The sequence below is a fragment of the Carya illinoinensis genome, chromosome 9 (genome assembly GCF_018687715.1).
Source record: "Carya illinoinensis cultivar Pawnee chromosome 9, C.illinoinensisPawnee_v1, whole genome shotgun sequence".
Classification (NCBI taxonomy): domain Eukaryota; kingdom Viridiplantae; phylum Streptophyta; class Magnoliopsida; order Fagales; family Juglandaceae; genus Carya; species Carya illinoinensis.
In genome coordinates, this window is record NC_056760.1 from 1,178,457 (window position 1) to 1,244,183 (window position 65,727).

A 65,727-nucleotide genomic window follows, 5' to 3' on the forward strand; every position below is an offset into this window, starting at 1 on the left:
TATTATATACAAAACATACTATTATTTTTAAATCTAAGAATAAATATTAAAAAAAATATCCTAAGCAACAAAAGTTCAATAAACCAAAATCTTCAATTTAGATTATTTATAAATTATTAAAATTTCATTCTTATTATTATTATATTCTGATTAACATTAGAATAAGACGAAATTTATTGTACTTTTAATGATGAATTAGTGGACAAAAACATAATTATGTAAATGAGGGCAAAAATATAATTATGCAAATGAGGATAGTGTGAACTAAAATACAAATCACTATTTAGGAGGTTAAAGCCTTGGAATAGATATTTATACGTTTTCTTGTCCTCTTTATATTCTCATGAACTCCGGATGCCATTCTATTATTTTCAATCAAATCTTAGCATTTTTTTAATAGAATAAACTTTCATTCATATCTCATGCATTACAAAGTCTTTCAAAACTATTACATTGCATAAGCACTCCAGGTCCCTTTTCAATCGACACAAGCTCATTTTCACAAGATAATGTAAAATTGACTGCTTTATTACAATCTCTAAGCACATGTAGAAGTCTCCATGTATATCTACCCTGCATAAAATCCTTGATGTCCTTAATAATCTGACCATATCATGAACAATCATCCTTCATACCTTTTACAACTTTTACTGCTACTAGAGCATCTCCCTTGAAAATGACATTATCTATCCTTAGCTAAGTACATAGTTCAATAACTCTCTCTAGTGCTAGCAACTCAGCTTGCAATGGGTTATCTATAAAAAGTTTTGGCATGCAAACATCAACCATTAAATCACTCTCCCAATTCCTAACCACAATACCTCCACTCATATTGGATCTGTTACCATATAAAGCTTCATCCCAATTAACCTTGTACCAGGTCATCTTTGGTTTTTGCCATCTGACAGATTTTAATCTAATCAACTGGTTTCCTTTTTCAAAAACTTTGTTTTTAATAACCTGTGCTTGCTGGAACTCTTCTTTTTCCTCCCTGGCCTTCTGCCATGAAGTTGGGACTTTCAAACTTCTCTTAAAACACAAACATATCACTTCTCAACTAGATTCTTCTCGTAATAAAAGCAAACCAAATTCTTCTCATAACACAAGCAATATCCTCAATTTGTTTTTTTTTTTTAATGAATCTATCATATTTTTTCAAATATTGTAAAAAGTTAACAGCTTCACAATTCCACTTCTGTAAACAACTAGATGAGTCTACCCAAACATCCTCAGCAGTTGCACAACTCCATAAGATGAATGATAGTTTCCTCAAGTTGCCCACATACAAGACATACATCATTATCAATAACTTTCCTTCTAAACAGATTACTCATAGTGGAAATTGTGCATCACCATTCGACTCGACCTATGATATATTTTCAAAGTATCTGATTGACGATAGAAAAAGTAAACTGTGTTTTATTAATCGAAAGATTATATTCACAAAATACAAATACATATAATGAAAAATTTTGATATAGAATGATTTATTTAATTTGTAAAAAGAATTTATAAATTTAAATTTTATATATCAAATAATTTCATGTAAATAATATGAATGGTGTCTCCACGCTAACTTGTGAATAAAATGGTTCTTGTTGTAAAATAACATTGTAAAATTGTATGATCACCTTGAACTAGCCGTCAAATGCACAGTGCATAGTGCCAGCATAGTACTGCATAGTAACTGGCATAGTAAATGGCCGATATCGCACAGTGTGCATAGTGCCAGCATAATACTGCATAGTAACTGGCATAGTAAATAGCCGACATCGCACAGTGCATAGTACTGCATAGTACATATGCACAGTACTAGCATAGTACTGCATAGTAACTAGCATAGTTCCCTTTGTACGCCTATATATATCGTTGAATTCTTTAAGAAATTCATAAGTTTCATAACTTCCTTGAGTTCTATCTCTCTCTCTCTCTCTCTCTCTCTCTCTCTCTCTCTCTCTCTCTCTCTCTCTCTCTCTCTCTCTCTCTCTCTCTCTCTCTCTCCTTTCGATAGTTTTATAATACGTTATCAGCACGAGAGTTTTGACGATCTTGAAGCTAATAGTCCTCTACTGCAAGTAAGTCTTTCAATATATTTTTTTGTAGTTTTCAAAATGAATATGAAATATTAAACATACTTATGTTCCTGATTTATATATGTAGAAAATGTCAAATCTTACAAAATTGGAATTCGTTGCTCTTGACATTTCTGGGAAAAATTATTTATCTTGGATCCTTGATGCTGAGATCCATCTGGATGCAATGAACCTGGGAGATACAATTAAAAAAGGAAATCAAGGGTCCTTGCAGGACCGTGCTAAGGCAATGATTTTCCTTCGGCACCATCTTCATGAAGAATTAAAAACTGAGTATCTAACGGTGAAAGATCCACTTATTTTGTGGAATGATTTAAGGGAGAGATATGAACACCAGAAAACTGTAATCCTCCCAAAAGCTTGTCATGATTGGATGCACCTGAGGTTGCAAGACTTCAAGAGTGTTAGTGAGTATAACTCTGCACTCTTTAAAATTAGCTCGCTATTGAAATTATGTGGTGAAAAAGTCACTGATGATGACTTGTTAGAGAAGACATATACTACTTTTCATGCCTCGAATGTGCTCCTGCAACAGCAGTATCGAGAGCGAAAGTTCAAGAAATATTCTGAACTTATATCTTGTCTTCTATTAGCTGAGCAAAATAATGAGCTTTTATTAAGAAATCACCAGTCACGTCCTACTGGTTCTATATCATTCCCTGAAGTGAATGGTACTAGATTTACATCATTCCCAGAAGCGAATGGTGCATCTTTTCAAAGAAAAAGAGGGCGTGGACGTGGTAAGAAAAACTATAGAAGTGGAGGTCCTAGAAGTGACCACACTAAAAGGGAAAATAATAGATATACACCGTACCACCAGAAGTGGTTCAACTCAGAAAAGGGCAAAGGTCCTCAAAATAAATTTGTAAAGAAATATGAAGATGAATGTCATAGATGTGGTATGACTGGACATTGGTCTCGTACCTGTCGTACAGCTAAACACTTGGTTGACTTATACCAATCTTCCATAAAAGAAAAAACAAAGAAATTTGAAACAAATTTTGCTGAACCATCACATGCTTTAAATTCTATAGATGGAGAAGATATTACAAGTCTTGATGTTTCTGATTTCTTTGAGGATTCTAGTGGTAGAGTTGATCATGGAAGTGTTCCTTTTTAATTAATGTATTTCCTTTATATTATTGTAAAATATTTTTATTCTGTAATGTTTTTTTTAGTAATGAAAGTTTTATATATTTTGTAGAATCATGAGTCTTATTGATGAACTTTCTATCTCCGAGATGAATAATAAAGATGTATGTCTGGCTGACAGTGCTACAACTCACACAATTCTTAAGGATAAAAAATATTTTCAAAATCTAACATTGAGTAAAGCCTATGTTCATACCATCTCCGGTTCATCGAATCTAATTGAAGGCTCCGGAAGAGCTTATATTGTGTTGCCTAATGGCACCAAACTTTGCATTAATGATGCTCTATTTTCTTCACAATCCAGAAGAAATTTATTAAGTTTTAAAGATATACGTCGTAATGGTTGTCATATTGAAACCATTAACGAAGACGATAAAGAGCATCTTCTCATTACTAAAATAATTTCGAGCCAGAAGCTCGTATTAGAAAAACTGTCCGCCCTCTCATCTGGATTGTATTATACAAAAATGAGAACAATTGAATCACATGTTGTAATGCACCAGAAGTGCATTGATCCCAAAATATTTATGACTTGGCATGATCGCCTTGGACATCCGGGATCAATAATGATGAGACGAATAATTGATAATTCGTATGGGCATCCCCTAAAGAATCAAAAGATTATCTTACCCAATGAATATCCATGCTCTGCATGTTCTCAAGGTAAATTGATTATCAAACCATCTATCTCAAAGGTTGGCTTTGAATCTCCATCTTTTTTACAAAGGATTCATGGAGATATATGTGGGCCTATTCAACCATCAAGTGGACCGTTCAGATATTTTATGGTTTTAATTGATGCATCAAGTCGATGGTCACATGTTTGTTTACTTTCCACTAGAAATGCTGCATTTGCTAAACTTCTTGCACAAATAATTAAGCTACGAGCACAATTCCTTGACTATCCAATTAAAACTATTCGATTGGATAATGCAGGAGAATTTACATCTCAAGCTTTTGATAATTATTGCATGTCAATAGGAATAGATGTTGAACATCCAGTTGCCCACACACATACTCAAAATGGTTTAGCTGAATCATTGATTAAAAGGCTTCAGCTAATCGCTAGACCTTTACTCATGAAATCAAATCTTCCTATTTCTGCTTGGGGACATGCTATAATTCATGCAGCATCATTAATTCGAGTTAGACCATCAGCATATCACAAATATTCACCATTACAGCTTGCATTTGGTCAGCAACCAAATATTTCTCATCTTCGTACTTTTGGATGTACTGTATATGTTCCAATTGCACCTCCACAACGTATAAAGATGGGCCCTCAACGTAGACTTGGGATATATGTTGGGTTTGATTCTCCATCTATTATCAGATACCTTGAGCCTCTTACAGGGGATATGTTTAAGGCACGTTTTGAGGATTATCATTTTGACGAATCCATTTTTCCAACAATGGGTAATGAGAAGTCGGTGCCTGAAGCACGACAAACATTGTGTAATAAGAAGTCGGTGCCTGAAGTACGACAAGAAATTACTTGGAAAAATAAAGCTCTTTCCCAATTTGATCCTCGTACAAAAGAATGTAATCTAGAGGTTCAAAAGATTATTCATTTGCAAAGTGTTGCAAACCAATTACCGGATGCATTTATTGACACTAAAGGTGTGGTAAAATCATATATTCCTGCTGTTAATGCTCCAGCAAGGATTGCAGTCCCTGAAGGACAAGTTGCCAAAATAGCAATAGGCGAGTCTAAGATACGCCTGAAGCGTAGACGGCCTATTGGTGCTAAGGACAAAATTCCTCGGAAGAGGAAAGTACAAAATGAATTTGGTACTCCTGAAGAGTCCATACCAACACAGGCCATAAGAGTAATTGATGCTCATGAAGAGAGTAAATCTCCTGAGAAAGAACCTCCTGAAGAGGTATTTCATGAAATGTCTTCCCTTGAAGAGGGACAGGTACCTGAAAATAACGAGATCTCGATACATTTCATGAATACAGGAGAAATTTTGAATAGAAATAAAACTGTTATCGACAACATATTTTCATATAAAATGGCTCTTGACATTACCAGAAGTAATGAAGAAATTGAGCCAAGAACTGTCGAAGAATGTCGACGTAGAGATGACTGGCCAAAATGGAAATCAGCTATTGAAGCTGAATTAAACTCGCTAGCAAAGCGAGAGGTCTTTGGACCAATTATACAAACACCAAAGGGTGTAATGCCCGTTGGATATAAATGGGTATTTATACGTAAACGTAATGAAAGTAATGAAATTGTGCGATATAAAGCACGACTTGTTGCACAAGGTTTCCTGCAGAAACCGGGGATTGATTATGAGGAAACATACTCTCCTGTTATGAATGCAATCACATTCAGATATTTGATTAGTTTGGCAGTTATAAAAAGATTGGATATGCAGTTGATGGATGTGGTCACCGCATGTTTATATGGATCATTAGATCATGACATATATATGAAAATCCCTGAAGGATATAAAATGCCTGAAGCTTCTAATCTGAGTACATCCAGAAATATGTATTCTATTAAGCTTCAAAGATCTTTATATGGGTTAAAACAATCCGGACGCATGTGGTATAAACGCCTTAGCGAATATCTATTGAAAGAAGGATTTGAGAATAATCCAATATGCCCATGTGTTTTTATTAAGAAATCAGACTCCGGATTTGTTATTATTGCGGTTTATGTTGATGATCTAAATCTTGTTGGAACTCCTGAAGAGATCAGAAGAACTGCTACATATTTAAAGAATGAATTTGAAATGAAAGATCTTGGCAAAACGAAATTTTGTCTCGGCCTGCAGCTCGAGCATTTGCCAAATGGAATTCTCATTCATCAGTCAAATTATATAGAGAAGGTCTTGAAACACTTTTACATGGACAAAGCTCATCCACTGAGTACTCCAATGGTTGTTCGATCACTTGATGTGCAGAAGGATCCATTTCGTCCTTGTGAAGACAATGAAGAAATTCTTGGTTCTGAAATACCTTATCTCAGTGCAATTGGAGCCCTGATGTATCTTGCAAATTGCACTCGGCCTGATATTGCATTTTCAGTTAATTTACTTGCAAGATATAGTTCCGCACCAACTCGAAGACATTGGAATGGCATTAAACATATCCTTCGATACCTTCGAGGTACGGTTGATATGGGATTATTTTATCAATATGGTTCAAGTCCACAATTAGTTGGATATGCAGATGCAGGTTATCTATCAGATCCACACAGAGGTAGATCTCAGACTGGATATGTATTTACTTATGGAAATTCTGCTATATCATGGAGATCTGTCAAACAAACACTATCTGCTACATCTTCAAATCACTCAGAGATCATTGCAATTCATGAAACAAGTCGAGAATGCATTTGGCTAAGATCAATGATCCAACATATTCAAGAAAAGTGTGATCTTCCAGTGATTAATGATAGTCCGACAACTTTATACGAAGATAATGCTGCTTGTATTGCTCAAATTAGAGGAGGATATATCAAAGGTGATAGAACCAAACATATTTCACCTAAATTCTTTTATACTCATGAACTTCAAGAAAAAGGTGAAATTAAAGTCAAGCAGATACGATCAAGTGATAATCTGGCAGATTTATTCACAAAAGCATTACCAACTGCAACATTTAAGAAGATTGTGCAGAACATTGGAATGCGGAGACTTGAAGACCTTTTATCATGCACTTTTCAGGGGGAGTAACGTCTTGAAGACTTATGCTGATTGTACTCTTTTTCCTTCGCTAAGGTTTTATCCCACTGGGTTTTCCTTCGCAAGGTTTTAATGAGGCAATCTTAAAGCATTTTACGGTACACATGAATATTGTACTCTTTTTCCTTCGCCATTGGTTTTTTTCCCACAGGGTTTTTCCTTGGTAAGGTTTTAACGAGGCATATTCATTATATGTGGTCATCCAAAGGGGGAGTGTTGTAAAATAACATTGTAAAATTGTATGACCACCTTGAGCTAGCCGTCAAATGCACAGTGCATAGTGCCAGCATAGTACTGCATAGTAACTGGAATAGTAAATGGCCGACATCGCACAGTGTGCATAGTGCCAGCATAGTACTGCATAGTAACTGGCATAGTAAATAGCCGACATCGCACAGTGCATAGTGCTAGCATAGTACTGCATAGTACATATGCACAGTACCAGCATAGTACTGCATAGTAACTAGCATAGTTCCCTTTGTACGCCTATATATATCGTTGAATTCTTTAAGAAATTCATAAGTTTCATAACTTCCTTGAATTCTATCTCTCTCTCTCTCTCTCTCTCTCTCTCTCTCTCTCTCCCTCCTTTCGATAGTTTTATAATAGTTCTTAATTAATTTTATGACACCTGTGACACAGGTCAACAAAACTAAAACCGTCCCCGGGCCTCATAAACACAATAAAGAGAGAAGAATCAGGCCCAATCTATCATGTTTGGCTTATGTAAAATAGTGTTGGGCAGCCCAAAATGAGAATGTGTTTCCTAGCAAACTGCCAGCTTCTCGTGCAATTATGCTGAGTTGGGGAAAAATTTGAAAGGGGAAAGGAAAAAAACTGTTGAAAATTATAAGGCCATTCACGAACATATATGTCATTTCATTAGCTTACATTGATATCAAACATTTTGATTGCCTATACATAATCATGACTAAAAGAATGAAAATACTCGTTATGAAAAAAATTGACCCCCAAGAAAAAATGTAACTATAATGTTTCCACGTCTTTAACTACTTATACAATTGGTTTACTATTGTACAGGCAATTCTGAGACTAGCACGTGTGAACTGAAGTTGGTTATCTTCTTTGGAAGTTGAGGAATTTGATGCCATAGGCAAACACAAAGAAGAAGAGGAGAACCCAGCCAAGATGGACCACGGCAACGACTGGAAGGAAGTCATAATCAAAACCTAACTCCTCTTTAAGGAATGTCTTCAATGGCATGCTTCCGGATCCAGGAATCTCAAGGACAGTGTCTTTGTCACCCACTTGAGAGGTCACCAGACCATACAGTGTCCAAGCCACCGGAGAAGCCCAGTAGTACCACCTCCACCAAATTGGGATTTGCTGCAATGTGTGTAGGTAACTGTGAGTTTTGTATGAAAAGGAGAGACAAAGTTTCTTAAAATGTGAGTGCAGGATGCAACATATATACATATACTGGGTTTGAAAAGCATACCGTCCTGGGAAGTAGAAAACCAGAGAACAGGTTCCAGAAGCTGAGGAAGAATGACATACAAATGGCAGCAATTTGATGGCCCGGTGTCAGTGCAACAATCATCATTCCATACATGGTGAAGTAGACAAAGCACATGAATATGTAGTAGTAGAACCACAAGAATTTGCCTGCCTTCCATTCGAACCGATCATGGAGTAAAGAAGAAGAGAATAAACAAAAGTTTGAATTGCAACATAAATTGTCTCTACGGCCACCTGCATAATATGGACAGTTTTTCAGGAGAGTATTCAAAGGGCACTTGTCCAATAGAGTCTCATTATACATACAATATAAGTTAAATTATAAACTTCAGTTAAGGTTTCTTGACTGCCAGATACTTCCTGTAGCCAGTTTGGAATTACGATCCTATTAGAAAAGAGATGAATTGCATTTAGGTTACCTGAGCAAATGCGTAAGGCAGTGGGGAATACATTCCGGCTGCTCTTTCGCGGTAGAAAACTGTTCTTTCAATGGCAACAATTGACTGCACCGCAGAAGCATTGGTAGCTCCAAGGAAAAGCACTGCAGCATACATGGCTCCCAATAGATTCATCAAATCTTGTTGTTTGGCTCGTTGTTTGGCCCTGTTAACAAAAATATTAGAGTTAACACTCAATACAAATACCAACCAAAAGAGGTTAAAATAGGGGTGCTCCTAGCATTTAATTGAATGGATCACTTTCACATGATAAGAAATCTAAAGTGATTAAAATAAAATTAAAGACTTACATCTTGTCTCCTTGGTTCCAGAAGATAAGACCAAATAATGCACCAATGACTATTGTCATGAAGAAACGGATGGCATTGTACTGAGGGTTTCTCCAATATGACCAATATTGTTTCCAAAAACAAGCTTTGCACTGAACAGGGAAAGGTTGGGAGTATTGGGTTGGGAAGTAGAGGTCATTGGAGCCTGATGCCGGAGTACTGAGCGCATTTATGAGTTCCTGATTCCTCCTGAAAGAGTGCCCAAGAGAGAGAGATCAGGATAAGAAAAAAATTAAAATCCAGGGATGCAAGAAAGTAATTATTATAAAAATAAACATGATTATAACTTACTGATAAAGTGAGGAATTGGCGTAAATTTCGGCAAAATCCACATCAAGTTGTCCCTCAACTGACGGAGCAGTGACTTCAAGCATCCATGTAGCAGGATTATAGCCATCCTTGATCTTAGGAACTCCTGGTACAGCCTGTCATGGTTCATAGAAATTAGTCATTGGCTAGGAAAATAATTATTAGTTAACTCTAAGAGATAGCACGATTGGTTTTGGTAGCACGTCTCATGAAACGGAGGTCAGTGGCTCAAATCTCTCCCCTCCCCCCCAAAAAAGCCACTTCTTCAACTAACCAAAAGAAAAACTCTTGGTAGTTTTATACCCTCAGATTCTGAAGGCAAGAATTTGTTAGGAATTTGTGGAAGTGGAAATCCAGAGCTTATGTTATGAACATTAGGCATACTGATCAACTCTACCATTTGATTCTAAAGGGGAAAATGCATGAAACAGATACTCGCCTCAAAATATTCTAGTAGCTTGTGAGAATGGCGACCAAGAGGTCCGGAATAAATGATTTGTCCTCCTCTTTTCATTAGCAATAGCTGCAAGAAGCACACTGTCAAGGTTTAAAATAGATTGCAACAAAGATGCATAAAAAATATTAAAAATAACAAACTTTAACAAAAAGTTAAGAAAATGGAGTAGTACTTCATCAAAAGCTTCGAAAATGTCTATGCTAGGCTGGTGGATAGTGCATACAACAGTTCTTCCAGTATCCACTGTATTTCTAACTGTACGCATAACGATAGCAGCAGCTCTGGCATCCAAACCAGAAGTCGGTTCATCCATGAAGATGATAGAAGGATTAGCAACCAGCTCCACAGCTATTGTCAGCCTCTTCCTTTGTTCTGTTGAAAGACCATCTATCCCTGGAAGGCCAACTAGTGCATCTCTCAGTGGTTTAAGCTCAACCAATTCCATAACTTCTTCTACAAACATCTATACCACAAATGGAACATTAAAACAAGAATTTAAAAACATATACTCAGAATTTGGATCCTTAAACAATAGGAATCCAAGCTTCTGGATATTAGAAGAAAGTGAATGTGCATAAAAGTTTAGAAAGAGATCGATTCTAGCTAAAAGACAGTGCAACATACCTTTCGTTTTTGTGTCTTTACATCCGAAGATAGACGGAGCCAAGCTGAATATAGGAGAGATTCGTAGATAGTAACATATGGTGAATGAATGTCATTCTGTTCACAGTAACCACAAACCCTGGCAAATGTTGTTTGGTTTTTAGGATAACCGGATATGCTAATGGTTCCTTCAGTGTAGCCACCCGTCTTTCTTCCTGCTAACACGTCCATAAGGGTTGTCTTCCCTGCACCACTGACACCCACAAGCGCTGTCAGTACCCCTGGTATGAAAGCACCACTAACGTCTCGTAACAATTGAAGGCGATTTTCTTCAACCCCTTGAGTCTTCATTTCCTGATATGAAAAACAAAATATTTACAGCAGTGCTTGGGGGATAAATAGAATTTCCAGTGTCAATGTGAATTTATATGCCAGAGCATGGAATGCTTAAAAATGTGTGACTTACAGCTGGCATATCCACGTAGTAATTCACGTGGTTAAATGCAAGTGAAAGAGGTTGGAAGGGTAAAACCATTCCTCTTCTTTGGCTATTATCTGAAGCATCAACAATTTCTGAAGAACTTCTCACAGGCAGATTGATACCTGTAATTTTTTCACAAAAGGTCAGGCTTATAAAAGAAGATAAAATCTGTAAACCATTTTTTTAATTAGGTAATCAAGAATTTTTATTCATAAGAAAAGAAGGCACAGTCAAAGTACAGGGGATGTATAGAAAATCTCTAACCATTGAAACATGCATGTAAGCTTCTCTCCTGAAGATTTTGTAGTGCCTTGGAAGTTCATCTTTTTAAGCCAAAAATAGATTTCCTGTTAACTAACTAAGCCTTCGTGTCTTTGGTTTTCTTCTCAAATATACATGTATCGCATTATCTACCTTCTCTAAGGGAAGGGTAAAAAGTATTGATGCAGGTACAAATACTTCTCAGAGTTTAAAAGATTGTTATACTTCAAGGAATAAAAAAAAAAAAAAAAGAGTTTTTGTAAATTTCTTTGCCTGATCTTAGCTCTGGTCGGTTACCCCTATAACTGCAAAACATCACATTTGTTCTTGTTCAAACATCATGTGTGCATTTAACGCTACCAGCTATCTTGCTTAAAGGTGTTACTACCGCACGCATCGAAAACTGTATTTTGTGCAGAGATGTGGCGAGATATCAAACCGGTACAAACTTGTTTCTAGATAATACTATGCTTGTTACAAAATAACATTTAAACTTGTAGCCCTCTAATTGAAAAGGAAAGACCATTTAGTTATTTTATGAGGTAATTTTGACTAACGCCAGCAGAAGCTGTGGAAGAAGGGAACCAAAAAAAAAAAAAATAGAAGGGGAAGAAAGGTAAAGGATTAAACCTTCCGCTCCATGCTGTCCAGCGGATGACTTCTTTTTCTTCCTGTCATTTTCCTCATCCACAATGACTGCTTTTGAATCACCCAAAGCTGAAATTTATTTACCACAAACTGGTTTATCATCTCCAAGGTTTCTTTTTTTATCAATGGAACTCTGAGTAGATTGGTATGTGATACTTACGATTAAGGAAAGTCAATGCTGCAATAAATAAAAGGTTGAAGAGAAGAGAAAATCCAAAAAGTGCTCCAATACAAATCCAAAACCAGTACTCATCGGTAAAGAAGCCTCTGGACTTGAGCAGGACTTGTCCAACTGTAGCTCCATTAGTACTGGGCTGCAACATATAAAGTTTTGAATGACTATCATCATGGCTTATGGAGTTGAAAAGGCCTAATTTGGACTTATATTTGCATATGAACGGTAGATACAATTCCTAAATCAGCAAATAAATACAACTAAACTGTCAAGATATCTTACCTCACTCCATCTTTTATCAAGAAATTCATTCATTACTATGGCATTCTGCCCATACATCATAGGAGAAATATAATAGCCCCATATCATCCATGGCTCAATGTCATCTGCAGGCACAAAAAGAAAAGAAGATTCAAGATTTGTTATAAAATAAATTAATGCTTGAAAATACACTGAAAGATAGATTGTAAAGAGATGAATTACTTTTGGAGACAATGAACCCTCCAAGCACAAAAACCATTAGCAAGGTGAAGGTACCCAATGTACTTGCAACAACTTGTGTTCTTCCGACTGCAGCAATGAACCGAAATAGGGACAGTGCCATCTGATGTATGCCAAAGAATGCTAAGAACTGTCGGAAAAACCTGAAGTAATAGAGGAAGAAATGTGTCAGTGAAAAAAATCATTGACTAAACCCATGCATTTGAAACATAAAGTTCCAACATCTAGTAAGTAGGGAACCAATTTGCCATAGTGAAGAAATTAGAAACCTGTCTACCTGCTAGCAGATGGTGCAAATCCAATCGGGTAGTATGTAAGAATGATCCATATTGCTGATTCTACGAATGATAGAGGGATTCTGAGGACCCAAATAGGTAAGGAAAAAGCCCAAGCAGGATAGAATAAGAAATCCCTCTGTTTATAGAAGACAGGAAGCCTGAAAACAGTCATTGCCAATTCTGCCATCCCATTGAACATCACATTAATCAGGCTGAAAAATAGTGCCCCATAAAACTTTCCTCCATTCAATACAGATCCCACTGGCATTTCTGTTCTAAGGAAAACTGTAAAGGCAATTATCGACATGATTGTTATCTGGGTAGTCTTGAATATGTACACAAAAGAATTACGCTTCATTAGCAGCCACTCCCTTGAAAAGCATGCCTTGAATAGTTCCCAGTTTGATATACCATACTTCTCTGTCACCAATGCAGCTGGGTGGGCTCTAGCTCTGTCATAAGGAATGCTAAGATCAGCTGCAAGCTGTTGGCCAATATGGAAAGAACCGAAGGCCTGTGCAAATTCAGGAACCGAGATGTATCTGTAAGGTTGGTTCTTCTTGAACCAATATTGTTCTTGATCCTTCTTGGACGTTACTTCTTGCAAGAAGTCAGCAACCCCTTTCCTTTCTGGGCATTTGAAACCCATGAACTCGAAGAACTCAAGGATGTTTTCTCTAGGACCTTGGTAGACAACCTGACCTTCTGAAAGTAGGATAATGTCATCAAAAAGATCAAATGCCTCTGGCGCTGGCTGTAGAAGAGAAACGACCATGGTCACTTCCATAATATGAACCATTTGCCTCATGAACTTGCATATCTGGAAAGTAGTAGAACTATCTAACCCTGTTGATATCTCATCCATAAGAAGAACCTTTGCCGGTCCGACTAACATTTCCCCTGCTCCCAGTTATAGTAAAACAATCAGATTGAAGAGCCATAATTCTTCTGTTTGTCTTCAATAAGCAAAAGGAATGTGAACTGGATACATCATCTTATGTCAAAGAACAATTACTCCAGTTCCATTTTAAACAACTTGATGCTGTCAAGCAAAACGTACCAGTTGTCAGACGCTTCTTCTGTCCACCAGAGATACCTCTCCTCATCTCATCTCCAACCATAATATCCGAGCAGATATCCAGTCCAAGTATCTGTTAAAGATTCTTACGAAGCAAGCAATCTTAAATTGGCTTGTTAAATGAACAAAAACAGAAAACAGATGTAGCAACATGAAAGAGAGATCGAACCTTGATAATATAATCTGTTACCAAACTAGTCTTTTGACCTGGCATGGCTGTGGCCTTCATGAATGCATCAATTTCAGGATCTGGCTTAATTCCCACTTCTTTCTCTCTTCTTGAGAGTTCTGCCAACATTTCATATCTTGTACCAACCCCTAGACAGCGTCCTGAGAAATCCAGCGTCTCTCTGACAGTCATTTCTCCATAGTGAAGATCATGTTGACTAATGTAAGCACAAGTTCTTCGAGGAATAAATTCACTCAATTCATGACCACAATAGGTGATTCTCCCAGATGCCTGTACAGAGCTCTAGTTACTTAGCAGGCTGCAAAAATTATTCCTTAATGCAACAGATTTATGCGGACTGAGATACACATGAAATAGCAAAAGAAAGGAACAATAAACAAACCCTTAGATCGTCATCGAGTTTCCCAGCAAGCGCCAGCAACAATGTTGTTTTTCCTGCGCCTGGGGGACCCAGAAGTAGAGTCATCCTGAAATTTTCATATCAGTTAGAGGCTATGCTAAAGAAACAAAAATAAGAGCAATATATAGGACCCAGATGTAGAGTCATCCTGAAATTCTCCTATCGGTTAGAGGCCATTCTGAAGAAATAAAAATAAGAGCAACAAACTTCTGTCTTCATCAACAAAAAAAAGGGGTGTGGATATGTAGGCATGAAATTCATTTTGGAAAGGCTACTTTTACCGGATACAAAGCAAGTAAGATCAGTTTTATGGCTATATTTCCATTTTCAGGAAGATTACCTTGGCAAGTGTTCACTTCCCTATCAAATTTGGAAGAATAAAACAAAATAAAGAACTGAAATCAACTGCCATCTCAAAAAGATACCTCGATGGTTTGACGATTCCACTAACATCCTCAAGTATCTGGATTTTTCTTTTCTTGGGTGGAGCAAGGTGAACCACTCCGAGAATCCTCTGTTTTCACCATTGCAAAGTGAAAATAGAAACAGAAACAATTATCTGCAAAAGCTCAGTTAAAATGCTCGACAGATAAATGACGAAATTAGTAAAGATTTATTTCTTCTAGTAATTAGGCTCTATCAGAACCACCGGTGGAAAGGACAGAGAGCAATTATAATTCCTAATAACACAATTAGCCTTCTCTAGTTGTTTAACAGAGGGAAGTAATCCCTCCGTTTCTCACAAGTTTTCTTCTTTACCACACAAATCTAAAACAAAAATAAGAAAAGAAAAGTCGGGTTAGATCAATTTTCAAAAGAATAAATAAATTATATATATTATACCTCGATTGTGTTCAAGGTAGCATTAAGAAGAGTAGGAAGCGCTCGACTCCCGACATACGCGTCCCCCTCCACGGACAAATGCTCATACCGAACCTCAATCTTAGGAATCTCAATCCCCACCCTGCCACCAATCCAAACCAAATCAACCAAATTAAAACATAAATCACAGAAAGAAAGGAAAAACAACAACAAGCGAAAATATCCGTACATGTCAGTCCTCTCCCTGACTCTCCCAAGAAACTTCTCGTTGTCTTCGTCCACAACCTTGAGTATGCTCTCCATCAACTGCTTCTTGTCCTGGGTCCCAAGATTGGCGACGTCCACCTCATTTTGCACAACTCTACCATTGTCGAGGACCTGCCTCAGCATCCCCTTCCTTAGCCGATCGTAGGTCGGCAGCCGCTCGATGGCAGCCCATCGCAGCTCCTCCTCCTCGTTATCCTGCCGCCCGCTACGGCTGAACACGTCCATCGGCGGGGTCCATACTTCCCGGAAGCTGGACGACGCCCAGCTCTTTCGGCTAGCCGATGTATAGCTCCTCTTACTGCTAGTCGACCGGGCGAGATCGTCTCCCGCCAAAGCCGACGCCATTGGAGCTGAGCGCTTACTGTGTTAAAGTTCTTTACGCTACGTTGGATAACCAAAGAGAGTTACAAGGTAAGCATACGAGTGAGTAAAAGTAGTATTTCTTGTATTCTATCCGTTGTCTGAACTCCTCTTGCAAACGAGATGTTTGTTTTGTACTGGGCCTCTCATATGCTAATTGCTAAACAAACTCCCCCGGAGAACTGGCTCTTCTAGCCATTCACCAGCTCTATCTGGCTCGCTCTGAACCATTTTCTGATTATAAGTGGTTTTTATTTAGAGAAAATGGTGGGAGAGAGAAAGGGTGGCGGTGGTGGAATTTTTGGTGAGAGAGGAAAGAAGTGGAGGGTGAACCGAAAGGGAAGCGAAAATCAACGCATATTCGGGTCAAAATGAAGATGTGGTAGTATTCACGGAGGGCTAGCTCGGTATGCATGCAGTGCAGGCCTACGACAGTTCCAACTCCCAGCTCCAACCAAACTTTGCAGGCTTCCTATTCCCCACACACACACACACATATATATATATATATAATTATTTATTATTAATATCATAACTCGCTGATTGAGAGTGAGAAACAGAATTATTACGTTTATATCAATAATATTTATTTTATGCTGGTTTATGGAAAAATATTCCATTATCACTAATTAGGGAACGAAAAAGATATATTCCAAAGTTGAAAAAGAAAGCTTGTTTCTAGAAACACTTTATGCTAACGCTCAAGTTAATTGTATGACTCGCAGTGGTCGCCGCTGGTGCTGGTGCTGAAATTAACACACCAAAATATCCCCAATTCCCTGAAATCAAGTACAGGAGCTTATCCAAAAATATGTGGATAATTATTTCACAAACTTGACAGATTTTTTTTTTTTTTAATAGCATCTAGAATATCATTACTAAATTTTTTATCAGGTGATTAATTATAGATAAAAATATGAGTAGTGCTTGGAATAAATCTTAAATAGATAAATCTTATATAATTTTTTTTATAAAAATAAGTCATATCAATAAAAAAATAATTTTATTTTTATATATATTTTTAAAAGTGAAATCCACCTTTATTTTATAAGAACTTATATAAAAGTGGACTTAGGGTCTAATTCATTAAACATCCACGTCAGATGACTATCCAACGCCTGCACGAGCCGATTGCGTCTACACAGGATTTGTCGCGATTTGTGTCTTGAAATGTGTTTTTTTAATATTTTTATTTTTTATTTTTTAAAAAAATTCTATTTATTATTTTCACATATCATATATCAATTTTTTTATTTTTTTATTAAAATTAAAATTAAAATAAATATAATATGTAATATATAGAGATGATACAATATATCTTTTATATATATATATATAAAAGAAAAAATATTTTAACACTGTAGAAGATACAAAAGTCTTGTAACTTTTATCCAACTTTATTAACTTACCTCTTGAGAAATCTGCCTCTGACTTCTGGAAAATCACGGGAAGATAGTTACATTTTTTTTCTTGCCCCTTTTTCATGGGTTTAAGGGACTCCGCGAGTATATCCTTCTCAACCTACTTGCTAAATTATTTTGTCAACATCGTAATTATATAAAAATTATTTATACGCTGACGTGTTAATCATTTTTTTAAGTTAACTTTTGTTATTAAGTTCTCGTTAAGTCAATACTTAATAAATCAGCCCTGTGATAGATATTTTGTTAAAAAATTGTGTAGCCATAATAGTTCTTATATATATACATAAATGATCTCCAACATCTATCAATTTATATATATATATATATAAATGTATTGTATTAGTCTGTATAAGTCCATGTGTAAACACACTATTACTACATGACCTATTAAAATTATAAAAATATACCATATTGTATGCTTTCATAATAATTATATATTGAGTGTGTGTCAATAAAAAAAGCTTATAAATAAAATATTTTTCTAAACTTATTGATATGTAAGTCTCATGTGAGGGATTAATACATCACATTAAATAATCACTTTAATTGAATGGTTTGCAGTCAATACATGATACGAGTATTTTAATCAATCAAGCCATCAAAGCGTCTATATCATTGACAAACACGATTACGGAAACTTCTCGGAGCTAATAAAATACGCAACTCTAATCCGTTTTAGATTGAAAATTGATTGATATTATTGCTATTGCAATGAACTTCGTGGTCGGATTCTATGTATTTTCCGTGAAAATACAGAGATATTTCTGGTGCCGATAGATCCAGAATGACTTTTTGAGAAATATGAGTGTAAGCATTAACAAAATATTTTTAGTAGAACATTTTTTCCAATCTCCATAAGAGATAGTTCACTAATAGACTGGTGGATAAGTAATTCGACTCGTTCACATCTAAATCTAAATGAGTGTTGACATTTGTGTCAACTGATATGCATTGAAGCGGCTTATAATAGAGACATAAAATAATAAAATAAATTATAATTACAATCGTGAGTATATAAATATTATGTAATTATTTAAAATTAAATAAATATAAGATATATATTAAAAAAATTAACTTTTTAATAATATCTTCTATTTTTTTAAAAATGATTGTATAATATACATTCCACGACCATCGTAAGATTATTCTCCGCAACAAATACTCCATGCAGGCATGCAGTACCATCTTCTGATCTTTAGTCGTGCATGGCTCGTCATCCGTGAAGCCAAATTCAGGATTTAAATGAAGATAGCACGCAGTATCTTTATTAATAATTGAATTTAGATACCAACGTTAAGAAAAAATTGTTTTGACTTATGAGTAATTTTATGGTGGATTTAGAAATCTGGTGTATATTCATATTCATTTTAAGGATGGAGTTTTCTTTTAAATTATTGGGTTGGAGAAAGTTTCCGCGTTTAACCCATTTATAAAAACGACAAGTACACGTAAGAAGTACATACTTTTTTAGAAGTTTAAGTTAAAAATTTGTCACGCCCTTCACTAAAAGAAATATGTATTTCTCACGTGTTTAATAAATATATAGTAATTTTATAAATGATGAAGAAATTCGATCTTATCATACTATTAATACATATGCTTTATAATTTGATATGTACCCGTCAAATATGCTCGATTGAAAAATACATTTAATAAATTATTTATATCACATAATTTAATTTAAAATATATATTTTTAAACTTAAATATTATAAATCAAATTTTATAATTTAAATAATATAAATAATATATTCTGCATTGATTTCAGAATATAATAATTACAATTTAAAAAAAAAAAGTAAAAAAAGGTAGGACCCGTTTCATTCAACGCCTTCTACAAAGGAAAAGTTAAAAGGATTTGCATTGGCGTGTTGAGTTGAGATATTCGTGATTTTCACTCCGCCTGGACCCCGCCTCAACATTGCACGAACGTCGGCTAGCTCGAGTTAGCTGCTCATCCGTTCAACTGTTCGAGTTCGGTGTTTAAAGTTTTCAACCACCTTCACCTTCTTCCTTTATTAGTATAAGAAAAATATTAAAATGTATTTTTAAAAAAATTTATAAAAAAATTAAATTCTTCACATGTCTGAGATTAATATTATCAAAAATTTAGACATTTCAAATTTAACTCTCTTAAAATCTAGAATTTGCAAGAATAATAAAAAAATAATAACAATACAAGATTTTATGTGGAAAACTTCTAAATTAGAGAAAAACCACCAGACCAGAGAAGAAATTTTACTATATGAAAAATTATTACAATCACATAATTTTTCTTCTCATTCCAAATACACCTACAAAGTTTTTCTACTAGCAAAACTTTAACTCACATCTCTTCTCATTTTACAAAAATGAACAACAAATAAATTTAACTAAAGTAAAAAATTACTATGCATTTAACTGGTGCACTTAACCATGATGCTAAACCTCATTTTTATAGGCCATGAGCCTTGCCTTTTTCTCACTTTCTATCGATGTGGGACTCCAAAGAACAGCACTCAACAACCTCCACCTTGCGACTTTAGCTGGTCCCATAGCCATACTCCACAACAATAAAGATTTTCATAACTTTCGCTATCATACTTCACCATAAAAGCATACCCACTTAGAATAAACAAATTCCAAGCATTTCACTTTGGCTCATGTCGAAAAATAATTTTGTTGAAAATTATGGTGTAACTTCCACGTTTGACTTTCTTGGAAGTTCATCAGCTATCGACATAAATTTCTACCACACACCCTGCATCGATACCAAATCAATGGCTGTGCAAACTTGTGGATCTGCTAACATTAACACATCCTCTATCATGACAACTTTGGGAATTAGCAACATGTCATGAGAATATAAATGTCTCTTTTTACTGACTTGGAGAGTGACACAACATTAGTATCAATACCAGTATCTCCATTTACTGACTTGGAGACACTTGCCGAACTTGCTCCTTATACTAGTCATTTCACTAGTTGCTAGTATCGTTGTTAATTTCAAGAGTTGGTCTACCATTCAACGCCTTGTGTAATCTAATTTATCCACCTCATTCCTAACATCGCCTTGATGAATTTTTATTGTAAAAATGAATAGTATCTCATTAAGTAAATTCCCATAAAAGATTGGAGAGTCACAATGAACACGCTTAAAATTTCTAATCTCCTAGACAAAACCTCTTTAGATAGTACGTATCCACACTACCACACGAAAACTACACTTGACAAAAAAAAGCTAGTGGCTCTGATATTAATTGTTGAGAATTTAGACATCCCAAATTCACCCCCTATGATCTACCATTTACAGGAATAATAAGTAAAATAAAGAAATAATAACAACACAAGATTTTACATGGAAAACTCATAAACCGGAAAAAAACCATCAGACCAGAGAAGAAAATCTACTATATGAAAAATTGTTATAATCAAATAATTTTTCTCCCCAAATACAACTACAAATCTTTTTCACTAGTAAAACTTTAACTCACCTCTTCTCATTTTACAAAAATAGACAATAAAAAAATTTAACTAAAGTTAAAAGTTACTAACTAAATATTTGACTGGTACACTTAACGATAAACCTCCTTTTTATAGGTCATGAGCCTTGCCTCTTTCTCACTTTCCACCGATGTGAGACTCCAAAGAGCAACACTTAACAAACATATTAAAAATTAACAAAATTTAAATTTAGATAAGAAAACTAACAAAATAAATTTTAAAATAAAATTATAAGTACATATTGTACTATTCTGAATATAATGCAGAAAAGAATATTCTTGTCAAATTATCTAAATTCAAAATTTAAAATCTTTAAGTCAGAGAGAAGATATATAAATTACTGAATTTTACAAGAAAAAATCTTCACAACTTTTTAATACTCTACACTTCACATTTTTTTTTTAATTTTTATTATTTTATCTTTTATTAAATATTTAATATATAAATAATGAATAAAAGAATTAAATTAATTTAAAAAGAATAAATTCAAAAAAAAAATATTAAAAATTAAAAAAAATGGAATGTAGAATGTTGAACAGTTGTGTAGCATTTCCCATTTTACAATTCTTAATGTCATCAAATTATCCGAACTTAAAGAATTCATGATCCCGAGATATTGCATGCATGATGCACTGATCAATCTTCAGCTAGTGGCAACCATTGTCAAGAATATTATAATATAAATAATTAAAAAAATTTTATTCTACCAACTCAAATTTTTGGAATAATTAATTATTTCACGTAGTATTAAAATAGAAATAATGAGTTCTAGTATTGATTCTATATTCTAATTCATTTAATTAAATATTTTTACATATTTAATTCGTTTATTAAAAGAGAGTCTAGTCCACGTGAAATAAGTAAAATTAATTTCAAAAAACAAAAAGGGAGAGAAGTAAAGCAGCAGCCCGAAGATTAAATAAAAATAAGCTAGAATAGGAGATATAATTAAGGCAGTCATGCGTAATATATATATTTCTTGGTGAAATAATATCAAATTATATGATGTCAGTGAGTTAATGTCGTATGTAGTGTACAGACACTGTTACGTACAATTGTATTTTTCAATAATCAATAATCAAAACAACACAAGCTGAGGTGGTCCTGTTAATGTATACCGTGGAGGCCAATCCTGTGTTATAAAAGCACTCAAATTATCAGGTGGTGAAGTAATCATATCAAGAAGACTCACCTATACACGTACATCATGCTGTTGGCCAGTCTTTGATATTGCTAATTAACAGTAACACTATATATATATATATATATATATATAAATATATATTAACCCAAGAAATTAGACATATATAGTCGCTATGTATAAAAATAAAAGAAAACTAAGATCATTATGAGAAATACATTTAACATCAAAGAGATTTTATAAAATTGTAATATTAATATAATACGATAACTTATAAAATTACCCTTACTGTTCGTAAATGGTAAAATCCTGATAGCGGCTGGCTAGTACGTACATCTCTTGAGTTACAAAATAATTGCTAAAGTTGGTTGCTTCCATTGCGATTTTCAACCATTTTTTTATTGTCGGTTTATAAGGAAAACCAATCATGATTCATTACCAATATCTTATGGTACTTCCGAGAATTACGCAAAGCCAGAGAGCATGAATGGATCTACCATTCTCTGTGATGATGAACGGTACTTAATATATATCAAAGTGAGTAATGTTAGGTGCAGTGATAAAAATTCGTAAGTATTATATAATTATTATTTTTTAAATAAAATTTATTATTAAATTTTTATTTTATATGGGTTCTTTATTTATTGTTTTTCTTTTAAAGGTGATTATGTTACATTTACGTATTTACAATTACAATTATTATTTTTCAAGATAAACATTTCTCACTTATCCAGATAAGTAAGGAATGTTGCACGCTCGACGTCTTCAAAAGATAATAATTATATATACAAAAAAAAAATGTCAACTTCATCAAATTGTTCGATAGTGGGACATGAATCCAGACATATATGGCTCAAGAAATTCAAATCCGAAAGTCTATTCTATTTCCTGTGGGTTGAATTAGGTAGGAAATAGGATTATCATACTCGTCTCGATGTGAGGGATTCTCGTGTATATTATTATTTTGTAAGGCAAAAGAGGGTGACGACGATTGGTCTTCGAAAACTAGATCTTTGATATATATACATATTTTAAATAGTAATGTTATGTAAAATATGTAATTTTTGTGTAGTCGTTTTATAAATATTTATTATTAAAAAATTAATATCTTTTTATATAAATAATTTATTTATTTATTTTTTTAAAATAATTATACAATATTTATATACTCACAACTATAACTATCATTTATCTTTAAAAAAGAAGAAAAAAATATATATATAATTCATCAACTCCGTAGCCCTACATGGTGCGTATCCCACGCAACAACCACTAATTGGATGGGTCAGACTTTTTGTTTTTTAATCCAAACTTGAGGCTTCTTGAAATTGGCTCATCGAGGGAGTTCACTCTTCGTGACTCTCAGCTTTTCAATAATTTAAGAACAGTGAGAATACTTTCTTATAGATGAGAGCTGCCATATGACCTTATAATTAAACGTTGGACAAAAGAATAAATATTTATTTACGTTTTAATAGTTTTTTAATAGTATTAAAATATTCGATAAATATTAGAAATATCTAGATTTACTTGTCAAGATTTACACAAAGCTTCTACTCTCTAATTTGTAAACTCGAGTTGAACACTAAGGCCTGATTTGGATAACAAGAGTCTCTCATTCTATCATATCTCATTATATCTCATTTTAATATTTAAACATTAGAAACACAAAATATTTTTTCAGTTTCAAATATTTAAAATTTTTATCTAATCATTATAACTTTTAAATAAAACACAAAAAATAATTCAACTTTTTCGATTCTTAAAACAAAAATTATATTTTAACTTTATAATATTTTTATTCATTTTTTTTCTCTCTCATTTCTTAAAACTCAATAAAACATCTTAACTCAAAACATTTAACTACTATTCATATATCATCTCATCTAATCTTACTAACTAAACAAGGCTTAAAATATCATTATCTCAAAACCGCTATTAATTTTAATGGTAGGATTTGGTCCAGTCTAAGATAGTATTAAATTGCTGTGAAGTAGCACATACCAAAACCACATCAACCGTACACAACTTTTTTTTTTTTAAAAGTGTTTCGTGTATGTATGCATTCGCATCTAAGTTGGCCCCACCATAGACCAAGGCACCAAGCAATATGCCTTTAACTGTAAGAAAGGAATGCTTTGAGTACTTAAATCATTAATTTGCTACTGATGGAAAAGTTAATAACTTAATATTACATGTGCAGTCTATGGCCTACAATTCCTCTCTGTTTCCTTTCTTTTTTAAATAAAGAACCCAGGTCTTGATGTTTAAAGTCGAATAGGCCTACCATGCCAGGACTAATTTACTTTAGCTGAATATCTAGAAATTGGAAAGAACGATTCAGAATGCCATTCGTAGCCCACAAATTGAAGTTCTTGTCAGTGAGCAGGTGAAGAGTCAGTCCTCATGGATTTGTTTTTGGCGATCATAGATATTATTGAATGGATGAAATTTATCCCTTTCAGCAATAAGTGTAGAGGGAGGGAGGGAGGGAGAAAGACCAGAGATTGTAAGTCAAATAAACAGAGATTGTAATTTTTTGACATGCATGGGAAGGACCATGAGTAAGTAGAGAAGGGTGGGACAAGCCATTTTGATACAAAGAAAAAACTGAAAAAATACAGATGAGGTAGACCAACAAGTTGTTGATGAATTCCAAATTATACCTAAACAAAGAAAGTTGAACCCTGCATCCTGAGAAATTGTTGTTAATATGCTTAAATTATACGGAAATGTAGGGACAAGACAAGTGCACGCCAGTGTTGACTGTTTTGGCTCAAAGACAAGGATCGGAATGAAAGTCCGTGAATTAAAGATATAACTGCCTGTAGATGAGATTTGGAAAGCTGGGCTAACTCTGGCCCCATCCAGAGAGAGCCTAATCCAAATATATGTCGACTCTCGAGAATAAAACAAGAGAATAAAAAATCCCATCTTTGAACAAAAAATCCTATCTTTTCCTTGGGAAATCTTTCTGCACAAAAAGCTGTTAAATTAATATCATGGCTGCCACCTCTCCCTTCCTAATCGATAATATATAAAGGGAAATTTAATCAACTATAGCACGATATGATGGATTCATAGTAATGTATCAGGACAATTACAGGACATATCTAACACAGATGGGAAACATCGTGCACAGTGTTGATAGCAAAGATTGTCGAACCATGCTTTTTATGTCTGGTGAATTATCAAAACAGTCTGTCACGGCTGCCCCAACAATTAAAAATAAGAAAAAAAAAATACAGAAGAAGAAGAAGAAGACATCCTAATACCGTTTGTTAAGGGCCAGCTTCAGGATGATAACCAAGATAAGTTTAGACATACTGCCGACAAGTACATGGCACCGGGATCTTGTCGTTCTTGGAAGGAGAGAAAAATTAATCCCCACTTGCACAGCCCTTACAACCGCAATGGACACACTCAATAACCTTCTCCTCTCTCAGATGCTTTGGCACTCGGCACACGCACGTGGTAGCAAAATTATGATCCCGTGGTTGAATGCATCTTAAGCAGCAGAGACGTTCATAACCCGGCTGCAATTAACAGAAGGCCGAAGTTAACAAATGATATCGATCAGAATTAGTTCCATAAGTAAAGCAACAGGTAAAAAAAAAGGAGATTTAATTGCCAACATTTCCTTGATTTTCCATAGGAGATCTATACTACTCATATAAATCATGATAAATTTAAATGAATTAAATTACGAACATCAGGACTTATAATGTGATCTTAACTGTCCTGCATGCTCTTTTTCCTACTCAAGTTTATGCTTATACTCTTTTTAACAAGGAGAATTAAGTGCTTATGAACTACTTGAGCACATAAGAATGGGTCCCAAGTTTTGGATTTGCCATTATGTCTGTCACATGCGCCTGTAAAAGAAACCGAACATAAATCAACAGTGCTAAAGCATGATAAAAGAGAATTTTTGGGACAAACCTTTTTCCATTTTGCAATTATATTGCGGTCAGCATAGCCTTGATCCAGACAGAATTCATACAACTCCTTGGATATTTCTTTTCTCCGGTGGTAAAGGTCAAAAATATAGCGACTCTTCTGATGTGCTATTTTAAAAATAGGCCATAATGCCTCACATTTTCTTTTACCATCATGTGGATCATTCTCAGCTGCTCAACGAATAAAGGATATACCATTGTTAGTATCACACGGTTCAGCAAACTATGTGGGAATTAAAAAATCTTGCCAACTCATGCACTAGATGGGAAAACATTAACCTTCTCTCATCTTTGCTTGCAGTTCACGAAGAGTAGGCTCAATTAATTCCCAGCCCTCTGGGTATTTAACACGGTTTGTTTTCACCTTTGGCATTCTTCTACCTGTCAAAGAACGGAATATGATTAATTGATATTAACTGGGCCGAACCCACCCACCCACTCCCTCCCTCCAACACTAATTCCTTAATATCTACCACTGAAACATGATCTCACAAGAAATAATGTCACATGGATCTAACATGAATTTGATAAGAACATGTTTTTTATCTACATAACCACCAGTATATGTGTCAATGCCCACCACAAACTCAAACCAAACGTTGGATATTTAATGCTTCATCCAAGTTCTGAAGTTCCCATAATCCCATCCACAGGATCTTCAACACAAAAAAGTTTTCTGACATAGTACAATGCCATAAACACAGCCAAGAATAGATATACTTAAGTGGCATTACTACATTTATTCGTAGGAAGCATGACAACTTATTTCCTTTTGGTATGCACAAGTGATTGACAATTGGATCTTCAAAACCAATGCAACATTCCTGTAGACTCTATTTCCTTGTAACTGTTGCTGTTGCTAGTTCCTAACTAGGTGTAATCACATGTATACTTCCTGTGTACTTGGGCTATACCTATTCTATATCAATAAAATATCTTATTAAAAAAAAAAGGCTACTGACCGTGCAACAATGAACCTCAGTGTCTATAAGAAAGAAAAATTAGAATGTAGGCTACTGACTGTGCAACAACGAACCTCAGTGTCTATGTGAAAGAAAAATTAGAACTATATAAGCAAGAGCATGCTCAAATAATTGCAACCAGAAAAGAATATCACAGAAATGAGGTAAATAAATAATCCAATATCCAATTTAACATGGAAATACAAACTGAAATTTCAAGTGAACTCCATTCAAGTGAGACACATAACACCCTGAACCAAAATTAGGTTTCAATATGTTTCCTTCAAAATGTGGTACTAGGAACCTCTCCAAGCCCAAGGCAGGACCCTTCAAACCCACCTCTGCAGAGTAAGCCCCGGTCCCGTGCACCACACCCTTGAAAGTTTCCCTACACGGAATTGGTTAAATCACTGGCTTTTCACCAAGAGGTGTGGCCCCAAAGGATTGTTTGCACTCATGAGGTGTTGAACCTTGGACCTTGAAGGGAATGATACCCCAAGAAGGCCTTCACCACTTGATCTACCCAAACTACCTAACCCACAACCACTCGCACCTGCAAATCCCATCACCATCAAATCCTAAATAATAACAGTCATCTTTGTGGACGAAGTTGTACAGAGTAGGATATATTGTGAAATGTGAACTACTCCCCTATACTGAGCCGCATAATAAGGCTAATCCCAAACCTTTTTGCTTCTACACAAAAGAGAAATGCAAAACTCTAAATCCATCTAACTGAAAGAACTTATCTCAATAGTCGTGTCAATACACAATAAATTGCTATTAAGGTTGAAAAACGTTCAACCAAAAACATAGAAAATAGTCCCAATGTTAAAAAGAAAAGAAATTCCTATTAAATAAATAATCTTCAACCAAAAATAAATATAACCACCTAATTTTCCCATTCTCAGTGCGTGAAATATGAATCCCACACCACCTTTAACCAGAAAACCCTACTTTCCATCTTACTAGAAAATTAAGAAGAGACAACCATGAGCTTAAAACTTCAGATTCCCAGAAGTACGGTACTTAAAAAAATAATAGATAAACACGTACTACCAAAGATTTAACATGCCTGTCCGAGTTTTTGTCAAGAAAGAAAATTTAAGATTCGAGTTCAAAAACTTGACTCTGCTGCAAACCTGCAACAATTAGATGGACTTAGGGTTCTGCAATTTTGAAAAAACTCACTAATAAATCAATATATAAATATACCATACAGAGAGGAGGAGAGGAGGGGGCAAAGGAGGGTTGAGGAGTGTACACGATCGAACCAAAGACTCTCGCAGTCTGTCTCTCTCGCGGTCTCTCACTTAGTCTGAGGCTGACACTACATTAGAAACATTCAATTTAAGAACCAACCCTAAGTCCCAGAACAATCCAAAAAAATAAATCCACAACTCAGTAAATCCGTGGGTACCAACTCAGTCCATTGGTGCCGCTCATGTGGGTACCAACAAAATCGATGTCGACGGGAATTGATTTACATTGATGTAGCTTATTTACTCACTAATTTACTGAATACCAAAAAGCTGGAAAGTGGAGAGAGACAGAGAGACAGAGAGCGAGAGAGAGATACCTGGCGGCACGGAAGATGGCTGACGATGCGGTGGTGCTGAGCTGCACGTATGGAGGATCTGGGGGGCTTTGAGTCTCGGGGGTTTGGGATAAAGGGGGAGGGGAAAATGAAGCGAAAAGAAATTAATCCCCGTGTTTCTACCAGCCGTCTTCCGACAATTGGCCGAATAATAGAATCCAGGAGCCAATACAATGGTTTAGTAATCAAAGCAATTACACACAGAGTAATGCTATATACAATATTTTTGTGCTCTTTGTACACTCCACTGATATGATTGACTGAATTAATTTTTTTTTAATACACAACTAATCATATCATTAAAATACACAAATGAATCCGCAAAAATAACTACACATAGAATTTTCCTTACAACAAAACAATCTAAACTGAGATGGTTTTATCTGTGTAATTCGTATATATTATTTCTCATAACGTAAATACGCGTGCTTCTTTATGATAGAAATGCTCTATAAACGATGTCGTATTTATCGTACAGTAAACGGTCGGGTTAGGCTAGACGGCTAATATCCATTGCCAACCTATTTGCCATGCAGCAACCGTTGGAGATTATATAAAATATCGACTTTCAAAATCCTTAAGATTTATTATCTTAACTATTTTGATTGATATATCCTTTGTAAATGATTTATAAATCAATATTTAAATAAAAAAATTTATAAAGTTTGCTTCTGCGATTTAACTGAGTCTTCAGTGACAATCTTTACATATTTTTGCAATAAATAGGAAAAAAAACTAGAGAAATTATTATCTATATATATATATATATTTTCGTACCATTTGCTCGTGCAAACCGGGGCTACAATCAACTGAAATATCGACCGACGTCCAAGTATATGACAACGATATTACGGAAAAGAGTAATGTAGAACATGTCGCATCTTTTAAAGTCTTTCCTTCACAACTGTTCTATACAGATTCTTGCTGTTCCGAACCAGTACTAGCGTCTCTTCGTGCACAGGTCTTCGATGAGCTGGGAGGCTAAAATTACATCTCCGGGGCTTGCATCTCGCTATCTTCACAGTACTCACCAAACATTTATCGTCGTACTGAGGCAGAAACGACAGGATCAAACAAACACGTTACTGAGGATAATCACATATATTAATGATTTTTATAGTCTCACGCTTCTTTACTACAAGTACTGTTCTGTACATTTAAGCAAAGGCAGCTAAAAAGCTATAATGTTGCCTCTGTGTGTGTGTTGTGTATATATATGAGCAAGTACGTTGGTGGGTGAGTCGAGCAATTGAATATGCAGAATCTCTACTTGGATCAAACTATAATGAATAAAATAGAGGGATGACCATTTTGTAACTTACATCTGGAATGTCAAAGTCACCTTCACTTGCATCACACAAATCCAATGACAACTTCCTAAGCATTGGCAACTGTACCCATGGCACAATGACAACTTTATTTCTCTGATAAAAACCGAACAGCAGAAGAGAACGTGGATGTGTTAATAATTACCTTCGAAGCAGCATAAAAAATGAAGTTCTTCTGTATCCCAGGGCCCTGAATAGTGTTGGTTAAGTCCAGCCCAGCAAATAACAAATAACCAGCATCGGGTCAGTTATAAATGTCAAAAGTTCACAGAAAGAAATTAGAATCCAAATAATCAAACAGCACATGTTTATTTATCTATTTCCTCCTACTTGAGGCAAGAAAAAACAGATTGACAACAGTCATACATTAGAAACATAAAGCTCCAACTACAACTCATGAGGATTATCACATTAAAATTATGCACACGAGTGGTACCGCCATGAAGTCTGTCTGTGTCTCAGATTTGAATAATCACAGCCTCATTTTTGTATATTATCTAGTCAGAACTGTATTTATCAGATCCTTGTCCAGAAGACTCACATTATGGTGCAGCAAGAGATCTTCAAGAGCTGTGCAATCGAGAAGAGATGAAATCCCATTTTCCGTCACTTTTCCACATTCCTAAATAACAGTGTCATTTCAAACACATGAGCACTTAAGCGGCAGAAACCTCATGTACACTTCCACAGTTACAAAATACTGAAAACAAACAAAAGCATATTTTTTTTAAATGAAGAGGAGAACCCCGAAAACAAACCAAATCAAAGCTTTTTCTTTTTTTGATAAGTAAAAATAAACACATAAGTAGCATCACCTATCGAACCAGTCGGAGCAAATGGGGTTAACCAACATGCATGCTAAATCATTGTGCAGCAACAAAATAATATATATATATATATGTATATATAAGCAAAGAAAAAAGGGTAGGAGGGTGACAAAGATCATCTTTCTTTAACAGAATAAGCATCTTTGTTAGGAGCGCTAACACCATATGTGTGAGCTTTATTCGAGGTTCTCTCAGGCTATAGAGACCAACTTTTCTATCTTATTTTTTGTTTTCCTTGGTCAACTCAACTCAAGAAGATGAAGGAGACAAAAAGTGCTTTTGTAGCTTTAGAGCATTGTTAATGGATTATACATATATAAAGGACAATTTTGATGAATGTAAGATGAATTTAGACTTTTGTAATTCCATTTACACAAGTCTCCACGTTGAAATAGATATTTTTTCATTATATAACAATAAAATAATATAAATAAATTTGATTTTGACTATTCACATCAAATCTCTACATTGGATTATCTATTTATTTATTATATAATAATAAATAAATAATAAATTAAAAAATATTTAATTTTTTAATTATTAATTTATTTTATTTTATCATATTTTACTATTATACCAATTATATGTTAATTAGTAATCATATTCTAATTAAATTATGGATTAAAAAATTATATTTTTTCAATTGTCATTTAACCACAAATTATATATAAATACATGCACAAGCAAACGCAAATACACTTGCAGTGAACAGGAGAGAACAGTGGGGAGGGGTAGGTACCAGAGGAGAGAGGGAGAGTTAAAGAAAAACAATAAAATAGGCGTTTGCTTCCTGTACAGTAACCATCAAATTTGGTTTTAACTTTACATTTACTGTAGCTAAAAGTTAGGAAATTTGGTAATGGATAATCCGATGCAAGTGATTTTTCTCTTTAACAGTTAAAAAGTGGGATTATTTTTTAATATGGATAATCCGGTAAGAGTGCTCTTAGCCACCACTCACCTCCTTCAGAAGCACCCTAAAAGCATTCTAGTAGAGAATCTGTATCAAATTCCAGCTTACTAAACAGAGGGATCTAGTATTCACCCATGAGAAAAGAGATAATGGCGAACCTCTAGATGGATAGAAGTCAAGCCAGGCCATCCATGTGAGATGATTTGTTGAGAATCTGAGATGAAGAACAAAAGGAGGTACAATAACATATTAATTACTGCCCAGCACTTAAAAAGAATATGGCCATTATTTGAAACCTGCTAAAACGAGACACTAATCATGGTAAGTCATAGAGAAAAGGGATTATCTACTATGCAGCAGTCCAAAGAATCAAGTAATGAGGGTCTTGTTAATCATAAAACTATATTTAGAATTTTGATCATGATTCAAGGGTACAAACGTATGCATGCTAATTATGCAATATGGTGTAAATTATATACTTCCTGAATAATAATCTCTGACCTGAACCGAGAAGCTTACATCCCAGCAATGAAAGCTCAACTAAGTTTGCACAAGTCTGAGTCAGAATAATCAAATCATTGTTGGTCAACCAAGGGGTTACTCTTTCAAGCCTCAGTTTCCTCAGATTTGGCGTAGAAAAGTTGAAGCTTAACATAGATATATCACCAAGGCAATAGCACAAAGCCAACACTCGCAAATTTCTCAAGGACATCATGTTTGTTACAACAGTGTCAGATATGACCTGTAAAGAAAGCAGATCCTTACTTAACAACTGTAACTTTTAAGTCCGTTTCAATTAGCAAGAAACGAAAATAATATGCCACTTGATGGGGGCAGGTCATCTGAATCAGTCATGAGAGGCCATCAGATAATCTATTTATGCAAGATCAAGGAAAGTTTGTTTCTGAAAAGTTAAAATAAAAAGGTGAAAGAATCTCAAGTTTTTAAGTGATTAAGAATCTCAAGTTTTTTCAAACCATTACCTGGAAATGAAGAATTAGTGACTCTAGCATAGGACAAGTTGCAGATAACCGTTGTAGCACATCTTCACCCAACGATCCGCCTAAACCCACAGTTATCGACTTTAATGACTTTATCGCAGGTTGGAGAGCTTCAAAGGAAAAGCAAGAAAATCCCCATCCTAGTGCCACTTCTTCCAATTTGCATTTCTTGCCCAACTCAAAATACAGTTCTTTACACTTATATAAGGAAGAAAATTCCCCCTCTGAGGTGTTAGTTTCCTGCTGCAACATATTTCTGCAACCCCTCGCTCTCAAGTGCTTTAAACCAGGATTTCCATGGACTATCTGAGCTAATGCAGCTCCAGAAACCTGCAAGTTTACAAGAACGATATGCATGTGTCAGGAAAAACTGCGTTCTCAGAATTCAGTACATCACCACCATGGATGCAACAGCAAGAACAAAGAAACCAAAAAAGACGCAGTCCTTCTATCTGATCAACTGCGTCTTCTGCTAAATTTGTCCCACTTGAAGCTATCGATAAAGAAAAATTGTCTCACTTGAAGTCATAGCTCAGAATTATCTGCATGCTGTATCTAGTAGCGCTAGTTTCGTATTTAAACTAGCCAATATTTAAAGATTTTAAGATCATTGATAATGTAATTTCTTCACATAAGGACACAGAGATGATACTTTCGTACATCTTCCAAGGAAAAGAAATTCCAGTTTCCATAAATCTGATTACTAACCATGGTATTAGAAACATCAAGCATCTTCAAGGAAGAACCTGAGAAACAATGCAGAATTTCATCATTAAGGTGAGTGTCCCGCAAGCAAAGACTCGTTAGAGTTTGTGTTTGAGACAGAAGCTCTCGAAAAGATGTTTCGTCGACACCTGAAATAGAAAGTACATGTTCATACATACGCACATACATATACAGAGAGAGAGAGAGTCATTTAGATATATTGTGCCAAGTATATCTTTCAGCGTCATAAATCCTAAATTACTTTCTTCCAACCAAATATGAAACTAATTAACTGAACTTAGAAAGCCCTAATCCCAATTGATTGGACTGTTTACTTCTACCATCTAAACGTTTTATAGTTTCTAAGGTCCCATCTATAATTAATTACGCTTTTTCTGAAGTGATTTTTTACATAAGAGGCACCTCAAGAAAAAAACAACCAAAACCCAGTTTTCCTGATTTTTTTTAGGAGTACCAATGGTGAACTTCCTGTCCAGGATGCACCCTCTTGAAAAATATTTTTTTGAAAAACTTTTACAATAAAAAAGTTCAATAGAGAGAGTAACGTGAAAGAAATAAAACTCACCCTTGCAGCCACCCATATGCAGTTTTTGAAGACTAAATGCCAAAGATTTATGCTTCCGTCCAAGATGGGCAACCGGAAAGCTACCATGATTAGTAACACCAGAACACAGAGAAAGAACTGAATTTACCCCAAAAGAAGTATCACAGACTACAATTGAATGCAGTTTCATACATTTGCCAAGAAGATTTGATATGCCAACATCTGTCACTGATATACACCCTTGAATGTTCAGCTCGTGCAAGGAAGAACAGAATTTTGAAATATACTGGAGATCCAAATCTACATGTTAAAGGGAATGGTAATTAGCGTTTTGTACACAAAAATAATTTCAACAATATGTAAAATAAAAACAGCAACAAATAGAACATCAAGGGGTAGCACTATATACAGGGGACCACATCCGATAAAGTGGAGGCCAGTGGTTTGAATCTTTTAATTCCGCTCCCCCTGGGGCCCAGCTCATTCATGAAATATCAAAATAATAACTAGCGCACAGTCGTCGATGCACAGTATGCACATCCATACACTAGCAAGAACTTTCACACCAGACCAGGATTAGTCGGGATGTCGAACACCCGGTGCCAATAAAAAAAAAAAGAACTTCCACACCAGATACATCCAAGGCGGTACAAAATCCATCTACTAGTTGATATTTACAGGCTTAAAAATATTACTGAGTTTTTTTTATCATGTTGTGGTGTATTCTATCCCACCAATTCCCTATACCGCTAGATAAACACAATACCTTTATGGAACAAAGCTAGATTTTGCCAAGTTTGTCTGATGAAAACTCCGTGTACTTGGGCGTTATGTTTTTTATCACTAACAAAAGTTATCTCATGTTTAAAAAAAGGCTAGATTTCATAAATCGTGAATTCCACCCATCAAACCTAAGCATACAGATTTTAAAGATTGGCATGCAGCTGCCAACCACGTAACCAAGGTGCAAAATGGAAACTATCTCACCACAGATATCACTTCGACCCTCCAATGTGAGCTTTGTGATATTTGGCAATGACATTCCAGACTTTTTCAATGATATAACATCAGCAGGATCATTGCCAACACTGAGGGACTTGTTTGATAGTGGTGGTGTTATAGCTAGACTTGAGGATCCAACCGAAACTTGTGCTGGTATAAGAGGACTAATATCCATGGTTAAGTCAACTTCACGGAGCAGAGGGCACCTGTGCACCAATTGATGCAAAGCTGTTGTCTTGAAGTTCAAAAGATAAGCTGCTTTCAGTGTTCTTAGAGAAGGAAATGACTTGCTTATACATGTAATGAAAGCTTCAAGATGTAGCCTTGGGCACTTGGAAATATCTATCTCCTGTACTGCTTCAAAGGATAACATTGGCAGCAAACCCTGTGGAATTGGACTTTGATCTCTCTCATGACGCTCAAGGCCAATTAAAAGTTGTTTAATACTCTTTCTTAAGGTGGGGTCCATACTATATGATACAGGAAGCACCGACAGGAGAAGAGTGGCTAATGTTATCTGTGGACAACCTGAAAGGTTCACCTTCTGCACAGAGAGGAAATATTTAAGTAATACAAACATGAAGAATGTGTCAGAGACATGGAAGTTGAGCATCTGGACCCTAACTAAGGCAGCCAAAATGGCATTCCTCATCAACTTAATGACATATATTACAGATATCAGAAAACTAAAAGTGGAAAGAGTCCGAAAGGTTCAGCTTCTGCACAAGAGGCATCAACCAAACTGCATATTATACCCATCCAAATCTTATCCAAATCATAGTGGCAACGAGCAAAGCTTATGAATATTTACTTATTACATCAGTTTGTTAAGAAAAATAAAATGATTCTTTTTCATTGATTCTGCTCAATTTCTGATTTTAAGAAAAGTGTTTATGGAGAGAACACACTATAACTTTCTTGGTTGGGTTGAGAAAATATACGCTAATAGACGAATAGCAGTGAGTCTTCGAGTGTTTGACAAGAAAGTCAACATATCCCAAAAAGTTGTTGCATGGGTCCTTTTAGAGTTAGTAGAGAGCGTACCTTAGAATATTCTGTCAACCGAATCTTGAGATGGTGCAAATCAGCATGTTCCAAGACATTCATGGAAGTTATTGGTGGAGCATCAACTAGTCTAAAAATTAAGTCAATGCTCTCCTCAAATACCTTAGAGAAATAACAAGAATTTCTTTTCCCTGAAATATGAAACCAGTCAACTTATGTCATTAGTCAATTTATGAATAGTATATATCTTTCCTATTCTAGAAGAAAAATATTGGGGAAATTGTGCATACCTGCAGCAAACCACAATGGCAAAAGGCCAATGCGGACCTTTTCAACGACAGCAAAGAATGAGTACACAGAAAGAATATCGTAATCAATTGAAGTTTTAGAAAAACGTTAATTGCTAGACAAGAAATACATTAATAACTAATTTATCCTTATCTCTCCTCTTGATGATATCATAATTGAAGAGAAAAGTCTATTGCTAAAAGATAGTTTAGGAAGATTAGAACCATATCGATCACATGTACAAAACAAGCCAAGAAAGTTTACAGGAAAACTGATGTAAAAAGCTCTTATAGTGAAGAGAGAGATAATGTGCCTCTTTAAATATGTCCCAATTATGGTTATAGACAATACAGGGCAGTGGTGAAAGGTTGCATCCATCTGTCATGAAAATTGGTGAATTATCAACATGGTAGCAAGTAATTAACTTTCTATCAGATTGTATGCCGGTAGAATCTATTTTCTCATTTCATGTTTTCAATATATTGCTTTTAACTAATTTTTTTTTTATAGGTAAATATTGCTTAATTATCCCCCCTTTCCCAATTCCTTAACATATGTGTGATCATCACATCGTGTCATCCAATCAGTTTTTACTACTAACTCCAGGATCTAGGATCAGGCATACAGATTAGCTAGTTGCCCTACACTTATTATGGGCACATCAAATAAAGAATAGCTCAATTGAAGGAATTCAAATTGAGTTGAGTTAAATGAGGCAGTCCTTTTCACTTTAACTACATTCTTATCTCCTATAAGAAAGTGCACCTTTGCTTGAAAATCTAATTTTGGATCCTCAAGTTAGACTATACAAAGCATCAGAACTTACATGTCTAAAGATGCCATGACAATGCTCGCCGGTTCTGCTGAAGTTTTCCAGTTGTTTTGAGTTAGCGTTAAGCCAAACTAAAAGTGCATCAGAGAGATGCATCTCACTGTTAAAGAGAAGTAAAACTTCAGTATTCCCAAAACAGAGCATAAACTTGAATCAATATATTTAAGGTTAGCTGACCAACCTGTCAACAGTCAAATAGGGATGATCTAAGCAAGATAATAACAAATTGTATGGAACGTTGCCAAAAACTTTGCTAGTCATGGCCCACATCTGCCCAGAAAACACAACATCATCTGCTTCCATTAACAGAAAGCAAAACAAAAGATACTTGAACGGAGTATAAAAAACTATCACAACATTTTGTTGGCAGCCTAAACTTGGAAGCGTTAAAGCCAAACATACAAAATAAGGAAGGGAATTCAAGCAAAGAATCAATTATATGTGCTTTATTCTGACTGCTTATTGTATAAATGACCAACAAGTAGACTTCCCAAATTAGCAGCTTTGACTAACGTGGATTTTCTTTGGCACTCTTAACAAGATATTTTTCTTGTTACCCATACATGATATTTTCTTCCATTCACACCTCAGCTCTATCCAAAAATCCTATTCCCTATGAAATTCAAAATAACCATGTCCTTTCTCTTTGATTCTCTTTGACTCTACCCACATCCCTTTTGGATTTCCTCTAGTTATTCTAGCCCTCTTGCCTCTTTCCTCACTTTTGTTAAAAAACGAACAACCTCATTTTTTTCTGGGCTTTGCATGAAAGATAGGAACTAAACAAAAGATAGATGGAGTTTTTTTAGAGGGATTTTTTCCCCAAAGTATTACACAGAGAGGTTGATAGATAGGAACTTCTGTTGCTCAATACGATGTTTTAGAAACTGAATGTTTAACTAGTGATCTTTAGACAGTTATTAACAAAATGAATGCTAAAAAAAGGTTTATAAGAAAAGATCAAACACAATCCTTACGTAATCTAATATATGAGTATGCTAAACTTAAATTTATGACGAAGAAGAAGAAGAAGAAGAATTATTGAATCAGATTACACAGAAATTTCTGACTAAGAAATGATCTGAGTGTACACAGAGGTTGCTTAAAAGCTAAATAAAAATTAAGCACGCACAAAGTTCCTTGCAAGATAGCTCGCACATAATTCTGGAAGAAACTCATTTGCTGCAATGCATTTAAAATCCATATATTAGACTGGACACCACAATGATAGTACCACAATGATAACTTCTCATTCTCTAAAACTATGAGAAGCATTTTTTGCATGTTCTATCATTCTAACAGTATAAACTATAAACATCAGAGAAATCCTCACCAAATTCTAAACCAAATATCCATATATGAATCAAATCATCCAATTCTATTTGCAAAGACCCTGACCCTTTGGGAGAAGATACTTCAGAAAACCAAGTTTTACACTTTGAGATGAGCGTCTCCACCCCAAAATAAAGTGCACCCTGGAAGATTAGCACATGATTTTTGAAAGGGGTTCAAGTAACTGGACCATTAAATTTGAACTGCAAAAGTTATACATCAGTATCTTTTTTTCAAACTGTAAGGACACAGCAATGTAGTTATCAGCTGATAAACGCTGAAGGAAGATGTTCTGAAAAATTTAATGTTTAAGAAAATAGATAATTATACACAATAATGCCAAGAAATAACACGATTTACTGGCCCACACTTTTATCACACTAAGCCCGAAGGCCTTCAATGTCTTTTATAGGGTTTTCTCTTCCTAAATCAAGTAACACTGAAGGGATCATACATGGAAGTACATGAGAAATGTTAAATATGAAAATGAATCTCGCTGATGCATTTATTAATCCTACATCACTCTTACCAATTTTTCAGTCAGTGCTACTATCACTAATCTCCAGTCAGAGAAATGAGGTGCCAGCATATTGAGTGTTATGGCTATGCCATCAAAGTAGATCTTCAAGGAAGAGGATTGGCCAAGTGAGTTACTTGGAACATGATCACTACAATATGCACGACAGAAGTATGTATATGACTATCTGCTTATGCCTAGGTGGTACAACAGAGGCAGGCTTTACATGTCCCCTAACTAAGAGTTAGAATATAAAATGGTAATCCTATGTGCAGGGTTTTTGCTTTCTTTTCGTTTATTGGAAGGTACAGGGAACATACCTCTGAACAAAAAAAACTCACTTTTTGGCACACTTGGTAAGAATAAAATAAGGGAGATTTTTTGAGGTTTTTAGATTACTATCTACACTGTTCTGTTGTGTGTGATAACTATCGCCTATTTTTTAATTAAAATCTTTATGCACGAAGGTTAACTTTTGAAAGAAATAAGTAATTCACCAGCTTAAACAGTTAAACTTCCTAAAACAAAAGTGTAAAACATTCCAGATTGCCTGATCCATATTGCACACCATTAGGGTACTAGCAAAACTTCTAAAAAAAGCCAACTGTTTACCTCAAAAAGAGGAACGAAATTTTTTGAAGTGAAATGTAATGGGCACCCGTATATGCACTTAAGAACATGCACAAATATTTCCAGGTTCCACTGAATTGGTGTACTGTCAAGACATGATTCACTGGAGAAGATTTAAATATATCAGGTTCAAGCGTTTCAGGACTAAAGACACATTTGGCAATAATATTAATCTCAACCAAGCAGAAGATCCAGCAGCAAACTCATTAAAACCGAAAAAGAGGACGTCCTTCTTTATGTTACGTTGACAGAAAAAATTTCATTGCACCTCAAGATTCATTTGGCTGCCAAGAGAACATAAAACAAGATAGGAAATACGATTTCTTGAAAATTATTAAACTCATACTACTTTATAATCGAGAGAACCAAAATATCCTGAACGACTTAATTTGAGGAATTGGCCACAATGAGCTGTTTCAAACCTGTGTTTTCCATTCTATACTGAATTTTCTCAGCAGTCGGCAACCAAACAAAGGCTTAGCCAATAACCGGTAAAACTAAAAGTTACAAGTTACCTAAAGCTCCCGCGGAGCAGGCCTTGGAAATACGAAGATTTTTCAATGAGCCTGAAATATATACAGAGAATCAAAGTGCGAAATCAGCAATTAGATTTACTAAAATATCCTTAGACCGGAATTCCAAACAAACAGAAAAAAGATTATTTAACCCCGCTCCGTTTTTCTCTCGCTTTCCCGAGAACCAAGCATGGAAAGGAAAATGCCAGGCATAGGATAGAAAGTGACTGGCCTATTACGACATGCGTGAACTTTGACTGTCGGGTAACTGAGGATTGTGGGCAAGTCCCAGCTTAGGATATCTGTGGTGGAGATGTGAATCTCTTCTTGTGGCGGCTCTGCTGCGATCGGGTTGGGGTTTGAGCATATCAGAATAACGAAGTCATCATCTGAGCTCGATGCCATGGACTATTTTTCTCCGTTCTGTAATCACAGACGATAGTTCTCCTAAATGAGCTCGGTTTTCTTATTTATAGGGTTTGATTCTTCAATGAGCTTGGTTTGCACTTTGCTCTGTTTTGTTTCGTCGGTGTAAACGACTTCCATGTCTTTGTCGCTTATCAGCGCTGTTTCCCTCTCCTGCACGGCATCGAATCCACGTCGTTTTTCTTCGTCAGTTCGTCAGGCACTAGGCAGCACGCGCACAACACGAAAATGCTTAAAAACACTCGAGTGCGTGCGCTAAATTTATACGCACCGTGGCGATAAAAAGTGTTCGACGGAGACTGAGGTTGCATGGCTCTAGGCAATGAGACTCGAATTACAACCAAAGCAGGGAATGTGCATAACACATCTTTTAAATAGGATTTCTGAGATTACAAGATATGGGTCTTTTTATTGGTTAATTTGGACCGAAAAGGCCTTGTCATTGACTCATTGCACCTCAGGCCACGTTGTTAACTACATGAAGCCGTGTATCAAAATCTCAGCTACAACTCTCTATACCATAAATGACCAGCATTTACCAAAGTATCCTCCCGTACATTTACATTTTAAGTTACATATTAAATACAGCAGAAGAGGATAGGTTTGAATCAAGGACGAACCTAACCATAGAGTCTCTCTTCCCAAATGTAGGTGCTTTTCTCTAGAACAATTCAAACTCCAGGAGCTCTCCTGTAGCTTTGCACTCCAAATATTTGTTCTTTGTTTCGTGGGAAGAAGTGTTTGGAAATCTAAAGTCGCAAAAATCGGGTAGCTCTGGTGGAATGGTGCAGCGTATTAACGCCCAACTCAGGCCTTCAAAGAACGGGTGCTGCTTAATCTCAGCAGCCCCTCTCTCGGATCCCAACCGATTCTCGGGCTCCTTCACCAACAGCCCTCTAATGAGATCTCTTGCGTGGCAACTGACAAGTGGGCTCTCAGGGAATTTGAGACTCTTTAACACTACATTGCCTAACGTCTCGTCGTTATTAATACCTTTAAAAGGTGTTCTACCATATAAAAGCTCATAAAGAAATATACCAAACGTCCACCAATCAACTGCAGCTCCATGACCCTCTCCTTTGATTATCTCGGGTGCCAAGTATTCGTGGGTGCCAACAAAGGAATTCGATCGTGCGTCAGTAGGCTCAGCCACAAGCTGTGGCAATGATCTGATCTGGGCTGCAAGATCAACTTTTAATTTCCTTGCTTTTGCGGCAGCAGGTAAAAACCTAGGGCTGAAACATGGGACTTGACAGGATGGCTCGATGCAGAATGGCTCAACGCAGCTAGAATCTGTACATGGACCGGAAATCTTTGCAGGATCTGAACTGGCTGAAGACTTTACTAGCGTTGGACTCACAGTACATCTGAGTGATAGGTCAAAGTCCGTGAGCATAATGTGACCATCTTCCCGAACAAGAATGTTCTCTGGTTTCAAATCACGGTACACAACTCCAAGCATGTGCAAGTACTCCAAAGCAAGGAGGACTTCAGCAACATAAAACCTGATAGTGCAGAGGGTGTTCAAATTAGTTTTAGAAGAAGTCAAGGGCAAATGCAAAAACTTCCCTTTTGTGCTAATAAAGTACTTTGTAAAAAAAGCAGAAGCATAGACAAGAATAATAAGTCAAGAAGAAAGCCTCCATTCAGCCTAAGTTTCCTAAAGATAAAATTCCAACACCAATCTAAATGATAAAAAAAGGTACAACTATACTTCAGAAATATAGGCTCGGATGACACAAATCCACCTGCAGGAGTTCAATTGATTTGCATCAGCTATGGCTCTTCTGAGCTGTGCTATGCACACAAAGAATTGATTTCGAAAGGACAAGGAGAAAAAGTTGGGATCTAACACAAATTAAAGTGTTACTAGAATTTAGGGTCTTCTTTTTCCTTTTTCTTTTTAAAGTTGAGGCAGGCATCAAGGCAATTCCTGAAAGCATGAACAGTCATTGCTAAGCAAAACATTCTTACTGTGAACGGAGGTCACAAAATTGGTGTAGTAGTAGGGGTATAATGCATTAGTGACCATTGCCTAGCCAATCAGTGTTAAGATACAGAAGGCCGAATGGATTGATTTTCAGATTGGCCAGAAGGCTGAGTTAAAATGGATGCAGGTGCTCTTAGTGGCAGTGAGCATCTTAGCATCTGAGAGTGGCAGCAATCGTGTTACTTAATTTTAAGGTGGCAGCAGTGGTCATGCCAAGCATGCTAAATACATAAATCAACTAGTATTATGCATAATGAACTATATGCCAGTCTTTGCATTGTTTCTTGGATATTCTCATTTTCAATTCAGAGCTTGATCATGCATGATAATTGTTTTTTTAAAAAAAAAAAAAAAGAGATAAGATGATCATGTAAATGAACCCATTATTCAAGTATTCTACCTCGCTGCTGGTTCAGAAAAGCTCCTGCCAAGCTGCTTCTGCCGAAGGACATGAAGGTCTCCACCTGGACAATACTCCATAACCAAGCATGATAGATTATCTGATGTGAATTGTGCATATAGTGTTGGGAGAAAAGGATGATCCAGAATTCTCAATATTTCTCTTTCCGTATGAGCCCTTGGCATCTTCTGCCTTCTAGCTAAAAACTCATTGTCCATGACCTTTATAGCGAATAGGCAATTCGTACCAATCAGTTCAGCAAGATATACGGTTCCAATGTCACCACAACCAAGCTTCTTTAAAAGATTGAAGTGTCTCAAACCCAGGACTCCATGCTGAATCTGTGCATGACGGATGGCTTCCCACCTCACATCCTTTGACATGTGAGGTCTGTTGCCACAGCTAGACCCACTCAAATTGCTCTCATCACTGATACTTGTACTAGTACTATACTCACCTTGGCTACTTTTTGAACTTTGGGAAAATTCCCCCTTCTCTTTCAATTTTGTGTTTTTCTTTGCTTTCATAACAATGGCTTTGCTTTTATTACAGCTGCTTGAAGTGATGCCTGGGGTACTTGCTCCAGAATTCCCATTACTTGGGCTTACTTCAACATTATGATTCATTGAATGAGACATAATAGAATCTGGTTTGAACTCTTTATTTGCATTCTTCAATGTGCACTGGCATCTCTCACAAACCAGTTGGCTTTCACTAGGATTCAAGTCAGTATTAACACTTTTATATGCACTGGAAGTGCAGGCAGTGGAAACAGAGTTCTGCTTAATTTTCTTCTTAACAGAATTCTTGTTCCTAACAATTGGTTTGAGTGAGCGGGAGTTATTCCTGGATAACTTGCTCATCCTATTTCCAACAAGCAAGCTAGAGGAGGACGGTATTGCTTGCAACCTGCCTTTCCGAACAGATTTTGGTGCCGATACTTTATTTGTCAATTTGGTTGAGGCAGGAACTGTTTCAACCAGCTCTGAAATCTGTCCATCGGTACTAGGAGAAGATAGAGAAGGCACATAGGTATGCTTCTCTTTCTTGCCAAGCTCTACCTTTGTTGTATGACCCCCAGCTTTACTTGATGAAGAGATAATCTCATTTTGCATTGGTGTGCTCCCAGTATTATTCTGTGTGGTAGTAACAGCAACTCTAGGAGAACTCGGAACACTTTGGCCCGATGACTTCATAGTTTGCATTTGAAGATGCCTGAGCATCTTCCCAGAAGAATTTAGTATGATTTCTTCAGGCATGAGCGATATTTCAACCCCACTCCCTTTACCTTCATCTACAGATGGGCCAGATCCACTACCTTCAACTACAACAGCATTGTACAATGTTTTTATCCTTCCGGCTTCTGAGACTCCAGGAGAACTAGTAGACTTTGATAAACGTCGCATAGCAGCCATTTCCGATGCCTTAGAAAGGCATAGTTCCCTTAATGCCTGCTTCAGAGTCACAGGTTCTGAACTCCCCATTCCTGGTGAACGTGGCGCACCAACTGTAATTGGCCTTTTCAAGGCACTTTTATTTAAAGGGCTCAATTCCATTTGTTGGGAAAGACCTAAGCCCTTGGTTGAAGCCTTGAGATGAATTGCCTCAAAAAGATTATTAATGTCATCTTCCAAAGAATCCTTATATCCAAATTTTAGCTTACGAAGCTTCTGATCTTTGTCACAAGTTTCCCTAGAATGTTGACCAAAATTTAGCTCTTCCCCTGCTTCAACAATTTCACAAGTACCAGAAAATGAACCCATAATTGGATTCCTCCGCTAAAGCTGTTCAAAAGTAGTTCCCAACAACAACGTGAAAGTTTAGTCCTGCAAGTTTATATTAATTCATCACTTGAGAAGCATTTCACATTCAAATTCCGATGCCTAAAAGCACGGCACATATAGTTTAGACTATTCTTCCTCCATAAAAGTTGAAAGCTGGTGCACTTGTTTCACTGGCTCCAAACTGTGACATCCAAAGCTTGAAATGAAAACCAATTTTCGAATGATATTAGTTAACAAAAATCCGTATGGAATTTTTTTTTTTTTTTGATAAAAAAAAAAAAAAAACAAGTTCATCTGATAAATTAAAACAGAAGGCAGAGTATGCTTTGTTTATATCCACAGCAGAAAGTGCACTTGCTGATGGCATAAGACACTAACCGACAACAACATTTATTTAGTGAGCATTTCTAATTGATGAATTTCAATTTGTCCCGTTTGCTCACACAGCGAATAGAATATATATATTTTTTTTTTGATAAATCACAGCGAATAGAATATTGAGATGACACGTAAAGGGAGCTCTCATCAATATGACAGAGCCATCACCATACCAGATTTACGACACTTGAATCTAACCAAGCCATGTCCAAAACAGCGTGTTTTGCAGAAGTTTTATACGAAATTGCAATTTGGTTTTTACAAATTAAAAAGAATATTTTAAACCAATATCCAGTCAGTCCGATGATCCAATCACGATTTCAAAATTTATGCCGTCAAGTTTGCTCCGAAAAATTGCAAATCATTTATAAATAAATGCCAAAAAATGAAAAGAAAAAAGAAGAAGAAGAAGAAGAAGAAGAAGCAAGTAGACCCATTTGCAGTTAGAAACTATTTGAAACTTGATATTGATTTATTCTCTCAAATAAATAGATCAGAAACAACATGAAACAAAAGCCTGTTGTAAAATTTTAACCAACCCAACGAACCAAACACATATAAGAAACGCTCTGGAAAGTAATCAATATTTGCTTCAACAAAACGAGATAAAAACTACACACATAATTGAAAAAATAGAAACAAGAATTCACACCCAAAAAAAAAACTCCGAAAATATTTGCAGGAACCAAAACCTCAACAACAAAACCCCGAAGGCTCGAACAAATCCCACAGAACACAGACGTTTATATTCATTTGTAAATAATTGCGTGTAAACATACATAGCAAAATACAAACACAAAAAACATATACACATATGTATGTATGTACGTACGCGTATGCTATGAAATGAGTTAAAGCAGCGGAAGAAGGGTGAGATCGGAAAGAGAAAAAGCACCTGTAACAAGAACACATTGAGACAGAACTTTAGTCGTCAAATCTGAGGAATGAGGAAGGAGTCCGAGATAGGACGAGAAACCCTAAAGACGGTGCGGAGGTTTGAAGCGGTAGGCGGAATGAGATAGATAGATAGAGAGAGAGACGGGGGACAGTACAATATCACTGTTTCGCTTTCCATACCGGCTCTGATTATTTTGAAGACGAGGGCCCACCATATAAAGCTGTTGGGAATGGGGAGTATCGAGGAAGAGGGAAGAAAAACTTTAAAAATAAAATAAAATAAAAGATGTACTGAATTAGATTTTTCTTTTTTTTCTTTTTATTTCCTCCAACGTAGTACATCAATTATGTAGTTTCATCGAACAAATGGCATATTGCTTAGAAAATAGAAATAGCAAATGGTTTGTCATTATTATAGATTTCCCAACATATCTGCAATTATACGTGTCCTATCCAAATGGATCTACCTTCGTCGACAATTTTGCACGGATAAAAATATCTCGGATTTATAAAATATTTATGTTTTTTTACAAATCACCGACAATTTGGTAGGGGTGGACAAAAAATCAAAAAATTGGAGGTGACCAACTCAGACCGACCACCAAAGGTCAAAACTGTCAAAGAACCGGTTAGTGGGCGGTAATGTTTTAGCAAAACTGTCTATTGTCGGTTTGATCTCTGTTTGAAACTAACTCAAACCGCTGAACTGACTGATATAATAATACTTTTTTTTTTTTAATTTTATCAATATGAAACGACGCCGTTCCATTTAAGTTTAAGTAGAACGGTGTCGTTTTACTTTTACGTCTGTGTTTTATACACAAATTAAATGATACTGTTTGTTATTAAACCAAACGACGTCGTTTTATCTATAAGGTGAGAAAAAAACTAGAACGGCGTCGTCTGGTATTAAACTAGACGGAGCCGTTTAGATATTATATATCGTCTTCTTCTTTTCTCCTTTCCGTTTCTGCGTTTCTAACCCTCTCTCTCTTCTCTGCAACTCTCTCTCTATTCTCTTAGATGAACGACGCTGCCTGAGGGGAATCGATAGCCGACCATAAACCGTAAGAGAACTGCCGGAATCGATACGGCCAGTTGTTCTCCTCCCTGTCGACTGGTTACGATTGGTTCGTCTACCATTTTCCCTATCATCGATTGACGGCGATTCTGCTCAAAAACTACGCCGAAGGGGTCGGTTTTCACCCCTATAATTTGGCATAATTATAAATTAAATAAGACAAATAAAAAGCTTAGATCAAACAAATTAAAAGGCCAACTGGCATTAAAATGGTTTCTTATTACAATATTAATTATAATTATAAAATATTAACGTAATAATATTTTTTATTAATTAATATGACAGACTTTAATTTAATATTTCCATAAACATGCGTTCAAATAAATGTTACCAATATTTTTGACTGTTGAAAAAACAATAAAAAAAAAAAAAAACCTAGTGAATAGGTTTAGTTTCTTTTCATATATAAAAAGAGATGAGATAAGATAAATTAAGATTAAAATTAAAAGTTGAATAACATCTTATTAGAATATATTTTTTTAATATTATTTTTATTTTGAGAATTACAAAAATTAAATTATTTATTTTATCAAAAATTATATATGCAATCACTTTTATATATTTATCGTTCATTCTATTAATATGATTGACTACGTTATTTTTAATATAAAATAATTAATTTAATTAATCATATTATTAATGTCTTATTTTATTTTGTTTAGAGATTTAAAATATATATAATAATTAAATAAAAGAAAATAATCTATAAAAATAAACCAGACTTTAAAAAATAATAATGAAAGGTTGTCGAGAATGATAATATTCATAATAATAATAATAATAATAATAATAATAATGAAAGGATATATGAAACATCACGCTATGCCGACTACTTGTTTCAAAACTGGTGACCTGCCATCACTGACATGACTATAACACTCCACCATTAATCATGCCCCCCAGCTCTCTCCCTTTCTTGTTCCTACGAGACAAAATGGATCACTTACCAACCAACTACCATTTAAAAAAAAAAACAAAAAACAAAAACCAACTATCTATATCTAATTATAACCAATTAATGTTGCACTGAATTACGAGGACGAATTAGTCATTAAAAGGGTTCGCATAGACTGCTTTATGGTTATAATGGTTATCTTTTCTTTTTTTTTAAGGTAAGTAGAGAATTTTAATGTCGGGTTTTTTTTTTTAATATTATGATCATAATAATAATAGATTTTAGCATGGATCCCACATAGTGATAATCATATTCTGAGATATTATTCAGTAAAAAATGTTGTCAGTGAGGGCAGCATCTTGATGTGTACTGCTTCGCTTGGGAAACACCAAAATTTTTCTGACCAATTTTGGCTTTATTTCCTTTGCATGTTCTTCGCTGGACCCCAATTAAATTATACGAGTAAATTTTCAAACTGAAAATAAAAGATAAAAAATAAAAAAAATCACAAGGAATCCAGATTCCAGCCCATGGGAAATCGGTTTTAAATTCTTACATTTTGTTTCCCAATTTGAATCTCCTGTATTTTTTATTATATTTTATTTATAGATGTGTTTATAAATTAATGTGTAAGCATTTTTTTATTAATTAATGTGATATATTTTTACAAACCTTTTTTTTTTTCTTTATTGGCCAGCTAATTTCATTAAACCAATGGATTTTTGACTTTATTGCTAAGAAATAAGAATCCAATGCAGATTCATTTGAAATGTTGACTAAGCTCTTAAGCTACCTACTTTCTCGATAACTGATGTTATATTTTCCAGCAAATAATTTTTTAATTAATGCTATATAGTGGTAGATTTTGCAGACATGGCGCAATTATTATAAAAAATATATAATTAACTAATAAAATTTTTAATTTTTTTAATATAAATCTCATATTTATTATTTTTTTAATATTTATATACATTACGACTATAAATATCATTTATTTATTTCTTATTTTTAAGTAAGCTAATACTTATATTACTCTCCAAATTTTGGATCATCTTAATAATTATGCAGATCTTTGGATAAATATGTAAGGTTTATTTTTTAATCGGTGGGTACAGGAGTTGCTGCACACGTCCTTCTTCGTGGCGTGCTTGATGGTTGATAGCAAGGAATGTGGACAAAAAAACTTTGTACAGACGACGCTATCCACGTACTTTCCAAATATTGAGGTGTTTTTAGAAGAATAAATGAATGAATAAAAAAACTTCTATTGTATTATTGTTTGGTGATGAACGAGAACTTTGGGAAGACATCAATGCACGACACATGCAATTATTTGTCTAGATTTATTTGAAGAAATATGTTAATATTTGTTAATCTTAATCCCACGTGGATTACAAAAACATTTGTACCAAACTTACTTCCTAAATAAACAGCAAACGATGTTGGTTAAGAATGCGCGTTTCACACACCAGCAATTGCATTCACGCTCTACCGGGTGATCATGCTTTGATCTAAAATCATAAGACAATATGTGCTTCATTCGGGTTGCTTCAGATGTCTAAGCCAGTCTTCTAAATCGCCCCAGGAAAAAATTATGAACATATAATTAGATTTTTCCTCTATTCCTCATTCGTATATCGCTCCGAAGTAAAAGTTTTAGGATGACATAGATATTTTCCTGAGCGAGCATATAGCTGCATCTAATGCAGTAATACCTTTGGATCTTAGGACCAACTCTGCGTGTTATTGACATGCTTGTCGGATGGACACTTCAGTGCATTTAATGCGACATGCCTCGTAGGGTTCTTGGCGAGTCCTTTATGATGAAATCAACTTCTCCCTAGGCTATTACTTCTGCCCTCCGAGTTTGCCCTCGTTCTTGATATCTGGTCGCCTTGTACCGCACATAGGTCTCAGTCTTGTTTTCATAACTCATTTCTTAACTCAATCCATGTGTCTGGATGTAAACACCCCTTATACGCACTACAACAAAAATGTTTTTTTGGGACGAAATTACTTTGGGACGAATTTAAAATCGTCCCAAAAAGTGGGATTTAGGAACGAAATTTGAATTTCGTTCCAAAATGACGTCAGACCGTTCGAACGCGTTCGAACGGTATTCTTAGGGACGAATATTTTTGTCCCAAATAAGTTAACCGTTCGACCGTTAATGATTAACCGTTCGAACGTTTAATTTTCACCGTTTGAACGTAATATTGGCGCGATAGGCAAAATTATTTTGGAGGTAAATTGATAAACCGTTCGAATGATGCATATTCACCGTTCAAACGTTATTTGAATCGGTCGAACGGTGACAGAGTTTTAATTTTTTAAGTCTTTTGCCAAATTATATTTAGATTAACTAGTAATTATAAAAAATTGGTTAATTAAATAATATGAATAATCTAAATTAAGAATTAGTTTAGAAAATATAAAACAATACTATTGCATATAACTTAAATACTGAATTTACAAAACACAAAATATTGTCCATACAAAAAACAGGAAATAAATAAATAAAATTTATCATAAAGTAATTAAGACCCCAAGTCTTTGCACACTTCCTCGACTGCAGCTATACGTTCCTCTATTTGTGTCAGTCGAGTACTGATGGTGACCTGAGTCACAGACATGGCAGCAAACTCTGTACGAAGCTCAGACACAGCAGAATGGATCTCCATACGCACTGCATCGATCACTGCTGATGTCTGCTCGCTGATCGCTGCACGCACTATGTCAGCCATCTCCTCACGAGTAACACTGTGGACTGATGCCTCGGCCCGTGTAGATGTCTCTGTAGCTGCAGCTGAGACTCCATGATCTCCCGGCTGTGCATCTCTGTGAGGATCAACTGGTTCTGGAACATGTGCACGAAAACGCAGTCTCGAGTGTCCCGTGCTGCGTGAGAGGGTGGTGCTGTTTATCGGTCCCATCGGCTCCCGTTTACGCTCAGCAACATCTGGCACAACACCAGCACATAGTAGATATCGAGTGATCAGGACTCCGAATGGTAGTATATCCATCGAAATGTACCGAGATTCTGATCGAATCCTATCGAATATATACCCCACCAAGTCGATAGGAATGCCACGAGCGACCCGTATCATAAATTTCGTCCGATCAATGCCAACTTCTGTCTTGTGCTGCCGAGGGTCAATATTATTGGCAATTATCAAATTTTAATATCTTAAAGAAAGAAGATAAATCTGCATGTTTGATGCTCTTCGTCCCGTCATACGGTGGAGCATCTGGACCGACAACCAAATCCCTCACCTCGTGATCAGCAAGGGTATCGACCTCATCAGTATAAACTGATGCCTCCTCCTCAGCTGTCTCCGCCTCAACTGAAGGATCAGACTCTCTAGGCACCACATTCGGATATGCATCTGGCAGCCTAGGAATACCGAGATGCTCAGCAAGTCCATCTAGTGAAAATACAACGGGTACTCCTCGGACAGTGATACTGTAGGCCCCAGAATCATCTGCGCTGGCACTGCCGAGTTCTCTATAGAACTCAGCAACAATGTCAATGTAGGAGACTGGCTCCCATGCTTCCTCCCGTTCATCCAAGATAGGTCCCCAACCACGATCACTGAATATTGAGGGCAATGAATGACCCTCCCAGAGAAGACTCTGGAAATCAGAAATCTTCACTGGTCGCTCCAGTGAAACTGTCCTCTCCCGAACTGGACCACTACTACTCTCACCAAGATTGCGTCGCTTACGTGCCGGTCTAGAAGTAGACATTATAATCAACCTGAAATTTATAATTACAAACTAGATATATAACATTAACAAGAAAAATACAATAAAGAACTATTTACAGTAGTTTGAAACAAACAACAATTTAATAATATTTGATATTCTAAACAACATTATCAACAATAAATATGTCACTCAATATCAATATTAATAATATAAATATAATATTTAAAACCGTTCGAACGTTTACTGTAACGGTCGAACGGTTACAGACAAACCGTTCGACCGTTAAGTTATATCATTCGAACGTTTACTGTAACAGTCGAACGGTTACAGACAAACCGTTCGACCGTTAAGTTATATCGTTTGAACGTATACTGTAACGGTCGAACGGTTACAGACAGACCGTTCGACCGTTAAGTTAAATCGTTCGAACGCTACGGTAACAGTCGAACGGTTACAGACAGACCATTCGACCGTTAAGTTATATCGTTCGAACGCTACGCATAGCGTTCGAACGATATTCGTGCCGATCGGGATTCCAGGCCGAGTCGACTCGGCCATTGAAATCCATGGAATCCTTCGATTCCCTGGATTTTACACCGAAATAAATGCAATAGAAACCTAAATAAACGTTCCTAACATGGATTTATGCAAATCTACCGATTATTTTGATGTATAAATCGGTTTACCCTAAGTTAAACAATTAATCTATCAAAAACCTAAATCTAAACGGTAAAATGCTTTAAAAATGAAAAATACCGGTTGTTAGAGGTAGGGGCTTCGAGTGGGCACTGTTGACGGCGGCGAAGACGGCGTTCAACGGCGGAGATCGACGGTTTGGAGGCTTTTTCACGGAGGAAATGCGTGAAAATGACGTCGGGATGGGCTTATATATGCAGTACCGTTCGAACGGTAAGTTATACCATTCGAACGCATTAACTAAATATTACTATTTATCCCTAATTAATCGGTTTTCAAATATTTAAATGCAATATTCGGTATTAATTATATTAAATATAATAATTAATTCAATTATAATATATTTTAATTGTTAAATATATTAAATGCAATATATTTAATGCACTTATATATTATTAAACACTATGTATTATATATATAATTTTTTATATATATAGTATATATTATATTATATTTAATTAAAATATATTATACTATTGAATATTATATAGTATATAGTATAAGTTATATTATATAGTATAATTAATATAATATAGACTACTATATACATGAAGCTATGTTCATGTATTTATATAACATATATATTATATGTGATATTAACTAGTATCACATATATATATACTAGTATAGATAACACTATATATATTAATAGTAGATATTCTATTATTAAATATCTACTATTAATATTATAGAAATAAACATTATATATATATGCATTTTATACATATAACCCTATGCTATGATACCATATATATGTTATATATAATAGGTTAATATATGTAGTACTTGACTATAATATTAGATGTAATATGATATTTTATACTATATATGTTACTAAACTATATAATATATGTTTGATTATATATTATATAGTTATATTACTATGGCTCTAAACTATAGTACATTTAGAAATTATTATATTTAAAGGTATAGTGCAAAAAAAATACAATAAGCAACAATATAACTTAAACGTTTGAACGGTTTACTATTGGCGTTCAAACGTTTAATAATACGTTCGAACGTATATATTAACGTTCGAACGTTAAATTAGGGGGGGAAATTTTTCCCGCTAGTCGATTTGACGTTTGAACGGTCTGATATAACCGTTCGAACGTTTATTATTAGCCTTCGAACGTATATTTTCACGTTCGAACGTTAAATTAGGGGGGGAAATTTTTCCCGCTAGTCGATTTGACGTTCGAACGTTCATTAAACAACCGTTCGAACGTCAATGTTCTGCATTTACACGACAGAACCTCACAATCTCGGACTCGTTTCAGTCGACCGAGCATCACTCCCACGCTCATTTTGTTCCAACCAACGTCATTATTCTTCAATCTAGCCCTCAAATATTACAAACTCCTATCAATCTCTTATATTTTCGGATTAAGAGGTTGTTTTTACCATTTGGTGAAGAGTTTTTACCGTTTGGAATTTTTGAAGCTTTATCTCTCCAAATCAGGTATTCTCCTTAAATTTGACCTCATTTTAGTTTTTATATAAGTGTTTTCGTTTGCTTACATGAGTTCGTCATATATTTTGCTATCTTTTGATGTAATATGGACTGTAAATTTTGGGGTTTTCGGAGGTTGAAGACGAGTGATTTCTGGAAGTAAACCGTTCGAACGGTATTCGTGTACCGTTCGAACGACTGTATAGGAGATTGAACGGTCACGAGCACCGTTTGAACGATTTCTTGGGCAGTGTTAAAATAATTAACATTTTAAATGCAGGAGTGTAATTAAAAATTAAATATATATAATCTACATTTAATAATACTTAAATACTTAAAAGATTCAAATAATCAAATGAGAATGAATTAAATTACAAATCATCTAAGATTTGTTACAAAACTTAATTATTTATGATGTTGAATTATTTGTTTGATACATGTTAAATATTGGCATATCTTATATTGCTTGTTCATCAATATTAGCCTTAGACCCGTTCGAGAGTTATCAATCCGCCTTAATTGAAAGATTGATAACTCTTGAATTGTCCAGAGTGGACAGTTTGGAATTGTAAGATCATTCTCGCAAACTATCGAGCTATATCTGTTATACGTCCAGCATTAAGATTTTGGCAGATTTATCCCTTGTTCTCCGGATATGCAGTTTCGGTGATGTTGTATCGACGATGGATAAGTCGGTGCACACAACCAGACGAGCATATTTGGAGAACTATGGGGAGATGCTGCCGAAATTTTGTTGGGCGTGACAGATTATAGAGGATAGGTTTGCGACTATGATCTTACAGTTCCGAATGGGATAGGACCAACTACCCGGTGTAAGGTGGCATACTCCTTGATTGATACATGATACATGCTTGTTTGTTGATGCACACGTGATTGTTTATAATGAAGATAGTCAGCATGGATAAGAGTTGGATGCGAGTTAGCGATCGTTTGGGTCAAAATTACAACGTATATGCTGAAGGTGTTAAGAAATTCTTAGAGTTTGCATTGGGTACATGTGATAGTGATGGACGTATTAGATGCCCATGTAAAGAATGTAGGAATTTGCGCTCTCATAAGATAGACTTGGTGAGAGAGCATCTGTTTGTAAAAGGTATTGACAAGGGTTATACTGATTGGGTCTTACACGGGGAACCATATCCAACTTCATTCGATGCTCCACATGAAGAAGAAGCTATCGATGAAGATGTACAACCAGATGTTGTTGGAGATGAGTATGATAAGGATATGGAAGAAATGTTAGGTGACATCGGTGCGGGAATGTTTATGAATGAAGGTGGCACGGACACATCAAGTTCAAATGATGGGGGTCATAATACTTTTGCACGATTGTGGAATGAGTCACAACGTGAGCTATATCCAGGATGCAGAAGACACAGTAAGTTGTCATTTACCGTAAGACTGCTACACATAAAATCAATGTGCCGATTATCAATTAAGGCTGTCAATATGTTACTCGAGTTGTTTAAGGAGGCACTGCCATCAGATAATACACTTCCTCGTAACTTCTATGAAGCAAAAAAATTGAAACGAGGACTTGGATTTGATTACAACGTAATACATGCATGTAAGAATGACTGCATATTATTTTGGCAAGAGAATGAGCAGTTGAACGAATGTCCCATATGCCACGAGTCAAGATGGACATCTGACAAACAAAATGTGCCGCAAAAGGTAGTACGCCACTTTCCATTGACACCTAGATTACAACGATTATATATGTCACGTGCAACAGCTGCAGACATGATATGGCACTCATCAGCCAGAATTAGAAACGATGATATTTTATCACATCCTGCTGACTCTCAGGTGTGGAAGGAATTTGATAAGGAGCATACATGGTTTGCAGAAGAACCACGTAATGTGAGACTTGGGTTGGCAACAGATGGATTTAATCCGTTTGGGAACATGAGTACTAGTCACAGTACTTGGCCAGTCGTACTTATGCCGTATAATCTACCACCGTGGAAGTGTATGAAAGATCCATATTTCATGATGAGTTTGCTCATTCCAGGTCCGAGATCGCCGGGAAATGATATAGACATACACTTACAGCCATTGATTGCAGAATTGAAAGATTTGTGGGAGAATGGGGTTGTCACATTTGATTCATCAACAGGCAAGTCGTTCAAGATGCATGCTGCGGTTTTATGGACAATAAATGATTTTCCAGCATATGGAAACTTGTCAGGTTGGAGTACTAAGGGAAAAATGGCATGTCCAACATGTAACAAACATACTAAATCTGAATGGCTCACTTACGGGAGAAAATTATGTTTCATGGGTCATCGTCGATTTCTACCTGGTGATCATAGATGGCGGGAAAATTCACAAATGTTTGATGATACTGTTGAATGGGGCCAACCTCCACCATATTTGTCTGGTGAAGATTTACTTGCACAATTTGTAGATGTTGGTTGTAATGAATTTGGTAAAAAACAACGAAAGAGAAAACGAGCTACTTCTGAGTTGAATTGGACTAAGAAGAGTATATTTTTCGATCTTCCATACTGGTCAAAGTTAAAATTACGGCACAGTCTTGATGTTATGCATATTGAAAAAAATATATGCGAATCCGTATTGGGAACATTGATGTCAATTGAAGGAAAAACGAAGGATACATTAAACTCAAGGAAGGATTTGAAGCGGTTGGGAATAAGACCGGAAATGCAGTTGCAAGAAAATGGTTCGTCCGTTTACATGCCGATTGGGTGGTATACATTGTCAAGGAATGAAAGGGCTACTTTTTGTGAGTGGATAATGAAAATTAAATTACCGGATGGTTATGCCTCGAATTTGACAAGGTGTGTGCGAACAAATGACTGGAAAATAACTGGGTTAAAAAGTCATGATTGTCATGTCCTTTTGCAGCGTATCTTGCCTATTGGTATACGTGGGTACTTGACTAGAGACGTGCGCGTGGCTTTGACTGAGTTGGGTTTATTTTTCAAAGACTTATGTGCACGGACATTAAATGTAGAAGCTTTGGATCGAATGGAACGGGAAATTCCCATCATATTGTGTAAGCTAGAAAGTATTTACCCACCGTCATTTTTCGATGTCATGGTTCACCTGGCCGTCCATTTGCCACGTGAGGCTCGACTTGCAGGACCAGTTTAGTATAGATGGATGTATCCCATTGAACGATTTCTTGGGAAGTTGAAACGAACAGTTGGTAATAAAGCTCGCCCAGAAGGATCAATTGCAGAAGCATATATTGATGATGAGTGGCATACCTTCTGTTCCAAATATTTCCACGAAGTTGACACTAGGTTTGATCGGCCAGAAAGAAACTTTGACGTTGACAGAGCAAGACAACGAAATGTGTTTTCCGTGTTTTCCCAACAAGTACGTCCACTTGGTGCAGTGCGTGGTTATGACTTATGTGGAAGAGAGTTTGAAAAAGCTCAGTGGTACGTGCTGAACAATTGCCCTGACATAGAGATTTACTTGAAGTAAGTATGAATCTTTTCTTAATTTAGTATTCGCTCATTTACTTTCGCAAAATTCTAATAATATAAAATACATGTGGTAATCATCAATTTCAGTGATCATATTAACATGCTCAAGGAACTAGGAGTAAATGATATAGACCGGAAACATGAAGAGGAGTTTCCGAGATGGTTTGAACAACGGGTAATGACATTACATATGCGACACTTCATTCAATACAAATAGAAAATATTGATTGTTTTTTTTATTGATATAATAGACGTTTTACTTAATATGTAGGTTGTACAAATGCATGCCAATAATCCAAACGATATATCAGATGAATTGTATGCATTAGCGCGTGGCCCATCGAGACGGGCTACAAGATATTCTGCATGTATTTCTCGTGGTAGTAGGTATCACACAATAGATCGAGATCATTATAGGAAAACACAAAATAGTGGTGTCCTAGTTGAGGGAAGTCATGATGGAGAAAATATTGATTTCTATGGAGTGATTGTTGATATAATTGGAATGAAATATTTGGGGGAGCTTGCAGTGTATCTGTTTAAGTGTGATTGGTGGGATTTAAGCAATCCTCGAACTGGAGTCCGTGATGATGAATATTTCTTGAGTATTAATACATCAAGAAAATGGTACGAGGATGATCCATTTATTTTAGCTTCTCAAGCATCTCAAGTATTCTACTTAGATGACCCGAAGTTGGGAACTCAATGGCGAGTAGTACAAAAATATGCTCCAAGAAATATATATGATGTTATCCCTCAGGCAGAAGGGCGAGATGAAGAAGAAGATGATGCCTCTACTCAAGAAGCATACCAAGAGAGTCAGCCCGTCTTTAATTTGTTTGTGGATTTGAGCCAGTATGAGATGATTCCATTGAATAGAGAAGATATTGAGGCTGAAATTGTTGATGCGACACTTGAGCAAAGTGTTGATTCATCTGAACTATCTACAGAAGATGAGACTGAATTGTCAAATGATACTGATACAGATAGTGATTGACGAATTATATTTTCACATTACGTGATGATGAGCACTATTTTACTTAATGAATATTGTATCAGTTTTTTGAAATTATGCCTCCGAAGAGAAAGGAAGTGCGCAACCCATCTCCACCTGTTCCTAGCTCTCCTTCAGACTCACCATTAGAGATTGACTCTACAGAACAAGGTAAAATTCTAATAGTCATAAAAGTTATTAATTAAGATTATAATAGAAAATTGATTATAATGTTATATATCATGATGACTTCACAGTACAATCTCGTCAAGGTCGAGGCACTACGAAAGGCGTGACGTTGGAAAAATATCGTAAGGTGGGTAAGATCAAAGTTAACATTCTTGATGAACATACCGGAGGCGAAGGACAACCAGCAGCTTGGCTTGCATCGCATGTGGGTGCTCTTACACGAACTTATGCACCTTTGGCAACAAGTTCATGGAAGAAAGTCCCCCAAGATGTTAAGGACCTTATCAAGAAGCGTTGTTTGGTAATGTTTAATAAATGAAATTTAATTGGACTTATAATTTTATTTTACTTTAAAGTTAGAATATTATAAATGATAATATTTTTGTCCAAACTTTTTTCTGTAAGGATGATTTCGAATTAAATTTTGGTCGGAGAGAGGAGCGTAAAACTGTGGAAGAGCTTATGAGTAATGCATTCCGCAAGTATAAGGCGAGGTGTCATGAGCATTATAATAAGTTTGAGAATAGTGAAGAAGCACGCCAACATCCTTTTCAAGATGTGCAACCTTCTGATTGGGAAAAACTTTGTGACATGTTTGAGGATTCATCATATAAGGTATAATTAATTTAATTATTTTAGTCCTATTTTTAATTTCGCTTTCTAATATTTTCAATTCTTATGTAGGAGCGAAGTTCTATAAACAAAACAAATAGATCAAAATTGAAGATTACTCATCATGCAGGCTCAAGATCTTTCCACCGCCTCTCTAAAAAATTGGTATTGCTATTCTTTCATTTGTATATAGTTAACTGAATATATCAATCATAATGACTTTATATCTTAACAAATCTTTATTATAGCAAGATTCAGATGCCAATTATGATCTGACAAAATTATATGCTGCATCACATACTAATCGTAATGGAGAGTGGAGTCATCCTGATGCCCGTGAAAATTATGTAAGTATTATAATTTGTTTTAAATAAATATATTTGAATATTTATGATGATATTAACTCTTTATCTTATGTGTAGGATAAAATGGTTGCCCTGCGTGCTGAATCTGCGTCAGATCAAAATTCCTCAAATACAGATCTTGAGATTTTTACACAAGTTCTGGGTGAACGTTCAGGATATTTGAGGGGTTTGGGTCGCTGTGTAAAACCTTCTCCCTCTTCCTCTTCTTCCGGGTCTGCCTCTATAGCTCAAGAGAATGCGAATCGTAGAATTGAAGAATTGATTGCAAAACAACAAGAGTTAGAGGCTCAATTGGCGAGACAAGGAGACATGGAGATGCGCCTCAAACAACATGAAGAAGAACAAGCAGAGTTCAGGAGAGATATGCAACTCCAAATGCAACAGCTTATGCAACAGTACAGGCCTCCAACCAACTGATGATTTTTTACGTCTAGCTTATGACATTATCTAATTATGTATGAACAATGCTAGTTTTATGGTTATTTATTTCTTCGCACTTATTATAAAACTTTTGTGAGTAATTAAACAGTTCTTAATTTATATTTTTCAAATAATATGGATGTCTATTTAGTTTTTTTATAATTATTGGTTTTAATAAAAATAATATCCGTTCGAACGACCGAGTCACGTTCGAACATTAATGGGCATGCCGTTCAAACGATAATGTAACGTTCAAACGTCAACTCGCAAACCGTTCGAACGATACCAAATGCTCAAAAAACCGTTCAAACGCATGACATTACCATATCGTTCGAACGTTGATCATCACCGTTCGATCTCTTATACCGTTCGATCGTCTCATTTAACGTTCGAACGTATTTCTACTGATCGTTTGAACGTATCTTGATAACCGTTCAAAAGAAACATAAACGTTCGAACGGTATATGAGAAGCATTCGAACGCAATTCTGGGACGAATTTTAACCGTGACAAAAAAATCCATCGTTCGAACGGTATCGAACGGTCACTTTCAAAATCGTTCCAAAAGATATATTTTGGGACGGAATTGTGATTTTCGTCCCAATATATCTTCTGGGACAGTGATGTTGGGACGACCTTGGGACGAAATTTTTTCGTCCCAAAAAATCTTTCGGAACAAAATCGATATATTTTGGGACGGAAATTTTCGTTCCAAAATATGTTTTTTGTTGTAGTGACGGTAGGGCACAACGATGTTTTTGTCTTATTGATTTGTCTTTTCCTTGGCCTCACTCTATATTTATTATTCGAAAAGGTTATAACTAAAAAAATATTATAACAGTAAACTCACAAATTAATATAAATTTATATAATATATTTAATTTGTATTATAATAAAAATAATTTTATAATTAAATATATTCTATTAAATAATATTAATTTATAAATTTATTTGTGTGAAATCTATATATAGCTAAAACATTTTTCTTATTATTTATAGAACTCGATATAATAAAGAAATAGCTCCAACAATTTTGTGATACGTAGAGCCTTTAGGACAAGAGCGCCTTAAAATAATTTATTCGTTATTCCCTGTAAATCCTGGCCACCTTTAGAATTCCCTTTTTTTTCTGTATTACTATTATTTTTGTCATATTTTAACATAACTAAATAAATGAATCTTATATACGGGGCAATGATCTAATTATGACACGCTAGACTTTTGGAACTTTCCGGTAGATCTTAGAGCCCACGTTCCGTGTTTCGTTCTATAATTATTCAAAGGATACTTGACACGGTGACATGATTGATTAGGATGAAGAAGGAGAAGAAAAAAATGACAAAAAATAAAAATAAAGGGCTCCACATATTTGCTTTTGAAGCTTCATAGAACTCACCGTTTCACATTGAGTAACACGTACACTTTGGTTTGACATGCAATTGGTTTTTAACATTCAGAGGACAAATAAATAAATCTCAATTATTTACTCCCTTGTTTTTTTCGCAAATCCTGAATTTGCTTGCCATTAGGTGGACACAAACACGGAAAAAGTAATAAATCATTTTTCGTATGAAAACAAATTATGTATTAAGCATACATGTTGGTCCAATAATCATATACGTTATGTGTCACATTTTAAATGATTAATATTTAACTAATTGTCGAGTAAAATCATTAATAGTATATCAAATTGGCAAATATATATAACTGATGCTGACAGAATTTGTTAGTATTGTTCAAGAAACAAATAAAAAATAATAATTATGATATGAAAAATTAATCTTACTCAAAACCATAATCTTCTCTTCTCCTTTTTTTTTTTTTTAAATAAAAAATAAAAAATACAAAAATGGAGGACTGGAGCTATAAGATAACTAACATAATTGGAATAAAGAAATATATATATATATATATATATATATATATGTAAGTCTTAAAAGTTAAATACATAAGTATTGCACAAACTCTTTATAAAAAAAAATAGATTTCATTATAAAAAATTTACTTTTTTATGGAGTCTATATTTTTACAATTTTTTTTAAATATATTTAAGACTTGTAAATAACATGTATGAATTGGATGCCTATTTGAGATATAAATTATCTCATATGAATTACATTTCATATTTTATATGCTTATCCAAACCGTAGAATACAAAATTTTATTTCATATCTAAGTTTTTAGAATAGTAATAGGCTTACTACCTTATCATTACCCATTTATTATTTCCATTTATTACTTATAAAAGACTATAAATTTTTTATTTTCTTATCATTTTTTTAAGCATGTTTTAATATCCTTAATTATTAAGAAAAAATTTAAAAAAATACAATTTTATTAATAATCATTTTCTTAATTATTAAGTAAAATAAAAAACAAAATATAAAAAAATAATAAATAAATAGTAGGATGGTTGTAACTCTATCTTTTTTTAATTTTTTAACCATCGGTACAGTAACGTTACAGTAATGATACGGTATTGCTACAGTTACAAAGTTTCATCAACCACTACAGTATTGATACAGCATATATACAGTACTGCTACAGTTCTATACAATAACACTAACTATTACATTTTTAATATATATAATTATCTTTTAGAATTTATTATTTTATTGTAATATATAATTAACAAAATATATTTCAAATTTTATAAAATATAGCATATTAAATAAGTCATAATTAGAATAATTTTATTTAACAAAGAAATGGTTCATATTAAGAAATATTGAAGTAAATTGTAATCACGGCTAAGTACAAAAATATATATTAGAAAATTTAAAATATTTTATGAATTTTTAAATTAATAATAGATATTACTTATTTTTAATATATTTATAATATTTTTCACTTAATAATTATAAATATTTTTTAATAATTGATGGGACCACTATTTTATTAAATATTTAAAAAGTTAAAATCATTTTATTTTATTTTATTATTTAAATAATATTTCATCTCATCTTATTAATTAAATATATTTTTTTATAAATTATTTTATATAATTTAATTCAAACATTTTTTTATTATTCAAAATATTTCATTTTATGTTGACTGCGAATGAAAGAGTGCTGCGGAACCCTGGTGCTCATGATTCACATGGTATGTCTAGGTCCCCCATATTTGTCGAAAGTGATGGGTTATTTTTTTGTCGCTGCCGTATAGAGCCAGCTCAGCCAGGGGCTATAAATTTAGGAGATGGCTACCCGTTGTTCGGCCGCACTTCCTGGATTCCTATGCACTCCTCGAGCTGCCATTTTCACTGTTTTAATTCGTGGCAGCAGGCCTAGTTCATAGAAACTATGCACTAGGAGCTGTCTTATTAAAGTCTTAGGTATAAGCTCCAAGCAGATAACTCAAAACTTTTCTATTCAGATGAAATTTATATATTAAAATTTGTACGAATCATTTATTATTCTACATCTTCTTTCTTTTATTTATTTTTTATTTATTTTTTTAAATTAAGGATGATGGAGTAGTTTGATATTATCAAATAACAATTATATTTGCAATGAGATGAAGTATTGTATTAATATTTGATTTACAAAATAATATTTTATAATAAGAAATAATTTTTTATAAGGACTGACTTCTATTAAACCATATATTTCTAAAGAAAAATCTATTTGTCATCCTCACACTTTACATATCACACTTATTTTATTTTATTTTTTCATTTTTTCTATAATAAATATGTAGTGTGTGGATGATAAATAAAATAATTTAATTAGTTTAATAAGAATAAAAAAAATAAAAAATAATATTTTAATATATAAAGTGTGTGGTATAAAATGATGTGTAACATTTCTCTATTTCTAATACATTATGATTTGTGTTTGTTTATGTCCAAAAATACAATATAATCATTAAAAATATATCATCTTATGTTCAAATGAACATGCAAAACGGTGGAGTACAGGCATCTGCCGCATCTCAGGGGAGCCCAAATTGAAGAGTGAAGCCCACTTCAGAATGCAGCGAAAAGGTTGATTCAATTGGGCCCTGATCCCCCCACCCCACCCCCCTTCTTCACTGTTCTTTATGTTTTATATACGTATTAGAGCACCAGCATCGGCCTGGCTAAATGCCATCCAAATGTAAAATTTGACTAGTTTGAATTAAAAATGCCGGACATTGGACTAGTCAAAATAAAAGAATTGAAGCTTTTAGGTACAGTAAAGCTAAAGAAAAAGCCATCTTTGACGAGTTACTGTACTTAGACCAAACCATTATTTTACTAAAAACAATTGCCTGTCTGTTTTCTTCCCTCCATCTGCTCAACGCCTCCTCTCCCTTTCTCCCTTCAACGAATCCTCTTTCCATTTATTCTCTCTATTTTTCCCTTCCGTCTCCCTTTCTCTCTTCCCCCTACAGACCGAAACTCCCTCTCTCTCATTTTGTTGATTGTTCCTTCATTTTTTCTCAGTTTCGTCTACGGGTGGCCTTTCTCTCTCTCTCTCTCTCTCTCTCTCTCTCTCTCTCTCTCTCTCTCTCTCTCTCTCTCTCTCTCTCTCTACACCAGACCTGTCTTCGTCTCTCTCATTCTCTCCATTTTCACCAGACCTAGACTCACTCTCTCTCATTCTCGGCGCAGCACAGGGCCCATTCGGCAGGGAAAATGGAACTTGTGCGAGAATCGACATTAGGGCTCTATTTGGCAGGACCCATTCTCCATTTAATCTACTTGGTATGTAAAATTTCTGTATCTAATTTTTGGTCCATTGGGTATGCCTAATTTGTGCTTGATCTGTGAAAAATATGTGCTTGGTAAAGATCTGTGTATTTTCTATGCAAAATCTGGTCCATTCTCCATCTAATTCTCATGTAGCTTCGAAGGAAATCAACAAGTTTTATTTAGAAAGTCGCAGGCCTTCATGAACTTTTGGGTTGTTAATGGCCTTTGATGGTGTAGCTACTGGATTATAAAGTTTCATTTTCGGGTTGTTAGCTACATTCATATGAATATTTACTTCTGCTAGGTTTTTATAAATTGTAGTCAGCAGTGTGTGCGACGGCTAGTACATCTTGATAGGAACTAATTGAGGCACTTTATGATAGGAACCATTGGAGTGGTCGGTAACTCTCTTTGCAACTAACTCGTGCATAACTGACTGTTGGTTATTTGTCACTGATAGTACCATCAATGTTTTTCTTTATTTGGATTTGAATTGTTGGATTACAGATGAAATGATATGAGTCTCTTCTTTCGTGCAGTGACATTAATGAGAAGGAACAAGACTTTGAATGCTGGTGGTTTATGAACTAGAATGTGAATCTACTGCCGGTTTATGAACTAGAAATGTTGGATAGAAACATGTTGGTTGAGCCTGAATGTTGGATAGAAACATATTATATACTGAATGTTGGTGAATCGTAGGCTGCGGCTTGGCCTGTGTATTATAGATTGATGTTACAAAAAATTGCTGAAGTTGGTATTTTGGGCTGCGGCTTGTCCTGTGTATTATAAATTTGATGTACAAAAAATGTTGTTAATTTTTGTATTTTGGATGTGAGAAGTGTTAGCAAAATGTGTTTGTTGAAAAATTAAGTTGAGAAAAAAAATAATTGGAAAATAATAATTTTAAGTAAAAATTAAATTATTAATTAATATATGGAATGTATTTGTAAAATATTAAAAAAAATAAATTATTATTTAAATATATAATATTATATTATTATTTTGACTTTAAGATAGCTAGTCTAATGTGGGTCACTATCTCTATTGCTTTAGACTTTAGTTAAAAACTCTAATTTTAATCAAAATTTAGACTTGACAATGGCTAGAGCTCTTAGGCCAATGCTTTTTTCTCTTCCCGTCGAAGATGTTATCGTTTGCACGGGATTAGAGCTTCTAGGTGTGAAAGGAATATTGATGACGATCCTTAACCATCATC

At 35.0% G+C, this 65,727-nt stretch overlaps 4 protein-coding genes across 25 annotated transcripts; all 4 read right to left on the minus strand.

The window, feature by feature from the left end:
• Positions 1-7,801: 7,801 nt before the first annotated feature.
• On the minus strand, positions 7,802-16,528 carry LOC122275866 (pleiotropic drug resistance protein 2-like). The gene is given in 21 exon segments (XM_043085171.1): positions 7,802-8,290; positions 8,403-8,584; positions 8,587-8,656; positions 8,842-9,025; positions 9,171-9,398; positions 9,501-9,634; positions 9,958-10,041; positions 10,148-10,438; positions 10,600-10,932; positions 11,045-11,181; positions 11,951-12,037; positions 12,129-12,282; positions 12,426-12,529; positions 12,627-12,787; positions 12,922-13,822; positions 13,983-14,073; positions 14,170-14,460; positions 14,573-14,657; positions 15,016-15,104; positions 15,434-15,554; positions 15,642-16,528. Coding segments are annotated over 21 exon segments (4,380 nt in total). The 5' UTR covers positions 16,025-16,528; the 3' UTR covers positions 7,802-8,020.
• Positions 16,529-25,134: 8,606 nt separating this feature from the next.
• Positions 25,135-28,761, minus strand: LOC122276167 (protein BUD31 homolog 2). 8 transcript variants are annotated; one of them, XM_043085717.1, is made up of 6 exons: positions 28,587-28,761; positions 28,272-28,337; positions 28,064-28,149; positions 26,325-26,426; positions 26,029-26,216; positions 25,135-25,622 (listed from the first exon to the last, which is right to left on the minus strand). In XM_043085717.1, exons 4-6 carry the CDS (start codon positions 26,416-26,418, stop codon positions 25,467-25,469), a joined length of 438 nt encoding a protein of 145 aa, XP_042941651.1. In that variant the 5' UTR covers positions 26,419-26,426; positions 28,064-28,149; positions 28,272-28,337; positions 28,587-28,761; the 3' UTR covers positions 25,135-25,466. The 8 variants fall into 8 exon arrangements, with proteins under 8 accessions (XP_042941651.1, XP_042941649.1, XP_042941648.1 ...); XM_043085715.1 differs by having other exon boundaries at positions 28,228-28,337; XM_043085714.1 differs by having other exon boundaries at positions 28,083-28,149; positions 28,587-28,760.
• Positions 28,762-29,245: 484 nt separating this feature from the next.
• LOC122276165 (BTB/POZ domain-containing protein FBL11) lies at positions 29,246-40,825 on the minus strand. 13 transcript variants are annotated; one of them, XM_043085700.1, is made up of 19 exons: positions 40,297-40,389; positions 40,065-40,115; positions 39,532-39,652; positions 38,469-38,545; positions 38,203-38,252; positions 37,252-37,340; positions 37,065-37,170; positions 36,241-36,277; positions 35,990-36,141; positions 34,931-35,489; positions 33,965-34,243; positions 33,382-33,527; positions 32,656-33,003; positions 32,174-32,414; positions 31,831-31,886; positions 30,474-30,554; positions 30,078-30,122; positions 29,927-29,995; positions 29,246-29,653 (listed from the first exon to the last, which is right to left on the minus strand). In XM_043085700.1, exons 3-19 carry the CDS (start codon positions 39,597-39,599, stop codon positions 29,489-29,491), a joined length of 2,568 nt encoding a protein of 855 aa, XP_042941634.1. In that variant the 5' UTR covers positions 39,600-39,652; positions 40,065-40,115; positions 40,297-40,389; the 3' UTR covers positions 29,246-29,488. The 13 variants fall into 13 exon arrangements, with proteins under 13 accessions (XP_042941634.1, XP_042941631.1, XP_042941632.1 ...); XM_043085696.1 differs by having other exon boundaries at positions 29,341-29,653; positions 38,404-38,545; positions 40,297-40,825; XM_043085697.1 differs by lacking the exon at positions 39,532-39,652 and having other exon boundaries at positions 40,297-40,825.
• A 152-nt stretch (positions 40,826-40,977) lies between these two features.
• Positions 40,978-46,185, minus strand: LOC122276166 (serine/threonine-protein kinase D6PKL1). Of its 3 annotated transcripts, none has more exons than XM_043085711.1 (3): positions 45,938-46,185; positions 42,881-44,706; positions 40,978-41,995 (listed from the first exon to the last, which is right to left on the minus strand). In XM_043085711.1, exons 2-3 carry the CDS (start codon positions 44,641-44,643, stop codon positions 41,152-41,154), a joined length of 2,607 nt encoding a protein of 868 aa, XP_042941645.1. In that variant the 5' UTR covers positions 44,644-44,706; positions 45,938-46,185; the 3' UTR covers positions 40,978-41,151. The 3 variants fall into 3 exon arrangements, with proteins under 3 accessions (XP_042941645.1, XP_042941643.1, XP_042941644.1); XM_043085709.1 differs by having other exon boundaries at positions 42,881-44,845; XM_043085710.1 differs by having other exon boundaries at positions 42,881-44,860.
• Positions 46,186-65,727: the final 19,542 nt, after the last annotated feature.

Excerpts from the sequence above, each read along its gene's own strand:
- LOC122276167 (XM_043085712.1), bottom strand. Across the intron at positions 26,427-28,082 it reads CTTGACAAAAACTCGGACAG|GTAGAAGAATGCCAAAGGTG; the intron begins GCATGTTAAATC and ends GTTCTTTGACAG. Across the intron at positions 26,217-26,324 it reads GCAAGCAAAGATGAGAGAAG|CTGAGAATGATCCACATGAT; the intron begins GTTAATGTTTTC and ends TTCGTTGAGCAG.
- LOC122276166 (XM_043085711.1), bottom strand. The coding sequence starts at position 44,643 with ATGGGTTCATTTTCTGGTACTTGTGAAATTGTTGAAGCAGGGGAAGAG. Across the intron at positions 41,996-42,880 it reads TTTTCTGAACCAGCAGCGAG|GTTTTATGTTGCTGAAGTCC; the intron begins GTAGAATACTTG and ends CTGCACTATCAG.
- LOC122276165 (XM_043085696.1), bottom strand. The coding sequence starts at position 40,469 with ATGGCATCGAGCTCAGATGATGACTTCGTTATTCTGATATGCTCAAAC. Across the intron at positions 37,171-37,251 it reads CCCTATTTGACTGTTGACAG|TGAGATGCATCTCTCTGATG; the intron begins GTTGGTCAGCTA and ends TCTCTTTAACAG. Across the intron at positions 34,244-34,930 it reads GGGTCGAAGTGATATCTGTG|ATTTGGATCTCCAGTATATT; the intron begins GTGAGATAGTTT and ends TTTAACATGTAG.